We start from the raw sequence: 72089 nt of genomic DNA on the forward strand, positions 1-72089 counted from the left end.
CATTTGGCAAAAATAAAGATGTTTGAGAAAAGGAGGAGGGGATAATATGGACTAATTTTGAAAAAGGGATGCATATATATGGGGCATACTTAATAATGGAAGGGATAAACGACGGTAACAAAATGTATTCATTAAATGTTTTTATACTTACCCGTACTATATTACAGCTAAAATTTCTTTTACATATATCTGGACACAAGAACATAGCCTCCATCAACGAGTATCGTAAAATAAACAATGAGCAACATCAACAAATTTCTGGGTTGCTCAACAAAACAAAACCAGTCAAAAGAGCTGCTCCCGTCGAGAGTGAAAACAGACCACCAAATTGTACAGTTTCAACAGTCTGAAGCACAGGCCTTCCCGCTCGTGCAGTCAAGCACCGCTATGAGTTACCGTCTTGGCTCCGCTACAACAAACAGCACATCTAACATAAGTTCCATATTTGGTGGAAATGTGTACGGTGGGAACTTCATTATTAATGTCTATTCTCCATCAGAGGCAAAACAATCAAGACTAGACAATCACAATGATGTCGAAGCGTAATGACAGTGTCCGCCATGGACCATGCTTGTTCAAGTTGTTGTAAAAGCACCGATGTAAAATATCGTTGTGCTCGTTATTCCGCGCAAAAACTACTTACTTGAAAGGACATATGTTGTGATATCAAATGTGTGTATTTTCTGAAGTGTTTTATGACACAATCATTAAAGTTTTTACTGTTCAACCGCATTTTTCTTTCATTCTTTCATTCTATATTCTGTAAACTGCCATGGTCTTCTTCTTCTCTAAGTAAATTCCTCCGCAACGGAGCACCCGTGTCACACGGTGAATAGAAATCCCTTATTTTTATATTACTGTTTAAAAATATGGAGCAGACTAGGTTAAAATATATACAATCCTTAAAAGATTATCGTTGTCCTAAAACCGTTTATTAATGTAAAAGCTAAAATAAAAATATGTACACCTACTATTCTATGTACATTAAGCATATACTAATGTAGTCATAATATCTTAAAACGCACAGATTAAAAAGGAGTGAAATAGATTTACTGTTTAGAGGTAAAAGGACATAGTTTATTTATTTATTTCTTGACAGAAAAAAATAAAATGATAAAAAATATAGATTGCTATTAATGGTCTGGGATTTAGCATTACTATTTACACCACTAAAATTAAAATTAACTGTTATGTTACTGTCCATAACATGCAGAATTTATATCAGTTTATTTCTATTTAACCAGTTGTTCTACAGTTAAAATAGAGGTTGATTATATGGAATCATAAAACTTTTATAAAATCTAAAATATCTCGTCTTTCATTGATAAAATTATAAGAGATCAGTCAGCGCATACTTAGCAACTGACAGATGACGCCCGTAGCAACAACTCTCGCCACGAAAATAATCATAAAAACATTTGTTTTTACCATACGTTTTACAGCTTGTGATAATTCAATACTGTTTGAATTAAACTGAGTTATCTCATTTTCAAATATATAAAATCAGCCTTGAGCGAATAAAATAAAACCGAATTAGTTCAAAAAGTATACAGATCAGTACGCGTTGCAAAGAAAAACGGCCGTAGCAACACAACTCGCAACAAATAGGCCACGCATATACAACTTTTTGCCATAAGAGAAATAGGTTTAACAACTTGTGAGAATTAGATATCGCTTGATATCAACTCTCGTTATTTAATTTCAATAATAATAAACTCGCCATAGGCTCGTTTATTATTATTGAAATTAAATAACTCGAGTTGATATCAATCGATATCTAATTCTCACTCGTTATGAAACCTATAATTATCGGTAATTTGTACATTTTTCCATTGATGAATACTCGCTGATAATGTCAGTATCAGTGGACTGGCCGTGATATGAAAATTATTGGGTTAGTACGCAAATGACATGCGCGAATGCCACGCGTAAGGATCTACTTTCACCTTTCATTCACAAATTTGCGCGTATTTTTTCCCCGCAGAAACGCACGGTATTTTTGGCGAATAAAACACTTGACATCGATTGAAACGATTGTTGTGAAAATGTGAACATAAAATGCATGAAAAAAGACTTTAAAGAAAAAAGAATAATTGAAATATAAGGAGTACAACTAACATACCATACCGTCCATGATTCCAATCCGAGTTTTTATTCATACAATACCAATACATAACATAGCCTGTTCCAAGTAGTTTTCTTTTTCTTGAGAAGTAATTATTTTACATGTACAGTCACTATAAAGTGTTACAATTCATATTTAAACGCAATTCATAAATAGTGACCAAAAAGGTACCGCTATCGCATCAGAGAATAAAGCTAGAAAAAAAATGATATTTGCGCATTTTCGACATTTTGTGGGACCATCATATTCAATTTTAAAATATGTCAATTCATTGTCAATATAACAGATATGCATAGAACAAAGGACAAAAAAGTGAACCGTAATCATCATGTATGCGGATCTAGGATAAATTTTAAAAGGGGGGTATAACCGGGGCACCAAACTATAAAAGTCTGCTTTGGCCGGAATTGTAGCCTTTATAAGGGCTGACTGTGGCCCGCGTCGCCATCCTCTAAATTCGCTTCTGAAATTAAAGGTAACCGCAGGGCCTTTAAACTCTTAAGTTTCATATTTCTGGTCCGTGTTGATAAATAAATAAACATGACTTTGAAAAAGCAAGAATTATAAGCTAAAAGTTTTGTGACTGTCTATTAAAATGTTTGAAATAATCATGAAGTCGACAGGAAATGAGCATGTTCAGATTTACATGTACAATCAGCTTACATTACCGCGGGGAAAGGGGGGCTCCTGTATAAATGTCTCCTCTGCACACTGCGTTCTTAAAATTATTTCAAATCAATGACAATGTGTTCGTTTTCATTATGAACACTGAGCGAATCATGAAAAAATTATGTAATTTTATCTACTAAACTAAGTAAAATATAATTAAAACTTGTTGTTGAACTTGAACTCAAAATAATGATCGATGAAAAATCTGCTGATTCATATCATTCTTATTTCTGACCATGTTGATGCTTTGTGAAAAATAAAGAAACTTGACTTACCGGTTTGCTACCATTATATTTGCCATTGTTAGTGTCATGTCCAAAGCAGAATATTAATGAAACGCATGCAATAATTCCTTTTCAATAATTTGTGCAAGAGAACGCCATGTTTACTGCACTGTGACAAAATTTCAAATGACGTAAGGCAGCCTGTGACGTCAAGTGAGATTCGCCGTGATTCGACGCGAAAAAGAAGTTCGTTTGTTATTTTCTCTATTATTGTAGTGATTTTTATTTTTTTTAAATTACCGATAAACAGAATAAAGGACTTTTTGTTTTTGATACTGACTTCGGGCTCACCTGATATTTTACTGTGATAAAGTCAGTATCAAAAACAAAAAGTCCTTTATTCTATATTTAATGTGTATGTAAGATTGGATGTGTTGCTTGTGTGGACTTTGTGATGTTTGATGATTAATATGCTCTGTATATGCCCTTTTATTAGGAATACATATGTTTGAATTTATACGGTGCCCATGGAATAAAGATATAATAGGGCTCTTCACGGTTAGTCCGGCCATATTGGATAGGGGGCAGATTTTCATAATAGAGGTAAAAATGGTGTGAAAAATACGGGAAAACATCATTAAAACAGAGCCGTTGCTTGGAAACACACATAGGATTTCCCACACTTTCGTACTATTTCCACCTTCTTCCAAAAAATCTGCCCCCTATCCAATATGGCCGAACTAACCGTGAAGAGCCCTATTGTATCTTGCTTATTGTGTTTGTACTTTTTGGATACACATGTGTCTCTTGAGTAGGCTTCGTGCTAGTGGAGAAGGCAAATAAAGTATTACGATATGCCACGGGATGCATTTATTCTGTCCCCAAACATACTGTGTATACATTTATTTAATGGATAATAGTTATTAAGAGCCAGTCTCCCATAAAACCATGCAAAATCTCAAATTTCGTCCAAATTGGTAGTTACAACTTGGCAACATTATATATGTTTCCAAAATCTTTGGGTATTTAGGAGTAAATAAAAATTTTTTTTTTTTTGTACATTCACACTTATTCCCATTTAACAGCTTATTTTGACTGATGTTCCCATATTTTGACTATTTTATTGATTGTGACTGTTTATTTAACGCATCATGTAAATGTAACGGAATTTGATGAGACTGTTATTAAAGTGAGAGGGTTAGCGCTATAGAACCAGGTTTAATCCACCATTTTCTACATTTGAAAATGCCTGTACCAAGTCAGGAATATGACAGTTCTTGTCCATTCGTTTTTGATGCGTTTTGTTTTTTGATTTTGCCATGTGATTATGGACTTTCCAAATTGATTTTCCTCTGAGTTCAGTATTTTTGTGATTTTACTTTTTGCATATTTGTGAATTATTTTTAAAAAGTGCAAAAAAAACCCACCATATTTAGGTACTTTTTAAAAGTCTGGATAACGGATATATCTCTTAAAAGTAATACTTCACTATGTTATAATTAGCAAAAGACTTTTATATTCGTTTTTTACCTGATCCAATTGGAATGAGCCATTATTATTTGGACAGGGTTGGTGTTGTTACTCTAACAGCTTTTGCCTTACTGCAAGCAGGATGTTCTTTAAAATAATGGTTGCAATTGGCGGGTCATCTAAACAAAAAATTATATCTGTCATGACCTTAATGTTTTTCCCCAAAAAAAATATTTAAAAAAGCATATGAACTAGAAGAAAATCAGCCTCCATAAAATTATTTGATGTTGAATTATGAAATCAGTTAATTTGACAAAATGAGTTCACAGAATATTATATACTGAAAGAAATCAAGATACATATGCATGTAAATGCAAATAATTAACTAATCTAGTATAATCAAATTGCATGTTTGATTGATTGATTGATTGATTGTTGGTTGCTTAACGTCCAGTGGCAAATATTTCATGCATATTGAGAACAAGAACAAGTTCACAATAAATACAATAGGTAGGTTGATACAATAGAGGCCATCTGGGATGATGGTCGGAGAAATTTGGACTGCCACCGGAAAATGAGGGTATATTGGATAGGACAGAAATTTTGCCTTGCAACAGGCCACCTGCGGACCCCTCAGAGAGTTGTTGCAAGGGTTCTTTACGTGCATAGAGCGTGGTACTCTCTTTAGACGAGTAATCGGATTTAACGTCCCCCTTCTGACCGGACGTGACTGCGAACTTGATACATCCCGCACAGCCAAACGGACGCCCCACTTCGGCAAGCGTTTTACCGCCGGTCGGGAGGAGACCAAGTGACCATATTTCTATACCCCAGGGAATCAAATTGTTTGACACAACTGTTTAAATGAAGATGGTACATGCATATGTATACCTTTTTCAATGTCACTGATTGCAGTTTTCCACTCCATGACTCTGCTGTCGTAATTTTGTGTGTTCTTGTCTATTCGCTTCCTTGTGGCTTCAATAGACAAGACAGTAACCTAGTTTGTTGAAGCTGCAGAAGACCTGAAAATATCTAAATTATTTGCATTCAAATACAAATACTTAAAATCTGAAAACGATTGGCCATGTAAGTAACACAATAAAATATTAAGGTATTGACACGAGTAATATGCTGGCTTATACTTTTGAAATGTGTATAAATAATGCACAATTTTGGGCGGATCTAGAAATAATCATAAGTGGGGGCCAATGAATGGCATGCATCATGTATATATATAAGAGGGATTTTTTCTATTATGCATCAGATTATTTATTTTTTACATTAATTAGGCTGTTAGTTTCCTCATTTGAATTTTTCTACCTTTGTCCATGCAAGGCCTTAGATGACTGTCCCATGGGGTGTACTATTTGCTCATTGCTGAAGGCCATAGTGACCTATAGCAGTAAATTTTAAATTTTAAGCAAGTCATCCCATATAAATCTCAAAATAGTAACCCTTTATCATTATTTAAATTAGTTTTGAAGTTGTGACACCAATAGCAACCTGTATAAACAATTGACTTTGCAAAATTTGTAACCTCCAATTTTATGAGAAATGACTTAGCTCTTAAGTCTAGGATACTGGTATGGGCGAAAGATCTTCAAATAAAACCAACAAAGCAGGTACACGACTTCAATATATAGATATATATGCAAACTTCTTGTGATTATTTTTTGAAGGATTTTATGTAAAAAACTGTAGGGGCAGTTCATTAACCAAGCTATGTTCTCATTTCCCTTACCTGACCACTCAACATCACCTGACTATTGACCAGATTTTGACTTCCTAAAACCCGGAACGAATAAGTATTCATTTCCGAGGTGCTTTCCCTTAAATGATACATTTTTATGTACTATAAACACGAATTGAAATTGACAATTAACGTAAAACTTAAAAAAAGATATATATTGATATATTGTGTTAGATGTACAAGAACAAAACAAGTTATGATCTTACCGATTCTTATCTTCTCTACCACAATTATCCATTTGCATATAAAATGTGTCTGGTGACTTTTCTTTCAACATCCACACTATGTTTATCAGAACATGAATAGTTAGGGCACTTCCTTGTTGGTACTGCATATAATAAAAAAAAACATATCCCAACACCATGCACAAATACTCCTAAATGTACATACATAACTATTCTAAACAACATAATGCAAGCATAGAAAATAATTAATACATTCCAGCAACCAACATAACATGTTTTTCCATACAAGAAGAGCCAGGGGGTTGCAAATCAAGGAAAACTAAGTTAAAATTATGTTTTAAATTTTTATTGGCTATATATAAAAGTGATTTCAGCCATTATAAAAAAAAAATATTTAGGCAGCAACCATTTGATTTTCGGGGGGGGGGGGGGGGGGGGGACTATGTTTTTGTTCTGTGCAAACTTTTTTTTTCGCCACAAACCAAAAACATTTTTTTTCTTTCAATTATAGCATAACATATAGTGGCAGCTGAGGGTGAAACAAATATTTTTTTTCTCAGGGTCAAAAACAAATTAATTTTTTCACCAAAACCTGGAAACAATTTTTTTTTCCAAAAAAAAACATAGCCTCCCCCAGAAAATCAAATGGTTGCTGCCTTAGTCTTTCAATGATAATTTTTGGGACATTGACCAACTGTCTTATGTTCATGATTTTTTTTTGACATGCTTTAAAATCATTTATTTCCGTCTTACTTTGGTCCTTTCAATCAATGATGATACTCATGTGAACTAACATATATATAGTGTGGTATTTCCGTCTTACTTTGGTCATTTCAATCAATGATGATACTCATGTGAACTAACATATATATAGTGTGGTATTTCCGTCTTACTTTGGTCATTTCAATCAATGATGATACTCATGTGAACTAACATATATATAGTGTGGTATTTCCGTCTTACTTTGGTCCATTCAATCAATGATGATACTCATGTGAACTAACATATATATAGTGTGGTATTTCCGTCTTACTTTGGTCCATTCAATCAATGATGATACTCATGTGAACTAACATATATATAGTGTGGTATTTCCGTCTTACTTTGGTCCGTTCCATCAATGATGATACTCATGTATTTGTCTCGATGTTTCTTTGCCTTTTAGATATGTTTGTAATATTTTTGTCATTCCAAGCTTTAAATAAATATCTGTTTTAACATTTATACTCAATAAGTCATTATAACAACATTATATTATGATATGGGAATAAAATTTAAAATATTTTTTATAATTACTAGTAACTGCTATATCTTATATGAACCTATGTTTCAATGTTATATTTGATAGTTTGGTAATAGATATAATTTGCTGGTTCAGTGTATTGTTTACTTTGTTTTGATTGTTGTGGTTTTTTTTTGTGAGTTCTGGCATGTCAGTTAACGGCTAGTTGTCTGTTGTTTTTTATGTATTAAATTGTCATTTTGTTTATTTTCTTTTCTTACAATCTACATCTTCTGACATCAGACTAAGACTTTTTTGAAACAGATTTTTAATGTGCGTATTGTAACACTTTTACTTTTCTACAGCATGTACATTGGGTAGAGGTATAGGGAGAGGGTTGAGATCTTATAAACATATTCAACCCTGCCACATGTTTGCGCCTGTCCCAAGTCAGGAGCCTCAGCTGGCATTTGTTAGTCTTGTATTATTTTTAATTTTAGGTTCTTGTGTATAATTTGGAGTTTAAATATGGCGTTCATTATCACTGAACTAGTATATGTATTTATTTAGGGGGCAGCTGAATAAAGCCTCCGGAAGTGGGAATTTCTCGCTGCATTGAAGACCAATTGGCGACCTTCTGATGTTGTCTGTTCTGTAGTGGGGTTGTTATCTTTTGACACATTCCCAATTTCCATTTTCAATCTTATTTTATGTATGTTTTTTTTATGTAAATATTTTATTCTTACCAGCTGCAAGTTTCGTGTTGACCTTAAATATTCCAACACCAGTTCTTTTACTGTCAGGGGGTCGTTGTGTCTCCAGTTTCAATTTGTTGATCGTGCCACACTGCGTACAGTGAATGTACATCATTCCAGAAACACCTATTGGTCTCACCCCTAATGCGTTTGACAAGTGCATCTTTTCTAAACATGTTTCACAGTGTTCTACTTAATAATATAGTTCAATTATAAATCTACAATGACTTAGGCTGACCAAATCATTAGGGAGTGAAATAAGTGAAAATTTGTTAGGATCATTTGCCACTAAAGTCTCAACATGCTCAAGTGCTGGTGTATCAGTATAGCCAGGATTGGCATATGCATGCTCTTGTATTAAATCTTTTAATTCAGGTTTGTTCTTTAGTTCGATTTTGTGTCTTGCATTTTTTAGCTTGGCATGTCGGTTAACCTGATGTGTTTCAGAAAACTTTCCATTGTTGATTCTTAAATCATGTGTATATGGCCCCATTCTCAGAGCGAAATGCATTGATTGATTGATTGTTGGTTGCTTTACGCCGCATTAGCACAAAAAGGCTATATCGCGGCGAGAGCTAATTCGAATATTTTTACAATTTAAAGCATATTTTTAAAATAAGACAAAAGGTCCTTCAATACACTTAAATTCTTGACTAAAGCAAATTGAGTATATACAAATAAAAATCAACAGTAAAATAACGTGATAAAAATTAAAATCGATTTAAATATAATAACATTTTTATATTTTATAATAAATTCCAATTTCTTTTAAAAAAGCAACAATATTTGTAAATGGAACATTATTAAATAAATCATACATATTATTGACATTGAAATGCTTCTTACGAATATCAGCAAAGTCAATACAATTAATTAAAACATGTTTAATAGTATACTTGCAGTTGCAAGGAACACATTGTGGTTCATCTTCATTTTTTAAAAGATACTCGTGTGTTATTCTAGTATGACCAATACGACATCTAGTAATAACACACTGATCTTTTCTGCACATAATATTATCAAAAGGTTTGCCTAAATTAGGTTTAATTTCATGCAATTTATTATCGTCTTTTATACTCCATTTATTTTTCAATATATTAAAAACATATTCTCTAATATTAGATTTAAAATCAGTATATGGTATATCACAGTTAGATAGAGGGTCACCAAGGGCATTCTTAGCCTCAAGGTCTACAGCTGTGTTTCCAAGGATTCCAACATGACTCGGAACCCATATAAATATTATTTCTTTCAGAAGAATTTTTAAATTCCTCATTACATATAAAATTTTCAGGATTGTTGGGTTTTTAATTTTAGTATTTCGTATAGCTTGTAAGCATGAAAGTGAATCCGAACATATAATAAATTTGGATTTATCTGCAGAAGCAATAAATTTTAAAGCCAAAATTATTGCTTCTGCTTCAGCAGTAAAGATGGATGCATCTGATGGCAAACGGAGGGTTGTAGCTCTATCCCTGAAGACAGCAGCAGATGCAACTCTATCACCATCTTTTGATCCATCAGTATAGACAGTTGAAAAATAGAGATAATGAGCGAAATGAAAACATAGCCAGAAATTAGTAGTGGTTTTGCTAATTAATATTCATAATATGTAAATGAGAATTGTACCACATGATAGTATTTAGAACTGGACTGGCTTGATATCATTAAAATCTTTAAAACACGGATAGTATAGTTTGCCCGTCACAGAGTCCTTATTTACAATCACTTTGATGTTTCCGTAAAGTTGTCAGGCGGTCAAAATCAAAAAAATGTACGCGTGATTTTTTCGTGCTTTCGTGAGTTTATTCTTAAAATAGTGACATTTTAATTTTACTTGGGAACCTAGATTTCAACGACTACACATACAAGGTTTGGACTTGCTTATTCTTTGGAAATTCAAGTTGCAAATTTCACCCCGGCAACCTGTTTTTGTAATGACCTTGTAAGCCAATTTCCAACACGAAATTTGCAAATTTGACGTTTCAGCCATTTTAGCCTGTATTTTTTACACTGCAATGTTAAAGGCCTCTCGCTTCGAATTTTTAAATTGCTCAGGAACCTGTATTTTTGCAACAACAGTCATAATGTTTCGTTTAATTGGTGTATATTGTTGTGTATATTCATTTTCTGCCCCGGCAACCTGTCTATCACTTAAATTAAAATTAAAACAGACATTTTTTTCAAAATTCCCTATCATTTTAAAGTAATTTCCGTAACCCGTATCCGATTTCTTTAGTATAATATTTAAAATAAGCAAAGTGGCGTTGATTTCTAGATATGAGAAGTTTGAATAAAGCCATTTCTTTCAGCAGACGATGATATTTTATTTGGATTGTCGCTAAAATGGTTTTACGAAGACAATTGTTCTCGACCATTGTTGGATTCACTTACCTTAAATCAGTGGATTTGTTAGACGTGTCCTGTTGTCGGACAAGGAAGAAGCTTAAAAGTAAACCCAAAAGAGAATCACAATTTTGATATTACATGTAAGCAGATTCCATATCGGGTATTTGTAAAAAGCAGGTTTCTTTTTGAGAAAATTTTCTTAGTAACATACATACGATAATCTAACATTTTCAATCAATACAAATAGAAAAATAAAAAATAAGTGAATTTACGACACAAACTTGTAAATTTTCGTGTGTATGGTAATTCATGCGTGAAATTGTGCGCAGTCGAATAGTCCCGATCCCCCTGATATTTAATGTTTCTTTTTCTGTAATATTGTTTTCAAAATAATAGGCAAAAATATAGACAAAATATCAATGGAACATAGATGAAGACCACGTTTGCATATTATATTTGATAAACGGCCAGTTTCTCTTTTCATCGTCAGAAGTTGCTTGCCTTGACGGATAGATATCACTTTTAATGATTTTAGCTCTTTTGATTTTTTTGAAAGATCTGCTCTTTTGTTTATTTTATTAATTTGCCAATTACATTCTCGCCAACTCCACTTTACCCCTTTTTATTTGTTTTGCTTTATTCTGCCTTAAATTATCGTTTTGCAACTTAGTTGAACATATTTTGGCACTATGTGACTTTAACGTTGTTGCCTGTTTTGATACATTCTTCGCTAATTGTCTGTTTCGTTGTACAATTCATAATCAACACCATATGTATCAGTGGACGTCACTTTAATGTTTACATAGGTAGATGTGTTTGTTGTAGCTAAAGTGATTTTAGTTTGAAACGATTCTTTCTTAGGACTTAAACGACGTTCTTGTTTGTGTACCTCACTGTCTGACAAAGCAAATACGCGAATAATTTAACAGGGGTTAAATTAAATTACCAGCTAGTTTGGGAAAGTTGAACTTGATAACATATTTGAATCACGATTATTTGTTTGATATGGAGAGTTCTGCATTGATTGAAATTGGTCTCAGTGGATGTACGTCCTTTTTATCTTACAATTAGAAGTACTACAACTATCAATAGCTGTACACTAGAGTGTGTGATTTTTTTTAATTGAAAGTTGAATACATATTCTCTTTAACGTTAAAATAACTCAATTTTATTATTGTAATTGTACTTTAATAACATGATTCTTCACAGAACAAGTAATAATAACAAACTGTTTTTATTTCCTATACTATACTGCTCATAAAATTTGTTTTCATCGTTATTATTTCTAGTACATTATCCTAAACGATAAATTAAATTATTTCTAATGATAAAAAATAATGAAAGGTTAATTTCTTTTATAAAGAATATGTAATGTAATCCACTAGCATGTAATTAAGTGTCAATAAAATCAGAATAAATCTCTTTTTAATGTCCGGTATTTTTGGAGTGCTTGTACAGCCCGGATCTGTTCTGGTAAAAATTACCACATACTGTACATTGGTACCTATCCGGGTTTTTGTGACTTTTCGCATGTTCTTTAAGATATTTCATGAATTTAAACACTTTCCCACAGGTGTCATATTTACATGCGTAGTCTGATTTCTTATTCCCACAAAGCCCTTGGTGAACATTTCGGCTGCTTTTGTACTGCAATTTCTCTTCACATTTGGAACATTTATTTTTTTTCACCTTCATGACCTGCCTTATGGCCTTCAAAATCGCCCTTGTAATTAAATTCTTTGTCACAGTTGGGGCATAAAAAACGGAAGTTATTTGCATGACCTCTTTCATGATAAGCTAATCTAACCTTTGATTTAAAAGTTTCACTGCATGTGTTGCAGCCATGGGTTATATTTTAATGTACAGAATTAACGTGCCTGGCTAAGTCATAGCCACTAAAAACAGTTTGCCTTACTCATTACAAGTTTTCATGGTGCCATCAAGTTTCTTCATATGTCTTTTGAGATTACACTTTTTGTTAAATTCTATTAAGCATATTGAACACTTGATTGAAGATGGTGAGCTACTTCTCCCATCTATAAACAAATCAGGGACCTGATCTTCAGTATTTGGTTCTTCTTCATCAGAATTTAAAAGGCCCCAGGCTAAATCATTGTCCTCATCGGACGGCAACAGCTGTACCCCCAGATCATTCAAAACAGTTTTATCTACTGGAACATTCATCTGAAAATATGTAATTGATAGTTTCTGTCATGTAAGATTTTGACATTAGTTATCGTCCGTCTATTATTTTTAAATTTTTCCTCCGAAACCACGAAAAAAATTCAATTCTTGTGTGGTTCTCTTTGAAAATGATATCCGGTACCCTGAGCATATTATTAACAAGATGGGATATATAACAAAAAAGGAAAGAGGAAAAAATTGTGATATATACAAAAAAACAAATCCTCTCCTGTAAAATTATTTGGTCACTCTGGACTTTTTTTTTTTAAGAAATGATGCTTGTGATATATATAGAAGACTGCTTTTGATGGACTTTATGTATACAGGGTTACGGATAATTTCTATTATTTCTTAATTCATAATTTCAGAATTTATAACCATGTGAGAGTATGGTTCAATCTGTTCCACTTCAGGTAAAAGATTTAGACGTTTTATTATTGCATAGCAATATAATATTTACCACATGAAAGTTACCAAAAGTTAGCACTAGTGCAATAAATCTTCAAAATTCATGACGTCATCAACAACAAAATCTTAGTTTAAACTAATGTTTACCTTCAAATATTATATTGCTACACAATAAAAAAGTTATTGTATGAATATTGGGGAATTGGGCTCATGCAACATAAAATCTACTCGGAACAATATTCTCCAATATTCATGCAATAACCCAAAATTAAGTCCAATAAACTTGAATCTTAGTACACATGTTCCTTATGGTATGACCTAATGCCAAATTAGAGTTTTACCCTGATTTTACAGTCCACTGAATATAGAAAATAATAGTCTAAGTGGGACATCTGTGTACTATGTAAACATATCAAAATTGTAATTCTTTATAGAATTAGCATCAGTTTTAATTTGAATGGTAATTTTTTTTTACATGTTATATATATATTCGAGATTTACAATTTCTTCAATAGAGGAAACATAATTGCAAATGGGAACAGAATTGCAAATGGAAACAGAATTGCAAATGAAGAAAGAATTGCAAATGGAAACAAAATCATTCAAGGGTAAATATATCAAAGCCCAACAATTCTTCATTCTCAATTTCTGTCTTTTATTGAAATCAATGGAAATTATAATCACGTGATCTGTTTTAAAAAAGAAAGAAATTGTTTACTTATAAATATCAGATCTATTATAAGTTATACATGTTATATAAATTGAAAGTTTCAATTGTAGCATATTTTCTTCTAAACGAATGATTGATTGATTGATTTTTTGTGATAATGGTCATCAAAAAGATATCACATACAACTTGTGCAATGATATATAAAAGCTAAGAGTAAAGCCATGGAAATCTTACTTTTGAATAAATTATACAGTTAATCTTCAACATGAATCATACAAATAAATTTACCATTCTTTCAATATTATTATTGTAGAACTTACTGCAAATCAGATATTAGAAGAAATATCAGAAACAAATGGAACTCATCAAATAGGTTAGTTAATTTAATAAGGGTGTGTATTAAGTTTACAGAAAAGATAATAATTGGCAAAAAATATAAAGATTATAGAATAATGGATCAATAAAGTAAAGAATAAAAAATAATGTGATGCTAAAATATCCCAAAAGAGATAAGCCCTGAAAACGCTTTGGTCATATCTGTTTCTCCAGAAAAAAATCAGCAGCAATGTCATTGAAATAACATCAAGTCCACTTCATTCACCCCATGATAATACAGATGTTGACCAAGATCACATGCCTGTCTCGACAACAAAAAGGAGAAGAAATTTGTAGAATTAAGCGATTTAAATACACAAGATTCTTCTGAATATGGGTAGAGAACATGTCTGGGGAAAAGAAAACGACTACTCCAGGATGCTGGATTCATCAGGAGCAAGTAGGTTTACAACCACATTATCATTAATAAATCTTTTTTAAACTGGACGAAATTATGTCCCTTTTAAGATGTAATTTCTACCTGAAAGTCATTTGGACACACTGGAACTTTTTATCCCAACACATTTTTAAGAAGTTGGGATATAGTCAGCATGTGTCCGCCGTCATTATCGGCATCTGTGTCAGAAACTTTCATTACAGTATCATTGATATTGAGCTTTGGTATGTAGGACCCTTGGGAATCATATATGTCCTGTGTTAAAAAGGAGTTTACATTGACCTGTTTTATTTATCAATGATAACAATTAATTACTTCCCTGTTCCTTATAATTAAAAAATATTGTAGGTTTAAGATTTTGCCAATTCTGTTATATTTTACACTTTTTGGCATATGGTGCAATGTAACTCTCTTGAGTTGCTTAAAATTTAAGGTTTCATTTGTAAAAACTTTCATTTTTAACAAAAACTTCAAGAACTAAAGTTAAAGGTAAACGATATAAGCTCCAAGAAACATATGTGTTAATCTACACAATTCTCTTTACAGTTTAGAAAAGCTTTACCAATTTTTGTGTACTTGTTGAAGCCTTCTCAGACTGCAATAACAAGAGCTGTTGTAAGTATGTATTGTTCTTTAAAGCTCATTTATTTGTATTTTAGTTGAGTTGCAAAGAAGATGAGCTTAGCTTATCGTTTGGTGAATTTCTTGGTGGTTATTGTGTTTTAGCAGCTCACCTTGCCACACCACTGGGCCATATTGAACAAAACTTGGCAGGGATACTTCCTGGAAGGTCCTCCTTCAGATTTTTCTGTCGACTGCAATTGATACAATGATGAAACGAGCAAACTGGTTTCTGCTTAAAAATTATACGGAAAATAAATAAGGTTATTCAGGATATATATGAAAATTTATCTTTGGTTATCACGATTATTTAATCGCAATTATCATCATAATCATGACTGCCAGTCTAAACTTTATTCAATCAATATACATATTCTAATCAAGCAGTTCAATTATATTTTAATTAATTACATTTTTCTATTGCAGGCTGCAAGATAAGAAATTTCAGTAACTGTTACTGTGTTACTATACGATTTGTGCCATCTTCACCAATCATCTACGTCTTGCTTTCCATTTGATCCTGTCAGATGACTAAACGGTATCTTACTTGAGTGCCAGTTCTCATCCAAAAGCTTTTAAGAAAAACTGATGGCTTGACAACGCCTTAGTTTTAAGTTTTCTGAATTCCTTGTGACTAAGGAAGTAAGTTATTTACATTTTATAGAAAAGGTGAATGGTAAATTGATGTCTTAGTTCACCCAGAGTTATATTTCAATAGCACGTTATATCCAAGCATATATTAGTTCAAAAATTCGTTATTTCTAAAATGGGTAAAAAGGACCCAGAAAAAAAGCATGAAAAGTTAAATGAGAGAAGATTGTTTCCAATTGTTTGAAGTAAAACAAAGAATAAGAATTAGATCTCTTATTCATGCTCACCATTTGACTCGAATTCTCATCATTTTAAAATGTATTTCATTTTCAAAAAGTCTGAGTTAAACCATTTTTAGGGCAAAACAGGTTAAAACAATATTTAAAATCATTACTCAGATTTAGGGTTAGGTTCACCGTGTGCACTCTTGTTCTGTCTTTTCAAAATAACACTGTCATTTCCTTAATGAATTTAACAGGATTTTTCTCAAAATCGTAAATATTAAATCGCATTTAAGTCTAAGATGACCAAATCGCAATAATAAATGCACGTAATCATTTTTGAATTTACAGTATTTAAGGAATGACTTTAATATTTTTTCTGCCTTTAAAGACATACCATAAAAAAACTGGTGCCCACTGAATGACTTTTATATCAATATAACTCTCGAATCTTAAGGTATATTGCATGGGGATAGGGAAAACGAATAAAACCGTGTTCCTTGATAAAATGCTAGTGTGGAGTCAGATTTAGGGTTCGCTTTAATAGTCTGGTTAGTCACATTAACGTATATTTGTTCTTTCAATTATTTTGATGAAACTTTCACAAAAAATTTATCATATAATGTCATCTCTTACTTTTTTCAATGTCTGCATCATCACTAATTATTTCCTCATAGTTGAGGGTGTCATCTAATTCATCAATGTCATCGGTGTACGGTATTGTTTTGTCCAAATCTTCTACTATGTATTGGAGGACTCTTTGTTTATAACTGGCCATATCATATTAACGATTTGCTTTGATGTTTGTTTTAATAAATCCTCAATGTCACAGTCATGATTAATCTCCTACAATGATGTTGCATTCAACAAAACACACACAAGGCCTTCAGTTATAAATGTCCAAAAGTCATGTGTGTCGTTGATGCAATCTGATGTCTACTTTTTCACATTTTAAAATTTAAAACGATTGCGTATTTGGAACAACGACCCACGTGATCCAGCACTCTTTCCATCGAGGAACTTATTCATACAGTCCTGAAAACGAGAAATAACATAACATAAGTGTTAATATTATTTTAAAGACAATTCAGCAAGGATTGTTTTGGAAAAAAGATTAAATATAGCTTACAAGGCTCCGTGTTGAAGGCCGCGTACTTTAACCTATAATGGTTTACTTTTTAAATTGTTATTTGGATGGAGAGTTGTCTCATTGGCACTCACACCACATCTTCCTATATCTATGTTTATCATTACTTAGACCGTTTTTATTAAATAAGTTGGTACCCGGATCCGCCGACCCGAATTTCGCTACTTAGAAGAAAAAAAAACGCACATTTTCCCTTAAAAATTATTTCCGTCGACCTCATTTTAAACGGTATTTTTTAGTTTACGTTTCGTAAACTGGTTCCTATTACTCCATTAAAGAAATCGTTAACCAGTGCACAGGAAACGTGACTGGTTAGCTGTTCACGTGTTTGAGCATCCTTAAACCCTGACTTCCGTTTAGGAACCAGACGATATCAGGGCATGGTTTGTTTACTATGGATGAACCAGTGTACATCCATCTAGATTTGGACGTCCTAAATAATTCAATTTTATCAGACAAAAAATTTGTGAAATGCCTTCGTCATGAAACCATAGGTCAAGTTATTAATGAACAATTAGAAAACTTTAATGTTGTGATTGAAGAGATTAGGGCCGGCAGTTGTGACCATGGCAAAACAAATGACAATGGAACCGTTACGCCGGAAACTACACCGGTGGACGTTCTAATCAACTTTAATACCAAGTACCTTATGATAAAATGCCGGGAAATTCAAGAAACACCGAATAAAGAAAAAGTCCTTTATCCTCCAGCCCAGGATGCATTCCTTTTTCTTATGAATGCTAGGAAAGTTTACAACACCTACAAAAGAAACGTATGTTATTCAATGAAGGTGTTATGAAAAGGGGGTTTGCCCATGCTTAAAGGAAATATATATTTGTTTTTTAACCAATTTTGTTTGTTTGGTTCTATTGTCTTGAATGGTTAGCACCAAATAGTGATTCAGTGTCTGTCTGTCGATACAAAAGTTCTCTATGTCATAGGATAAAAAAAAATCTTTGAACATTTTTACAATATTGTAAAAAAAGAACACTTGTGGAATTTTTGGTATTTGAGCATATTTTCTATTTTGATTGATATGTTCTACTCAGATCAGTTGTGCCCTTCATGACGGTGACAGTTTAAAATAAATATTCATTTTCTTTACATTTATTAAAAGGACACATGACCCAAAGGTTTTCTCTATAACTGTAGAAATTAAGTTGCTTCTTCTGTCAGCTTTCTAATCAAATCACAAATTTTAATAAATTTAATATAGAAATCAATCAATTGTAAAATAGTTTTTCAGTTGGCGATAGGGTTGCTATTATAATAGTAAAATAGTCAATTGGTAAGTATGTTGATGTCAAAACTGCACTCTTAGACTAGTATATATGCACCTGTCAATGTTTTATCATAACAATTATTTTTATGGATCTTTGAACTGTATTAAATACCTACTAAACCCATTTCGATACTATATATCAGGATTTGTTTGTATGTTTAACACTTTCACTCTATATTTACGGAAGCTAGTACAAAATGTATACCGTGAAAAAATACTCTATGCCATCCTTTCATCATTTTGAACTTTTTGAAAAACTAAGGATTTTCTTATCTCAGGCATAGATTACCTTAGCCGTATTTGGCACAACTTTTTGGAATTTTTGGAGAAAGATATTAATCGTCAATTAATATTTTATAGTTAAGTAAATATCAATATACATATATGTTCAAATATAACATTTTATTTATGAGGTTATTAACTCGTGTATAACAAAAATAATGAACGTAATTTACAAGGTTATCCAAGCAATAGCAGAAATAGAAATACATGTTGTATTGTCAACTGATAATGTTATTTATTGTCAATCTGTATGATTTGTGATATTCTATCACGTTTATGATCAAGAAAAGAAAGAAAGATAAAAAAAATATCCTTGTATTGTTATAGAAAAATGCACTTTATTTTATCTCATAGTGTTTATTAGTTAATGTATGTGGGTTCTACTTTGTAAACTATTTTAAATAACATTATTGTCTAAATGTTCTATACATTTTTCATGCGTAGGACATTTTAAATATGTCAAATGAGCACTGTTATAAACTATTGAACTTGTCTGTACAGTGACACTTTAGCAGTTGCCAAATTATATATATATGTCTAGTAGAGTTTCTGCTTATGTCTAGTTCTGTATCCTTGGGGGACTTTTGTATATAAAGGACACAAACAAATACGTATGAAATAGATTTAGTTGTTATATTTTACTCTCAATATAAAATTACGTCTGCCACCCGCAGTAACAAGAAAAAGAGAGAGCTAATATCAGTCCGGATACGGAATAACCCTTTCCGATTCCGGAGTGATACAGATACCAGACTGTGAACTAGCAACCATTATTTATAACGAAATATGTATATATAACATCCCCGCCCCGAAAGAAAGAAATTTTTGAAATTTCTAAATGGTTGCTAGTTTCACAGACGGAATACAATATTGTAATAATCAACATATATAATTATGCAATATCAAAACAACTAATTAAACAATTCAAACCTAAAACCTTCTCAAACATTCGCCACTGCACCCAAACATTCGTGTGTAACTATCATATAGAGTCAATTTAAAATATTGCAAATAATGCACCAAATATAAAGAATAGTGTAATAGAGATACAGTATTTAAATATTCCATCGATTGATTAATAAATTTTACGATTTCTCAGTGGAGACCATAAACTCCTCGTTCGCTTGTCTAAACACATACGATAGCATTAAAAATGAAAGGTTTTCGTTCTAAGCAAATCATTACATCTCCTACACCACTTTCTGACTCGCTCTTATTCATAGAGATAAATATACACAATTGCATGTACTTATAAAAAGTACATAAATGAAATGGGTAGCAGACGCACAATCATATAAACACACAATCATAAAACTTTATCATTAGGTACACAACGTATAAAAGCAAATGTTCATTAAATGTTATTCAAGTCAAAAACTGTAAATGTATCATCCTAATCACAAGAACATTCTGTAGTTCACTTTGGCGAAACAGTTTTCACCAAATCCGTTTTATGAAACACCATTAACTTCATTTCAAACTTTGCAGAATACCACACATGGGCCATTCTAGTATGATAATATTCGCAATTTGTTGAACTTTAATTCTAATTCGAATACGCATTTAAAAAAAAAATCACTGGTTATTAGCGATACAGTTATGACCAAACCCTTTAAATCCAAACTGAAGAAACATAACTATTTAAAAGAAATACCACGCACATTGACTACATATATACACTTATCATTGAATGCTAACGACACTATTGCAATTTAAAATTCGGAATATTTAAGGTAATTGGCGATACAGTTATCACCAAGATGATACATAATGTAGATACAATAAATTATTTCACTAGCGGCGGCGGCCGTGAAATTAACAAATCTTGCGCTTTTTGAGATAATTGAGATAACGTCCTCCATTGCGCATTTTGTGATGGTTCACCGACTAATTGCACTAAATATAGGAATGATTGACTTCCGTTCTTTTTCTTTGCCAAAATTCGTTTAACCTTTTCGGATTTGGCATCGGTTGAACTTTCAATGTCATTAGCACTTACGAAATTGTCGTCTCTGAAACGCAATGGTTTGTTAACTATTCTTGTAGACCTCCTAACAGGAGGCTGAACACTGTCGGTACTATCGGACGGTTGGTTTTCAATATCGTCATTCTTGTCAGAAATGAGAGTTTCATTTTCATCGGACTCGTTATCCTCGATATGTGCAGGCGCTAAACAATGCGCGGGGTCGGGTGCTCGGATATGTGCTATTTTCAGTCTGTTTATATGTACGGGGTCGGACAGCTTTCTTTTCCTTGTTGGGTCGCGGAGGTTGATAAGATGTGAACTTGAAATGTTAATAACTACATACGGACCATCAAAAATAGGTTGAAATTTTCGTCCTATACCAGTAGGTTCACGTTGTAAATAAACATAGTCACCAATTGATAATTTTAAGTTATTAGTTTTCAAATTCTCCTCCATTTGTAAGCCGGATGCGATAGCATTGTTGGATACTATTTCATGTATTGTATTTAATTTACAAGTGAGTTCCTGAAAATACGTACGCATATCTACGGGTATGTCTTTGAAAGATGCGCTATTATATTGTATGAGCGGAAAATTTGGGCGTTTCCCATAGAGTATTTCAAATGGAGAAAAATCAATGCTGTTGTTTACAGACGAGTTCATTGAAAATGTCACTGAATGTAGTTCGTTTTCCCATGATTTTCCTTTTAGAGCACGAGTTGTTAAACGTTCTGCTAACGTTCGATGTTGGCGTTCACAAGCCCCTAAGCAATGGTGGGCAAATGCTGGCGTGAACTCCTGTGTAACTTCAAGCAATTTACATAATTCGGCTGTACATTTATTGGTAAATTCACTACATAGATCCGATATTAAAGTTTGGCAAACTCCATAAGTAGTAAACATCCTGTATATTGCTTCACATACGGTTATGGCATCCTTATTTCGCAACGGGTACGCAAATAATAATTTGGTGAACATATCAACTGCTGTGAACACATATGTATTTCCATTAACTTAACGGAAAGTGGATAGGGGCCACATAGGTCCATCTGCCACACCTGAAATGGTTCAGCCGGCGTTGGGAAAGACACTATTTCCTGTTTTGCTTTCTTATTTGAAACTTTGCGAATTTGGCAAAGGTGACATGATTGCACATAGTCTGGAATAATTTGTCCCATTCTGGGAAAGAAAAAGTGTTCTTTTGCCCTGTCCAAAGTATTGTTAATCCCACAATGTCCGCCAAGAGGTGAATCATGACCAACTTTAAGCACATTATTAATTAACGCCTCGGGTATAACAATGTGGAAAAGCTGAGAAAGAGCAAGAAAAAAAATTTAAAAATATTAAAAAATTGATAAAATAGTTTAGTATGTTTGTGAGTCAATGTTTTTAATTGTGATTCTTATAAAGTGAGTAAATGATAAGACTTTGCTGTATACATACAGCGAGTAAATTGTTCCTCTGGACGCGCTTAATATTTTATGCAATAAGCCCAAACATGTCCGACCGTCTGTTCAAAAGTTACAACGGGATGATTCTTAAAAGTATAGTATGTTGTGTATATCTTTTTAAAGGTAACAGATATCAACCTACTATAAACTGCAAGACCTTCAATTTGAGGTCAATATCAGGTCATGATGAAATTTCACCTTGACCTTCACAGTATACTATGACATTGACCTTGTGATATTTGAAAGGTCAAGTGGTCCTGAGTTGAATGGTGCTAGTCCCATGTATATACGACTTCCGGTTCTTAAGTTTGCGATGATTAATTGTGACCTTGGTGAACTTTGAAGGGGCCCAATTCTTTTTCTATAATGTTGTCCTTTAGCTGTAGATCATTAATCATTTCACAGATTTGAGATATCTATTGTCGTTTTAGAGCGAATGCAGTTTGAAATTTTGCGAGTGGAGGCATGTATTTCTGAATCAACAAGAGATTACCTCTAAAAATGTTTGAGAAATTGAAGAGGTTAACATGGTTATATGTTTGACCAAATACCAAAAACATTCCATGGAAAACAACCGCCAAATATTTAATTCGAAATTTTCAAGTTTTCCATTGACTTTGTAAGTTTCATAACTTCTATTTATATAGTTGATATTGCATCATTTTTTGCACTTTGTCAAATGGGGTCATCTCATATATCATATTGAAGGTCTTGATAAACTCTACTTAAAAATGAAAATTTTAAACCTCTTTTTCATCCCAGGTGGAAGGGTGGGATCATTTAGTACAAAAAATCAAATTTCTCAGATGGTAAGGTTGTTGCATATCAAATTAAAGAACATAAAGAGTACATTTCAAATTTCAAATTGACGTCTCCTCAAAAATGGGTTGGATGGGGTCATTGAGTGCAAAAAATAAATTTTCTTTTAAGATAGGGTTGTTGTATATCAAATGAAAGGTCATGATGTGTACATTTAAAATATCAAATCCCCAACCTCCAAAAATTGGTAAGTTGGGGTTATTAAGTGCAAAAATCAAACTTTTTAGAACATGGTGTTGTCGCATATCAAATGAAAGCTCATCTACCCTGTGTTACATATATCATACTTCCGATCTCAAAAATGTAGGCGAATGAGGTCATTAAGTGTAAAAACCGAAAAGTTTCAGAAAGTATGCTTGTCGTATATCAAACGAAATGTCGTACAAAGTACATTACAAAAACATCACTTTTACAGAAAGACCTTTCAATTGTTTAACAAACAATTGAGATACTAGTTATTAAATATGTTTGTTATTTGATGTACATAATATACATTCCTTTGAGAATTTAAAAACTATTGGGTTTTCCTTGCCAACAATAGTAATGTTTCTTGTTTTACTGATTTTTGAAAAAAAAATAAAGTCGTTAAGTAACTAATATTTTAATTCAGAGGTTTATTTAAACAGTAATTATTATTGCTATTATTTAATATGAACCCTGAACTGTACTATGTTATCATTGTTTTTAACTTACTTTTTTTTAACTTACTTTGACTTCAAAATGTGTACTTAAATTATATTGATATTCTAGTTTGGTTTTCTTTCTCGTTGCTGGTTCCGGCCTCCTACCGTCAGCCTCTCCCTAGATTGTGCCATAGCGTTGCACAATTGTTGGACACAACGACACCACAAAACATCAACACAATATAATGGTAGAGGACCATGTTTAGCAACGAAAAGAAGACAGCGAAACCTGGAAAGACCCCTGATAACTACAAACAGAAGGTTCACTACAAACTAGACTCTGCATTTGAAGGCCTTGATATAGTTATCAAAGGTACCAGGATTCGAATTAAGTACGCCAGACGCGCGTTTCGTCTACATAATATATTTGCAGACCAACAGGACGACATTATTAGTTTCTAAAAGGGCTATCCGATTGAACACCAATTAACCGATTGTGACAACGATACAACAATCCCTTGCGGAGACGACCAGCCTTTTTCAAAGTCTTCGCCTATAAAATCCAATCCTTTCTTTTCATCGTGGACAGGACCGCCAACTCTTCCATCAAGTATCACGCCTGTACGACCATCTATCATACACCCGCCAATAATTCCTTCCACGCTTTCCAAAATACCGACATCTGTTGCAGGAAATTCACGGTGACAGTCACCACAGCATTTTGATGCGTTATATCCCAGTTTGACAACTGATATCGCTACTGCTGAAACAGGTGCCTTAACTACCACATCGTCAGTTACAACAACAGCAATTTACGAAACAGGAATACTTGTAATTTGTCAAGAGATCATGTTATTTGTTTTTGTTGTGTATAATTAATGTATTGTAAATTTATTTTGATCAAAAAGATTGATTGATTGTTGGTTGCTTAACGTCCAGTGGCAAATATTTCATGCATATTCAGGACGAGAACAAGTTCACAATAAATACAATAGGTAGGTTGATACAATAGAGGCTATCTGGGATGATGGTCGGAGAAATTTGGACTGCCACCGGAAAAGGATAGTATATTGGATAGGGACAGAAATTTTGCCTTGCAACAGGCCACCTACGGACCCCTCAAAAGAGTTGTTGCAAGGGTTCTTAACGTGCAAAGAGCGTGGCACTCTCATTACACGAGGCATCGGATTTAACGTCCCCTTCTGACCGGACGTGACTGCAAACTTGATACATCCCACACAGCCAAACGGACGCCCCACTTCGGCAAGCGTTTTACTGCCGGTCGGGAGAAGACCAAGTGACCATATTTCTATACCCCAGTCACCCTTGGGGAATGATCAAAAAGAAAAGAAAAGAAAGAATAATTAAAACGTCATTTTCCACCCAGCAAAACTGAGTTCTCGTTGTTTATTCTTTTACAAAGGTTGTAAGGCAGATTCCAACCTAGCACTATTTATTTTGAAAAAAATGTTTTTAAGCAACTATTATTTTAATTCAGAGCTTTATTTAAACAGTATTTAATGTTGTTATTTTTCAATATGAAACCTGCATTGTTGAACTTTTTTATCATTGTTTTAACTAATCATGACTTCAAAATGTGTACTTTGAATTTATATTGTATTTATCTTAATGTTTTCATTGTTAAATTAAAAGCGAGTTTCTTGATATGCTAGTTTGGTTTTCTGTCTCGTTGCTGGTTCCGGCTTCCTACCGTGAGCCTCCTTCTAGATTGTGCCATAGCGCTTTACAATTGTTGGGACACAAAAACACCACAAAACATCAACACAATACTTGATTCTACCAGCAAATTTAGTTTCCTATTTATTTCATTAAAAGGGGTTCGCAGGGCGCAAAATACAGATTAAATCTAAATTTTGGTGGGAGTCACTTTTACCTTACTTTAATTTAATTCCAGGAACACAGGTATATGAAAAGCTGCAGGGAATTGTGTGTCACTGGCAGATGAAAAAGAATATTGTCACATTGTCACCGAGCAAACACACATCAGTCTTGGAGGGTAACCATTCAATTATAAACCACTTTGCACCTATAATGATTGGCTTATCCTGCCATGGAATGCTTTGAGGGTCAAAATTTGATAAAATGCTCCTCAGTATACAGCATGGTACCGGTAATCGGTATGCACAAATTAAAATCATTTGCTCAAAAGTTTATTGCAATTGAAGAAAGCCTTTTTGAGTTATGAAACAATGTGACAGACTGAAACAGATGGACAATGGTATACCATAAAAAGTCAATGATTTAAAGATAGCATATTCAATGAACTTGAGACTCAGTGTCTCACTGTGCTTTTTTTATATTTGTTTCAGTAATTTTTGGTATGAATCAACTTCAATACATTGGTTTAATTTATAATTTTAACAGGTTGTGGCTGGCAGCTGTACACTTTAATGAGAACAGCCAAAGGGAACAAGCTGTAACAAAGGATGGCAGAGCACGGTACAAGATGGTCTATCCAAAGTTTAAGAAGGGGGATTACTCTGTTAAGAGAATTTTAGTAGACTGCACATGTGGTGGTGAATGATCCAAGTAGTACTGCTCTTTGAATGCCAGTATGTCAAGTGTTGGTCATTAATGTCTGGATTACTTTTTATTCTTGTAGACTATGTACATACAGTAATGGGTCTTGTAAAGGTGTCACATATGAACGAGCATAGTGTTAAACTGCTAGTAGAGGTTCCTCCTCGTCTTTTTAGTGAATATGAGAGACCAGACAATGAGATGGCAGTTCAAAATCTGATGAGCCGCTTCAACATTGCAGTAACTAGTCACTGCTGGAAACCAGTGTAATTCATGCAAGGGAATGTGCTCCTGATTCGTAATACTGCACATGAAGAAATGACTACCCGTACCTCTTTCCCAAAGAATTGCCAACACCATCTTACAAACTGTCTGTATGAAGTATATCTGCTGCGTCTGAAAACAGAAGTTAAACTTTGATTTTGGGACAAATAAAAGATTAAGGACTTCAATTTAAATTATGTATAACAATGTACTAAATATTTTACAATTTTTCTTATTTGTAATATGAATTAATTATGTGCACTATATCTTGACAGTTATATTAACCAACCACGTGTATGTACGATTTCATAGGTCAAGATATATGAATTGGGTTATAATTGAGGACCCTATGACCTTTGATGAATATTGTGCTATCACTTATACATCTGAAGAAACACGATTTCTAAATACAAGGTCAAAAGCTTAAGTTTATAGTTGAGATGATAACAATTGTGTCAATTATTGAGAGCGGTGGCTATAGAGACCGCTTAAATCTCCTTGGTGTCTAGTCTGGTCTCATTTAATCATGGTTGGCAAAAATGTCTTTTTAACCCGACAGAGATATAAAGTGTAGAATTCCCAACTTAGAATTTAACTGCATAAAATTTGTTTGTTTTTGTTTTAGTATTATATTATTTTATAAATGCGGTAAATTGTTTAGACACATATTTTGCAATTTGCAAATAATTTACAATTTGATAAAGTTAAAAAGAAGTATCGAAGGCAATGAATTATTTTATTACTCATTAGCCTGTTTTGGTCTATCACAATACTCATGTTTGTTTGTATTGAAAGTATGCAACACCCAAAGCATGAACATCAAGACAGATTGGTGAAAATCCTGGATGTTGTGTTATGCAGGAAATGTCTTCTTCATTTTTGACATATAACACTTTCTGCACTTCGTTGCAACAAATGCATTCTCTGACTGTCGGCATCACCTCACAATTTCCTGAAGAACACCAAATACAAAACTTATTACCAGAAAGTTAACCTTCCCTAAACATACTACAATACAACAATATACAACATATCAACTCACACACTCACCTGCTTTGTCTTTATTCTGGTCTGGTATTCTATACTGGTTACAGGGAAAGGAGAAGTTCAAAAAGTAAAGCATAGTCTTGATATTCATCTGAGTTGTTAAGAATATGAGTTGCGAACTGTTGAAGGATGAGATATTTCTGATGACAAAGTACTAGTTTCTAATGTTGCTTTGTTTTCCTGTTAACATCTATTGTTAGACTTTCCTTAAGTAGGTTTACATCTCTGGTTGTTGTCAGTTGGCATGTGTATGGATTTAATAAGTGGTTGATGGTACCTAGGCTCAGCTAGGTGGCCTAGAGATTCAGGTTAAACTCTTTATTGTAAGTGTTGCTGATTTCGGTGAGATAGGCTGTTGCTAAGATCTGGAAATAAACTCATCATAGATACCAGGATTAAATTTTGTATATACTAATGGTAAAACAAACACATACATTTTTCTTGTAAGATAGCTTATTAAAATTTTTTGATTATAATTACTCATTATAGATTTGTACATAGTAAAAAGTGTAAAAATCAAATCAGGAGATTTGCATATTACGGTACTGAGCATAACATAATTTATTTGCTTTGCACTTCGAATTTTGGACTAGCACTAGGAAATTCAACTTTGCTATGATTTTTACTGAACATAAAATTTAAAAACTGGTTGATTAAAAGAAGGGAAATTGTTAACGGAATAAAGACTTACTTAAAATGTCAGTGGTAAAGTTGACATTTGAAAATTATATCTAACTATTTTGCTTCCTCTAGTGTTAAACCAACATAAACTGACACATCTAGTTCATTGCAAAAAAACAACTTAAGGTAGCACAATACAAAGATTTTTTGACTTCCAATCACTATCCTTGGAAATGCTGTAACTTTCTTATGAATGCGTAGAAAATAATAAAAGAGGTGTATATGGATAGATAAAAGATGAATCTTTTAAATTGGTGCAATGTTTTTATTATGCAATCGTTATGTAATCAATTATTATGTAATTAGTGGTAAAATCTGGATGTCACTTGAATGAATTTAGCTCTATCATCTCTATAACTATACGGAAAATATTATTGAAATCTTAATCAACACATCATGGGCTTCAATAGGGTGTCTCAGATTGTTTCTAAGGTATTCTATTCTCTCATAAATCTCCAATTAGTGAAAACATCCTAACCACATAAAACAAGATAATGTTTAATTAGGTGTAAAATTTGTTCAATACATTCTATCTGAAATCTGAAACACCCTTTTGTAGATAATGGCCATAGGAACAACATAAAAAAACAATAAAATCACCCCTCTAGGGATACCTATGCAGAAGCTAATTTCATTTGAAAGTGGAAATTTGATGAAAAATATTCTAGACACCGTTAACATTATAATTCGTTGCATAATTCTAACGCTGCATTAGTTTGAAAGAGTAATCTGTTAGCTATCCAAAACTACCACTTTTATAAATTTTCAAGCATTACTAAGAAAGTTACGGCATTTTAGGACTTGGTAGTTGGAGTTATAAAATCTTTGTATTGTGCTACCTTAATAATGAATTGGCATCCATTATTTGTGACGCTACGCATATGCAACTTAGTTTTGCTCAAGTTGTGCATGCATATTCTTTGAGTGTTTTTTTTCTAAATTTGAAAGAAAACTTAAATCTAAAAACCCATATATATCAACATTTACATTTCAGCTATATCCAATTTAAAACTTATTGGAAGTCGTGGTATGATGCATCAGATTACATTCATGTTAATTAATTAAGTTTATTTTTAATAACATTGCTATTGTAAAAGTTGACAAAATCAAAAAAAAAGGTGATAAACCAATTTTCCCAATTCCTTCGATTCCGTCTTCTTGCAAAGCCTTGATAGCAGCCATAAGGTGATTTCAACACATATATCAAGGTGTAAAATCAGTTGTTGTTATCTGTGAATTTGAGAGTTTACTTCTAAAACTGTCAGAATCTGAACAGTGAAACAAATAGGCTTACAAACTTGCAAAACTAGAGGCTCTCAAGAGCCTGTATCGCTCACCTGATTTTACTTAGTTTTTTGAAATCGTATAAAAAAATATAAATTTGGGATAAAAGTAACCACACAACCTCATAAACTAAACATAATGGTACACATTTCATAAAAATTTCTCCGGCTTTCAGAAAAATATTTCAGAAAAGAAATGGCTACAGCTTGTACTCTGCAGCCACTGTGGAAACACATAGCTATAACAATGTAACAGAGATGATTGTATATGGTGATGATAACAGTGAAGAGTTCATCAACATATCAGTAGCAAACGTACATGTATATCTTTTATCAACACCTATTTACATTTAAGCACAATAGTTTTCTTTTTTTTCCCTCAAGAATATTGGAATGTGGATGGTAACCAAACAAGCAACTGTTGGTTTATCAGTTGGAATGTGTGTCACGAAATCAACCAATTATCCGAAGTCGTTGGACAAAAAGAGAAAAGACTTGCACTTCAGAGAGAAAACGATATTCTGAACAGAAAAAAAAACAAGATGCGAGATTTTCAACTCATTAATATGAAAACATACAAGCTTTAGAAAAATCATCTTAGGAACTTATTATGTCGCTACATCTGCATAGGCTATACAAAAAAGAGCCAATCGTGTGCTGCCTTAACCAATAGAAATAAATAAGAGTGACATGAAAAGACTGCGTAAACGATTAATTAATATCAAACAGTTACCTGGTGCAGAAAATGCATCCGTCGTAAGTCTTCAAGGAAACGGCGCATACAATAACCCACTGTATTCTGGTGTTGGTCGTACACAAGGAGACGGCGCATACAATAACCCACTGTATTCTGGTGTTGGTCGTACACCAGAAGGCGGCGAATACAATAACCCACTGTATTCTGGTGTTGGTCGTTCACCAGAAGACGGCGCATACAATAACCCACTGTATTCTGGTGTTGGTTGTACACCAGAAGATGGCGCATACAATAACCCACTGTATTGTGGTGTTGGTCGTACACCAGAAGACGGCGCATACAATAACCCAATGTATTCTGGGGTTGGTCGTACACCAGAAGAAGGTGCATACAATAACCCACTGAATTCTGGTGTTGGTCGTACACCAGAAGAAGGCGCATACAATAACCCAATGTATTCTGGGTTTGGTCGTACACCAGAAGACGGTGCATACACTAACCCACTGTATTCTGGTGTTGGTCGTACACCAGGAGACGGCTCATACAATAACCCACTGTATTTTGTATTGGTCGTACACCAGGAGACGGCGCATACAACAACCCACTGTATTCTGGTGTTGGTCGTACACAAGGAGACGGCGAATACAATAACCCACTGTATTCTGGTGTTGGTCGTACACAAGGAGACGGCGCATACAATAACCCACTGTATTCTGGTGTTGGTCGTACACAAGGAGACGGCGCATAAAATAACCCACTGTATTCTGGTGTTGGTCGAACACCTTTCCAGCTTGCAACCCAAGTGGTATATACTGTTGTTGCAAAAAATAAATTGGTCTCCATACACCCAGTTGTAGGAGAGCTAGGGAAAATTTGAAGTGTACAGAAAACTGCAGCTCATCTTTGACCTTTCTAATAAGCATCGGCGATGAATATTCCTGGGCCAAAGAGGTCCTGGCGGATTTAAATGCAGATTAAATTGAAGCAAAACATTTTTCAACTGACCCCGACAGCTCTGCATTTAAAGCTGCGGAAAATTTATATCAAGAAAACATAACACAAACTAAGCCGGAATATTACTTGGACACCGGACATCTGGCAGATAATCACAGGAAAAAACATAAAGAAAAATCCCCAAATTCTCAGTATGATGCCTGGAAGAACTAAAAAAAACAATCTCCATTTACATTTTTTCTTTAGATTTTTCTTAATTTACAGAGGCAAGGGATCTCCTCACTCCTCACTTGGCTTTACGCGAGGCCATATAAGTTGCAGATATTGCCCACATTAAGATGAGTATTTCCATAAAATAAAGACATAGAAGTGTTAAGTATTCATGTTAGTAGTTTTTTTTTTAAGTTCTGGAGTTACCAAACAGTCAACATGTCTGCTGAAATGAAGTTCCGTCAACTGAGAGTTTACAGTAGTTAATAAACACTTGAAGATGTTGGTGTATATGTAAATATATTTTGTTACAAAAGTTCTGGAGGAACTGGGACTAACTATATCAATATAAAATTGCAAACCTTGTATGTGTATTTTATTTCCATCACAACCGGTAATGTGAATGTGCTAGTGTGTAAGTGATGAATGGAAATTGGGAATGTGTCAAGAGACAACAACCCGACCATAGAAAAACAACAGCAAAAGGTCAGCGAGAAGAGTAAAAAGAGGACAGCGAAACCTGGAAAGACCCTGATAACTACAAACAGCAGGTTCACCACAAACTAGACTGCATTCGAAGGCCTTGATTTATTTGCAGACCAGCAGGAAGACATTATTAGTTTCAAAAAGGGCTATCCGATTGAACACCAAGTTGCCGATTGTGACAACGATACAACGATCCCTTACGGAGACGACCAGCCTTTCTCTCAGTCTCCGCCAATAAAATCAAATCCTTCCGTTTCATCGTAGACAGGACCGCCAACTCGTCCATCAAGTATCTCGCTAGTACGACCATCTATCATACACCTGCCAATAATTCCTTCCACGCTTTCCAAAGTACCTAAATCTGTTGCAGGAATTTCACGGTTACAGACACCACAGCATTTTGCTGCGTTATATCCAAATTTGACTGCAACTCCCACAACATCTATCGCTTCTGCTGCAACAAGTGCCTAAACTACCACAATGTCAGTTACAACAACAGCAACGTCACGAACAGGAGCAGGACAAACAACATTACCATCGACAAATTCTTCAGGTAGGACAGTTCAACCTCCTACAAACATTTTTCATATAAAAAAAGGCCTTGATTAGTAAATTTGGCTATACCTGTAGAAAGCTTATTAAAAATGGTATTTCTCATTCTAAATTTTATGGTAATATTGTACTTAAAGCGAGGAAATCACTATGTGATCCTTGTAAACTGATCGGACCTTTAAACAAACTTATAAGTAAGGGTTATCGTACCAATATTGTAATTAGATCTCTGAATATAGTTCACATTGGCACTAATAATGATTTTGTCATTAGCAAATTAAAACATAACTAAATTTCATTATCTTTTGAGGCGAGATGTATAGGGGACACAGCCACGTTAACTTTTATTTCTATAGAAGTCGCTCTTCACTATACTACTACCTGTCGATACATTTATTTTTGGCATTGCACAAGTCATGTCTTCTTTGACTATTAATGACGTTAAAATACTAAATCCCTGTGATGTGTTTTAGTCGATTTTAGTCTCTGATGCATGATTTTTTACTGTTAATTGGTTTTGGCTTTTAACTAGCTGTCAGTAACTGCGAGTACTCTCAAATCGTATTTTCTTGTTAATTCGACCTGTTGATACTGTTTATAATGCTTTTTTCATTTTTTATTAATATCTATCTCTTGTCTGTATACCAGCTTTGATTATTTGTAATATCTTCAATTTTTCACTTATTCTTACAAGTGAACATTGATTGGTTAAATATTTCTCAGTGTGTTTGAATTTGTTTGTTAGCCTTTTGGTCATGAATGTTTGTCTCTAATATTTAATTAACTGTGCATTTGTATTCAGATATCGCAGATCAAATTTATTCGTTCATTGTGTAATCATACGTTTTTTGATTGAGTTAAGTCTGCCAATTGATATTTTATCGTATGTTTTTCTATGTTGTGATGTTATGCTATTGTTTCAGAAAAAGGGAGAAGGTTTGGGCCCATTAAAACGTTTAATCCCGCTGCAAATGTTTGCACCTGTCCTAAGTCAGGAATCTGATGTACAGTAGTTGTCGTTTGTTTATGTAATATATACGTGTTTCTCGTTTCTCGTTTTGTTTATATAGATTAGACCGTTGGTTTTCCCGTTTGAATGGTTTTACACTAGTAATTTTGGGGCCCTTTATAGCTTGTTGTTCGGTGTGAGCCAAGGCTCCGTGTTGAAGGCCGTACTTTAACCTATAATGGTTTAATTTTTAAATTGTTATTTGGATGGAGAGTTGTCTCATTGGCACTCACACCACATCTTCCTATATCTATCTACTGAATGTTACCAATAATATTGTATTGCAGATCAAACTTTATAAATTGACTGAATAATATGATAATAATTATAGATATCTTCTGTTATATTTTTTAAACTTCAAATTTAATAGACCGTGTGTTTGAACTGCCTAACATTAATTCTGCTTTTCAATATTTCTGATTAGAAATGGACAATATTTCTATTATTTTTAGATTTGATAGTCTTGGGTAAATCATGTTTGAAAATATCCCATTCCTCAGAGAATTATAATCGAAGCTTTTTTTCCGAGAACAAATTCACTTAAATATATCTAAAGACATTCTCCAATTCCTTAGAAAACATCATGTATATAGTAATACAGACCATATCAAAGAAATCAAGCGTTTCAATATTTTGAAAGAATTAAAGGGACACAAGTTTGGCGTTTTGGAAAAAGAAAATGAACCATATATCAATGTTACATCGTTCCTTCGATACTTTTGCTACTACAAATTAAAGCGGTACACCCTATATGAAGAATTAAAACCTTTGAAACCTGGAAGAAAAGCATCAAAACTCAATTGACACCGCAATTCATGTCAGTCACTCACCCATTGCTTACACCGATATACAAACAATCTTCATTAGTGGTCACAGATTGGCTGCAACAACATCTAGCCTACAAAGAAGAGCAAATACAGGCATAAAACGAATTAATAAACAAGATATGAGAAGAAGAAAAAGTTATATAGAAGTTAAGAGGCAAGGACAATTCGCATGCTATAAGTGTTCAAATTAATGGAATGTACATAATCTACTGTATTCCGGTGTAGGCCACACTCACAAGGCGGCCGTAAACACAAATCATCCTAATGATTTAGATGTAGAACATTGTAAGAAGGTGTTTAAGTATGATGCCCATAGTTGAAGGTTTTTTTTAACAGAGCTATAGCAAGTGTGCTGTGAAAGTCAATCGAAATTGCCAAGACGTTATGAAACGTTAGAACAATGTTGAATTCAATAATATTGACTTTAAATGTTAACTTAGAACTGTATTCAGAGTGTCAAGGAAGCTGAAACAAATAAACACAACAATTAGCAGAGCGTTTGTCGTGATAAGGAGACTCGATGATGAACATTGATTCTTTTCGTTTCAACGTGATTACCCATTTGATCTTTTATTACAAGCGTAATAAATGATGTTTGCCTGCATTTTTAGTTGATCTGTAATCTCGAACTTCTTGAATCTATTTATCAATAATTTTCACTAGCTTTCATTACAACTCGCAAACAAAGAAATTATTATCATAAAATATTTTTGATGTGATCTGTAGATTAACAATTCCATCACTATTTAATATTTTTGTTATTTTATGTACATCGTTTTAATTTCTCTCAGAGACTTCTGAAGGAAGTGGTACGGTTCTTAAATATTATCTGATCCCAAAATTGATAAAATAAAAAAAAATATGGTCAAGCAAATGACATTAAAATAATAATTCAGATTATAGTAATACATGCATGCATGTGCATTTGTCCATCATTAACTCTGTAAAGGGGCTGAGGTTTCCATCGAACCAGGAAGTTTTGCCTGAAAAATATTCAACGACACAATGAAGGATATAAATTATATAAGCAGTCAAAGCTGAATATTTCAGATATGAAATGGTTACGGCATATTTCAACCAACCACAAGGAGAAGATAGTCCTTCAAAATACCTGTAGCGAAGGTACGTGTATACCTTTTTTCAACACTTATTTACATTTTAGCACAATCTCTTTTTTTCCTATCAGAAAATTGGAAGGAAACTAATCAGGTAACTGCTTATTGGATGTGTCTGTGTTGTCTATTTTATACCTAAATGGTTGAGACAAGTTTCAAGCTGGCCTAAAGTACATGAAGAAAGCACTTGAGTATCATCACATACATATCGATAGTTGTATTAAAACAATAGTGCACACGCTGAAATGTCTCGCCTTCTGTACTAACCATTGATATTATGTTGATAGTCCTAAGTATAAATCTTTATTACAACTGACACATAACATTAATTAAGATAACTAAACAAAGATCAATGAACCTTGAAAATGAGGTCAAGGTCAGATGAACCATGCCAGGCAGGGCAGACATGTACAGCTAACAATGCTTCTATACAACATATATAGTTGACCAATCACTTATAGTTGATAGACCAAAACACAAAAACTTAACACTGTGCAATGAACCGTGAAAATGAGGTCATGGTCAAATAAAACCTGCGCAACTGACATACAGATAATAAAATATGTCCATACATCAAATATAGTTGACCTATGGCATACAGTATTAGATAAAAAGATCAAAACTCAAAAACTGAACTTTGACCAATGGACCATAAAAATGAGGTCAAGGTCACATGATATCTGCCCTCTAGACATGTACACCTTCCAATCATTCCATACCACAAATATAGTAGACCTGTTGCATTTAGTATGAGAAAAACACACCAAAACACAAAAACTTAACAATAACCACTGAACCATGAAAATGAGGTCAAGGTCAGATGACACCTGCCAGTTGGACATGTACACCTTACAGTCCTTCCATACACCGAATATACTAGCTCTATTGCTTATAGTATCTGAGATATGGACTTGACCACCAAACCTTAACCTTGTTCACTGATCCATGAAATGAGGTCAAGGTCAAGTGAAAACTGTCTGACAGACATAATGACCTTGCAAGGTACGCATATATCAAATATAGTTATCCTATTACTAATAATAAGAGAGAATTCAACATTACAAATAATCTTAGCTTTTTTTTCAAGTGGGCACTGAACCATGAAAATGAGTTCTTGGACATGTAACTGACGGAAACTTCGTAACATGAGGCATCTATATACAAAGTATCCAGATCTTCCATCTTCTGAAATATAAAGCTTTTAAGAAATAAGCTAACGCCGCCGCCGGATCACTTTCCCTATTTCGAGATTTCTGCAACAAAAGTTGTAGGCTCGACAAAAATGAAATAAAAAGATAAAAAAAATTAATGAAATGGCAATTTAAAACAAAGACAAAGTCTCCGTTTCATTTAAGTATGTTATTCGTCACAACATTATATGTGAATGTTGAATTGTATCAAATAAAATTAATACTTTCAGACGTTTATGAAGTGCTTACCTGTCTGTCTACAATATGGGAAGGAACATATGTTGATGTAGATGTTCATATAGATGTAAATATAAAAGATGATAATGTAGCCAGTGTTATCATAGGAGTTGTATATAAAGGTGATGTATCCAAAGCTGATGTATCCATAGATGTTGATGTCCATGTAGCCATAGATGAGAAAGTATCTGTCAATAAAATTGATGAGGAGTCTTGTGATGAACTGAGCATCTACAAAATATAAATACAAATTGCTAACCTGCTGTCTATCTCTAGGAATGAAAAAACTGCCAAGAATTTGTTCTAATTCATTTTGCTCTTCAATCATGGAATGCATAACATTTTTTGGTCCTGACTTCTTCTCCTGGCATAATTCTTTAGTACGTTGTTGAGTTGTTTCTTGTGTTCTTTGATCAGACGAATCTTGTTTACTGTGTCCATGTGGTGCCACCAGTATACCTCTTTATTCTCCATATAAATAATACTGAACCAAAATCTGGTCTAGCATATTTCCAGTCTTTAAGTTCTCTACAGTTATCATGACTCTATGTTATGAATTAGAGGAGAAATTTTGATATTTCCTTCGTACCACAGAAAAGTCACAGGTGTCATTTTTATCAATTATAATATTTCCTTCTTCTTCCACTTTAAAAAAAATGTTTATCTGTGCCCTTCTGGTTCCATCGTCCCAAATTGTCCCAAAGAGCGTTTTTCAGATAAAATTGCAAAAAAACTGTACTGACAATAAATCATGACCGTTTAAAGCCATGCAAAGACAGACAAGTACCACCCTGGTTAAAACAGTGCCAGCACAGGTTACAGGACGGTGAGGATGTGACTAAGGCGACTAACCCAGACTTGTACTGTTTGTGCAGAAAACCAGATGATGGACTGTTTATGATACAGTCAGTGTGCTTTTTGTCATGAGTGGTACCATGGAGCATGTGTTGATTTGACACCAGAGCTGACGGACACTATGGTAAAGTTTAGATGTCCACGGTGTCAGAACTCTGGCACCGCAAGGTAACTTTACATATTAAGGCAATATACCAGTAGTATGATGTATATATTTAGCTTATTTTATAATTAGTTTTTATTGTGTTTTTCAGATTGTGTATTTTGGATTAATCATGAGTAAAAGGCCAAGTAAGGGTGATGAAAACAGGTGGCCTACACCTTCAGAGGCATATATGAAGGTTCACCATTGCCTTTCCCCCGGGAGAACATAGGGAGGAGATGAACTTGAAAGTCATGAACAAGAGGTAAAGAAAGAACATACAGAAGGTCAAGATGATGTTTTGGATTTACATGACATCAATTATAAAGATTGGACTGACATTCAAGTTCCACGTACTCAGGAGCCTACTGACAAAAAAGAAGAGTCATTCGCCTATGGTTCAAGTGGAGGTGGAATGGAATTTGCCTTCGGTCAGAGTGGTGGAAAAACATGACTCGTCACGTGTGTTCATAACAAAAGAAAACAAAAATCTGGTTATCTGCACTTAAGAGTCGGGCAATAGATCAATTAAGGTGCCAGAAGATAAGGGGACTCCGGTCCCAGAGGTTAACACTCCAATGCAACAACAGGACGCTCAGCAGCTACAGGTTAATCAGTCAGAGGTGAAACACTAAATTTAAGAAAAAAAGAATCTGCTTGTTATATATATATCTTACCTATGATGCCCCATCACTTATAATGGTATCTATGGTAAGGTTTCACCCCCTCAGGGGTGAATGGGGAATAGAAATATGGTCATTTGGTCTTCTCCCGACCGGCAGTAAAACGCTTGCCGAAGTGGGGCGTCCGTTTGGCTGTGCGGGATGAATTAAGTTCGCAGTCACGTCCGGTCAGAATGGGGACGTTTAATCCGATGTCTCGTATAAAGAGAGTGGCACACTCTTTACACGTTAAGAACCCTTGCAACAACTTTTTGAGGGCCCGTTGGTGGCCTGTTGCAAGGCAAAATTTCCCCGACCATCATCTTCTTCTTCTTCTTCCAAATCTTCACATCCTTTGTAAGACAACCACACTGTTAAGGCATGTAGAACAAAACCCACCACCATACGTCCTTTTGGCCTTTAATTTGACAAGACCTACATATTCTATTTAATGTGAACTTGTTCTCGTCCTGAATATGGATGAAATATTTGCCACTGGACGTTTAATGCCAACAGTCAATCAATCACCACTCAAAGATGGCGGGTTCGGTAACTAAGCGGAAGTGACTTCAAGACGAAATTAAGTATTGAGGACTGTTCGATAAACGTGCATGGGTCTCTGACAGGGGAAGGTAAATTATGAAAAAGTACATGCTATTAATTGGATCTTGGTCAATTGATCTTTTGACATTGCTTGTCTTTCGGTAAGTTGAAAACATGGTAAATGTAAAGTAACTCCACACGATTTAAAAAGAAACATTAATATATTCAAGATCACAGTTGTAAAGTCACTGAAAAGATTTTGTCGTTATATGTATATAATCTATCTTATAACCTTGAAGGAACTGTATTTTCATAAACAAATTCAAATTCCTTTAAGTTACAGCTTAGTTCACGATATTTCAGAAAAGTGTGAGGTTTTCCATACCAATAATTTATTGATATTGAAATAACAGAATTGTTTAAATTTAATATCTTCAATTCGCATATAGTCACATACCATCTAACGTTGATACGCAGAGTGACTAAATTATTTTTATTTACCTGAAATACAATACATTCACGGTTGTATGAAAGTGGAGAAAATGTATAAACTTTAAATATTTCATGTGAGTGGATAGCGATTATTGCTGCCGATGAACTGTTTAATATTTTTCAAAAAGGTCAAATAAAAAAAAAGGTAAAGTAAATGAAGCAAGTGCACCAAATTACAAGTCGACTTCAATTATGTTTTAATAGATTTAGTACCACATAGTTTTAACGACAAAAATGTTTTTAAGTTGCCTGCGTGACAAATTAACATGTGGATCGTGTTTCGCCTAGTGTTGTTTTGAACACACGGCACACTACGATTGTCATGGTGTACTTACAGGACAAGCCATGGACAAAAAAAACTGTTAGAAAGCTTGAGATATAACAAATAATTTGGTTAAAATTTTGTTATAAATATAAATAAATCAAATACTGAAATGATTTGATATTTTAAGTGGTGTAGTTTTTGATTCAAAGTTCATAATGAATTGTATCTTTCTTTGAAAATCAGGCATTTTCATTTTTCTGAAAATAAAAACAAAAATATCTGTATATACACATTTTATACTGCATTAGGAATTAATCATATAAATGTTAAAAATTAAATACAGGTTTAAGTATTCCAGGGCATATTTAAGATTCTATGGGGAAAAAATGGTACAACATTACGATAAGTTTAGTATGCATGTCTGCGGAGTTTTTTTTTCAGTCCGTATCTATTAGTATTTTATTAAAATAATACTCTAGACTACAGATTGTTTTATATGTACACCAGCTATCACTGTTTGTTATCCCATCTTTTATATATATAAACAATATGAAGTGTTGATGTCCGTACATTGATTGACCTATACTCGTTTACTTTTTTAAATTATTACTTGGACGGAGAGTTTTCTCATTGGCATTCATACCACATCTTCATTTATCTATATATTAAGTTAAAAAAAGAAGACACTCTTAAATACTTACATGGGAGTTGACATAATCGGCTTTTTTTTATTTGCTGTGGCTTCACTGGTGTTGATTCAATGGATCTGACTCTTTTTGTTTTCTTTTCCCTTTTTCTAGAAATAGAAGCAGCATCAATCAGTCTTTTCAGTTCGTCATCTTGAATGGTGAAGGTAGTCTCGATATTCTTAATTTAGTTTTGTGACTTAAATAAGTGCCGATTTTGGTGCACTAGTAACCCCAATTTAACTTGATCGGACAAAAACGTGTTAACGCTGTTTAAATGAAATTAATCGTCATTTGATAAAGATTGACAAAAATTAAAAATCATTTTTAATTTATTTCAATGCATATCAAATCATTTTAATGCCAGTCAAATAGCTTCGCTTGCGGTCGTTCAATTTAATTCAAGTTGGCGGTAAGTTGCGTCAAACAAATAGGCCAAGCCCCCGTTAAACTATTTCAAACTGGTATCAATTCGTTTTAAACCGTGTTGCGACCCGAGCTTTTAACAGGTAAATCACTCAAGCAAAACAACATCGATGTATCTTTCGTTTATTTGTTTCAAACTTTATCGACTTATATATATAAATGCGTGTATTCTTATTAAAGTAATATACTTCACAATTTAAACAAATGAATGATCAATACACGTAACATATAAGGAATTTAAATAAAAACAATAAAATATTGGTGCACGGTTTAAAAAATTCAAAACTTGTGAATCTGTTAAAAATAAAATAGTTAGATGTTTAACATATTTTTAATTTGCCCGAATGCAGTAGATCTTTATCTCACATATTCGTTTTAAAACTTGCTGAGTGCTATGAAAACTTGTGAATGTAAGTAACGTATGGTCCATTGCAATGACTTACAAACTTTAGGTATTCCTGTATATTTCCGTTTCTCTTTTTCTGTCTTACTATAGTGTACTCGTTAATTAAATATAGACACGGAAATTAAAGTATCTTACAAAAATTATTTATTTTTCACATAGTTTAAATCGATGTATCTTATAGTTTCGGTCAACAACAAATATTCCCTAGCTGTATATTGATATATGAAATAGCTTGTAATAAAAACAATGTTGTGTTAAATAATAAAATGAATGAACATAATGTTAACATTTGTTGAATTTAATAAACAGTTAAGTCTTGTACAACATTGCAAATAAAGGAACAGCTCAAAAAACTTTTAAAACTGTGTCAAATTGTAATATCGGTCACTGACGTGAAACGGGCGTTAATTGCGGACAAGCAGCACATTACGGTAATTTGGAATTGTGGTTCCGATTCTGTAAAGGGATTATTGTGCAGTCATTCACCGTGACGTACAAAAAGTCTTGCTATAAATAAAAATATATTCGGTATATATGAGATAAATTTTAGTCTGCGATAACGATGGGTTGGTTGATTTAAGTTTTACGACCTTGACTTGCTCTAAGTCGACATTCTCTTACGTCTAATGCATTTTATTTTCGTTTAGGGCATATTATATAAATCTACCTACCAAATTGAAATCAACATAAACATTATTAAAATAAACAAGAATGGAAAAGAAACAATTATGCACTGTTGCTCTGATATAATTTTTATTAACTATATTTTAGCGGTAATGTCCAAATTAAAAACTAATTGTCGTACAAAAAAATAATTTATCGAGGTGCTTTCGTTGAAGTTCGCGTTACATATCAAAATGAATGTCATTGTTCGGAACGTTTGCAAACTTTCAATCCAGGTGTTCTCATCGAGGTCCGCGTGCATTTTTCAATTCAATACACAATATTTCATCTAGGTGCTTTCGTTGAAGTTCGCGTTACATAGTAAAAAACGATTCATTGGTCGGAACATTTGCAAACTTTCAATCCAGGTGTTCTCATCGAGGTCCGCGTTCGTGTTTCAATTCAATACACAATAAGAAGTCCAATATGGTAAAAAAACAGAATTTTAAACTGAAATTGAACAAAAAAGAAATAATAAAAAATATAGTTTATAATATGTAAATATTTATTTAAGAAACTAACAATAAGATGAAAGAAAAATATGTGATGCTTAAGAACATTGATCTGGGCCGTAACAGCCTTATGTTGGAAATTTTAAAAAAGTTGAAACAAAGGCTTGTCTTCATATCAAATTGTTTTCACGGCCAATTTCTTGCAAGAAGCAAACTCCCATTACTTCAGTGTCGCCCCCGCATGTTTTTGCGTGATCCATGCCATGCATGTTTCTGATTTACTTGTCTTTTGTTCATTTACTGTCCTACTGTATGGCTATAGTCTAAGTGTTAATTGTCATTTGAAATACTTTAAACTTGCTTATACTGGTTGGTTCCACGTGAATCTTATGATAATAGTTCATGCATAAATCACCGGAATTTGGTACACGTAAAATGCACGTAATTTTTAAAAATAACATTGTTAAAATAATATCTTTTTTCTAAAATTTAATTGAAATCATTAAAAATACCTTCATATTTTTGCAAAGTTCAAGTGAAAAGAACATGAAAAATTTCACGTGTGATTCATTTGAATTACTGAGTTTTTTACTCCATCATTTAAGGCAATGGTGGTGTCGTTGCTTCATCCATGCAGAAATAGAGTACTTTAAAAATATGATTCAGTAAAACGTTTTATAATTGCTCGGTTTTTGATAGTTGTTTTACGGCGGTACGTCTAAACACTGCTAAGGACTCCTTAACGGTGCACTAAGGACTAGAAAGAGTACTGTTATACGTGTTATTGTTACACATTATGTTAAAGATTGATATTTAATGCATAAATTTCAAATTTTATAGAAAAATAATCATAAATAAAAAAGATATTCAACATTTTCTAGGCACGTGCCCATTTTTCTTTGATATACCGAAAATCAATGAACCGATTGACACGTGCCAAATAATATAACAACTGATTAAACAATCATATATTCTTTAATCTAAGCAATTAACAATTGTATCGAAAAGATTAATACTTGATTATTTTAATAAAATGTGTTGTTCTTATTTAAAAGTTAAAATGATTAAAAGGACAAATAATTTTGCTTCAATTCAATTCAATATTTTATTTAAGTCTCATCTCTCAATAACATATAATACAACATTACATTAAATGTAAAAATATATAAATATAAAAAGATAGCCATTCTGTACAGAATTATAAGAGACTATAACATTAAAAATTATATAAAGAATGCATCTATTATAAAACATATTGACATTAACATTATTTACAGTATAAAACATTTCTACGTCTATTTAAAATAAGATTACAGGCTTTGGCACAGCTACGAATCATATTATTATCTGTAAATAAAAACACTAATTTCTGTTTATCATCATAAGACATAAAATCACTATTAAAATGTGTTGCTTCATCAAATAATGTTTTTCTAAAATCATCATACAAAGGACACGATAAAATAACATGGGCTTCATCTTCTAAAACATTCGTACAATTATCACATACTCGATCTTTTAAAATTAATTTTTCAAATCTCCCCGTTTCTATTCTTAGTGGTGCTACACATCGAAATTTGGCAAAAGAACTCCTTTGCGAAAATGGCATTGGGATTTTACAATAAGTTTCCGTTTCAAAACTGTTCTTAAACAAATTATATGTGCGAAGTTTGTTACCCCCTTTACCAGATAAAGCTTTCTCTGATTGTAAATTGCCTTGCCACTGTTCGACATATTTACTAAACATTTTAGACATAACAGTATTGACAACTGAGGTACTATCAACATAATCTGTAATGATACACAAATGTTCTGCATTATACTCAGAAAACGTTTTCCTTACATAAAAATTCCAATTTTTTATACACTTATGTTTTTAACTCATAATGTCTGCCCATATGAATTTTTTTCTGTTTAAACGCTCAGAACTCATATTGTTCAAACGGCACCATAGTCGAATTAAGCATTGCCATTGTTTTTGAAAGATAGGTATCCACCCCATATCCCCTGCAACTGCAGCATTTGGAGTATATTTACCCACTCCAAGAAAAAATCTGCAAGCTCTATTATGGATGGCATTTATAAAAGAAAAATTTTTGCAACCCCAAATACCAGCACCATATTCAACAATTGGAAGCACCAAACTCTCATATAATTTTGAAAAGACATTATGAGTAACACCACCTAAAATTTTGCACTTGGCTATAACAAGACCAAGTGCTCTATTTGCAGAAGCTGCAACAGCTGAAGCAGTTACATTATAATCTAAACATTCACTTAAAACTAAACCCAAATATGTATAAGTAGAAGAATATTCAATGATATCATTCCCACATTTAAATTCAACATGTGACTTATCAACAGAAGGTGTTCTAAAATGCACAATACTACACTTTTTGGAATTGATGGTCATACAATTATCTCCACACCATACATCTAGTGCATTTAACAAAATTTGTAATTCTTTTTCATCGTTTGCAAGTAAAACCACATCATCAGCATATAGCAAAATACAAACTTTTTCATCATCAATATCAATACCACACTCATATGATTTCAAGAATGAAACTAGGTCATTAATATATAAATAAACCATTTATTTCCCGACATAGTTATTTGCCATAGGTTTTAATGTTGATGTGCGCCTAACTAATAAGTAAGAGTGTGGTCAGCTTGGTAAAATGTTTATGTGAGAGACATGAAGACAAAATAAATATATATATTTATAACTTTTTTGTTTTTATTTTAATTCCGACAAAGATGCATTACAAATGGCTTCACTAAAACATGAGTAAATTCCGAAAAAAAAACACCCCATAAATCATGATTTTTATTTGTCCACTTTCTATTATGAATGTTCCACAGTGTTTAGTACATTATTTACGAATAATTTCCTGCATTTGTCAATCTAAAGTTAAAGATATAATTTTGATAGAAAGAGAGAGTGCTTTGTAAAAATTACTCACTGTTGAAGGCCGTATGGGTAACTTAAAGTTATTAATTTCTGTTGTCATTTTGTCTCTTGTGAATAGTTGTCTCATCACCAACCCGGTTTTTGGACAATGAATAGAAGTTAAAAGCTACTACATACTTTAAATTTGGAAGTACCCATGCAGCAGCAGCAGTAAGAAAAACATGCTACAATGCCGGACCCAAGTCCGAATAAAGGGGCGTAATGTCAACTTACTGTCAAGACAGACGCTTTTATAGAAAATAAAGGAATATGGAGTCAACGTATACGGAACCAGTAATCGCACACAAAGTCAATGCTTAACAAAAATACAAATAATTCATGGTCAGCGTTTTTATTCCTGTTCATCTTTATATTCCCTAAAGGGTCTTCAACAATGAAAGATTCACTTGTTTAGGGATGACATCAAAAGATCGATGTAGGATAAAAAAAACTTAAATCAAATAGTTTGGGGGGATCAACTTTCCTGCAAGTTTTGTTAATCTAAAATCGATTTTACATATATCCCTATTGGTCAATCAATTTTTACCAAATTAAGTTAAGAGGGGTGTGTGTGGAGGTCAGTAAAAAACCTATGTGAATTCAGTTTTGTATTCTTCATTGAACTTTCGATGTCGTCCCTTACCAGAACAACAAAAAACACTAGCTAAGAGTACTTAAGTTACTGACAGCTATAGTTCACACTCCTACGTTTGAAGTCTTCCTGTCCATCATCCCGCAATCGTTATTTTTGAAGATCATATAAGTGAATGAATAATTCGATTTTCTGCCTCAGGACCTGCGCATATATGAAATACTTAACACTGAACATTGAACCTGGTTGTAATTTGCAATTTTTATTTGTAATTTTTCCTCACTAGGTAGGTGAAATTATGTTTAACATCAAGTGTATTGTAAATTGCGAAAATGCATTACGAGCATATTCTATAATTTCAAGTTTGAATTATAAAGAGTTTATTTTTTTTCAAATATTGAATACGCAACAAAATCTCTGTAATTTTACCCATGTATTATTTATGTTTATGTTAAAGGCGTTTGATTGGATATTAGTTAAAGGTAGGCGTGGTTTTCGGTAACTTTCCTCCAATCAACTGGCCTATTCGACAAACATGTGTGCGCTGATGCGTGCAAACTGGCTATTGTAACGGCACATGTCTTACATCAGAATTTATCGTGCGTGACCAATGTTTATTGTAAAATTTCTTGTTATGTGAGCAAATTATCAGACATACAAGTTCTAAAGGTTACAACTTGAATTTGCTTTTTGAAAGATTATTTTCGGCAGTGCCCCTGATATACGATGTAAAGTGTTTAAGAAAAACAAGACTTTAAATGAAGGATGCATATTACCAGAGAATATAATCTGGGACTATGCCAGATATAATGTATGTATTTTATAGCTCGGATATTAACAATAAAATGTTCTGAAAAAATTAAGTGTCCGATAATTTGAATTATCTGATAAAGTTATCTCGATCACTGTCGACAAAATATTATTGCATGGATGGTAAACTGCTGATTTTTATTTCTAGACATGGTTTGTGACTGTTATGATAGACAACTATATGCATTCTGGTTTACGTTTACAAAGAACACACTATACATTTTTCTGAAATATCAATCCTTTTTGGACAGACTTGCTTTTTCCTTGTATTTGTAAAAAATATAAGACGTTTCATTTTATTTGAATACTTCAAAAATTGCTTCAAAATACTATAGGCCTGTATTGTTGTTATTTTTTTTAGGGTCAATGACTTCCCCCCCCCCCCCCAAAAAAAAAAGTAGTAAAATAATTGTATATTTGATTTGAATAATTGTTTTAAAACGTAATAGAAATAAAGGTCAGCCAAACCTAAATTCAGCAATAAGGAGTGTCATTCACCGGGTTTAATTTCTTTTACCGGTTTTGAACTTCTTGTTTTGTTCAATAAATAATAGTAATCTTCTTATCTTGTTCAATAAAAAATAGTAAAATTTACTTTCCATACACATGTTTGACTTCCTAAATAACACTAGGAAATAAAATTTGTCACAATTTCGCTTTTGTCGTCTGCTCAAGTTAGTTTAATTTGGTATTGTAATATGCACATGAGATACTTGTCACTGAACGTTGAACAAATAGTAGCTATCCACCAATCCATCAGTGATTGCGATACTTCTGTTACATACCCGTCATTTTGTCACATGTTTGGTACTATTATTTGAACAAAGTTCGTGTTGTAAGCCGAATTTGTCCTACATTTTAATTGTTCTTGTCAAGTAATGCATTCCTTGAACTGGTTTAAATGTTTAACTAAATCCTATGATATCAATTTTGTGCATTGGTTTTTGAAACACAATTTTGTTAATTTGAGCGTATCAACACTTAGTCTAGTAGTGATTTCGGTTTGTATGACCATACAACATATTTATATATTAGTATTACAGTAAGTTATTGTTTCATTTTACATGTTTACCATTGATAACATCAAATAAAATGTGTTGCAGGTTGAACTAAACCATAAAGGAAGGATCTAAAATTTTAACTATGTATGTTTAAACTATTATGAATGCGGAGTGGGGGTATTGCACGATAGCCTCAGTAGTAGTATGATACTTTGATATCAAATGGACTACAGTTAAAAAGTTGCATTTACTACCAATCCATGCACAATAGTAAGATGTATGCTCCTGAGCGTATTATGGACAAAGAAAAGGGTTGTGGTGTACTTTAAAATTTTGAACTAAGTATGGTAGAATGGTTGCCATACGCCTTCATATTACAGAAACCGCCAGCGTACATACAGCATAATTACGATTTCAGTTGTTATAGTTCACACACAAATCAATTGGGCTAGTTTAATCTGCTGCATGGTTTATTCCATTGGCAATCATATTCAAGAAAATTCATATTCTGTATGAAGCTTGCATGATTGAGCCGTAGATTCACACAGATATCGATCATAGTTATCTTTTCTTCATTTACATAAATGAATGTCGGGAATTCGGAATATGGCAGTTATACATGTATCCTCAGTTTATATTTATTTTGAAGCATTATCGAACTGATACGACTTAAATTTCTCTTTAAAATTTACTTTGAACTAAATATCTAGTAAATGACTTTACATGGGAATAACTTGTATACATGTATACTAGTATGTAATGATAAGAAACCAACAGCACTATTTGACGAAGACGAAATTAAGGATTGAATTTTAAAGTCCAGTGACATATATTACAATGATGTCGAAACATAACTTGAAATTGACAATAGGTATTCCGTCGCTTTTCTAAAGAATTCACGCTTAGTTGCGATTTCACGTGCTATTTTGAAGAGACATGTTTTGTCGAAATGCACATCTGGTGCAAGAAAATTGGTACCGTTAATTTTATTACAACTTCGGGTTCGCATTATAGTTATATAATATATAGTTGTACAAAATAACTAACAATAAACAAATTGTGATGATTTCTTTAACTGTTCTTGAACGTTCTAGTTTTAATATAAATCTGTGATTTTTCTTTATTCGTACTTTCGACGAAGCAAAGCAAGTTCGATCTAGACCTGGACAATTTGATGCATTTAGCAATATTCAATCGTTGTACAAATTTATTGTAGAACATGTAGAAAATCCGTCTTTTTCGGATAAAAAAAATCTACTTTGTTAACTCGGATCGAAAACTTACAATATAGTTTATCCTATTGAAACATGAACGCGGACTACATTGAGAACATATTGGATTGAAAGATTGCAAATCTACTGACCAATGAAATGCTTTAGATTTAGAACGCAGACCTCAACGAGAACACCTAGATGGATAACACACTGTAATTTTTAGACCGTCGAACAGATAGCGATAATTCCAGACTTCTTCTTCTTCTTTTTCTTTTAGTTCAAATAAGGTCACCATATAGAAGAATACAAAGTCATACTGCCAAGGAATTGTATATTAGGAATTGTATATTTACAATCCCTTGATGCTGCTGTACATGCCTGATTGACAAAGATTTAATAAAATTGAATTATTCATAAAAATGTGTATCACAATTTAAGTGTTCCTATATAAAGATTGTGATTAAAAATATGCATTTTATGTACTTGTTTTGGTTTGGATTTGTTTATTCAGAGCTCGCGAGAACAGCTGATCTCTTAAGGCCGTAACAGTGGTGGTAGATATTCACAGATTGTTTTTACATAAAAACACACTATTACATATTCATGTGACAATAATAATGTGTCTGTTTTTTAAACCAATTTAGAATTGGTGTACTCTTGCAGCTCATGAATAACATCTGGGAATCTGGTGATTTACCATCAATCTGGAAGCTTGCAACCGTCGTGCCTATTCCAAAACCAAGTAAAGATCATACGGATCCTATTAATTATCGACCAATTGCTCTTACCAGTTGTGTCTGTAAAACACTCGAACGGATGGTCAATGATCGCCTTGTTTGGTTCCTGGAATCCAATGGGCTATTAGCCAATATCCAGTGTGGATTCCGACAGGGTCGCAGTACTCTTGATCATCTTGTTCGATTCGAATCATTTGTCCGTAATGGTTTTGCGAAAAATGAGCATGTGGTGTCGGTCTTTTTCGACCTTGAGAAGGCCTATGATACTGCATGGAAATATGGTATTTTAAAAGATCTATTTGATATGGGGTTGAAAGGCAATATGCCTAATTTTATTTCTAATTTTCTCTCTAACAGACAATTTAATGTTAGAGTTAATTCGACCATGTCTGATCTTTATGATCAAGAGATGGGTGTCCCTCAGGGCAGTATTTTATCTGTTACATTATTTAGTCTTAAAATCAACAGCCTTGTTGAAGTTTTAAAAAGTAATAATGAAGGTTCATTGTACGTTGATGATTTTTTAATATGTTACAGAGGCAAAAATATGAATAACATTGAAAGACAATTACAATTATGTCTTGGAAGAATTGAAAAATGGGCCTCGGAAAATGGTTTTAAATTTTCCACTTCAAAAACGGTCGGGATGCATTTTTGTAACAAAAGAAAATTGCATCTTGATCCAGAACTAACTTTGTACGGCAACCCAATTAAAATGGTTGATGAAACCAAATTTCTTGGTTTACTTTTCGATAAAAAGTTAACCTTTCTACCCCATATCAAAATGTTAAAAGCGAGATGTTTAAAAGCTTTAGATATTTTAAAAGTTGTCGGCAGCACTGACTGGGGTGCTGATCGCAACATTTTACTCAATTTATATAGATCTCTTGTTAGATCTAAACTAGATTATGGCTCTGCAAGGAAGTCCTACATACAGATTCTCGATGCTGTGCATCACCAAGGTTTGCGTCTCTGTCTTGGCGCATTTAAAACCTCACCAGTTGAGAGTCTGTATGTAGAGGCTGATGAGCACTCACTCACTGACAGACGTTTGAAGCTTGGACTTGGAAATTAAGTGTCCGATAATTTGAATTATCTGATAAAGTTATCTCGATCACTGTCGACAAAATATTATTGCATGGATGGTAAACTGCTGATTTTTATTTCTAGACATGGTTTGTGACTGTTATGATAGACAACTATATGCATTCTGGTTTACGTTTACAAAGAACACACTATACATTTTTCTGAAATATCAATCCTTTTTGGACAGACTTGCTTTTTCCTTGTATTTGTAAAAAATATAAGACGTTTCATTTTATTTGAATACTTCAAAAATTGCTTCAAAATACTATAGGCCTGTATTGTTGTTATTTTTTTTAGGGTCAATGACTTCCCCCCCCCCCCCCAAAAAAAAAGTAGTAAAATAATTGTATATTTGATTTGAATAATTGTTTTAAAACGTAATAGAAATAAAGGTCAGCCAAACCCAAATTCAGCAATAAGGAGTGTCATTCACCGGGTTTAATTTCTTTTACCGGTTTTGAACTTCTTGTTTTGTTCAATAAATAATAGTAATCTTCTTATCTTGTTCAATAAAAAATAGTAAAATTTACTTTCCATACACATGTTTGACTTCCTAAATAACACTTGTCACAATTTCGCTTTTGTCGTCTGCTCAAGTTAGTTTAATTTGGTATTGTAATATGCACATGAGATACTTGTCACTGAACGTTGAACAAATAGTAGCTATCCACCAATCCATCAGTGATTGCGATACTTCTGTTACATACCCGTCATTTTGTCACATGTTTGGTACTATTATTTGAACAAAGTTCGTGTTGTAAGCCGAATTTGTCCTACATTTTAATTGTTCTTGTCAAGTAATGCATTCCTTGAACTGGTTTAAATGTTTAACTAAATCCTATGATATCAATTTTGTGCATTGGTTTTTGAAACACAATTTTGTTAATTTGAGCGTATCAACACTTAGTCTAGTAGTGATTTCGGTTTGTATGACCATACAACATATTTATATATTAGTATTACAGTAAGTTATTGTTTCATTTTACATGTTTACCATTGATAACATCAAATAAAATGTGTTGCAGGTTGAACTAAACCATAAAGGAAGGATCTAAAATTTTAACTATGTATGTTTAAACTATTATGAATGCGGAGTGGGGGTATTGCACGATAGCCTCAGTAGTAGTATGATACTTTGATATCAAATGGACTACAGTTAAAAAGTTGCATTTACTACCAATCCATGCACAATAGTAAGATGTATGCTCCTGAGCGTATTATGGACAAAGAAAAGGGTTGTGGTGTACTTTAAAATTTTGAACTAAGTATGGTAGAATGGTTGCCATACGCCTTCATATTACAGAAACCGCCAGCGTACATACAGCATAATTACGATTTCAGTTGTTATAGTTCACACACAAATCAATTGGGCTAGTTTAATCTGCTGCATGGTTTATTCCATTGGCAATCATATTCAAGAAAATTCATATTCTGTATGAAGCTTGCATGATTGAGCCGTAGATTCACACAGATATCGATCATAGTTATCTTTTCTTCATTTACATAAATGAATGTCGGGAATTCGGAATATGGCAGTTATACATGTATCCTCAGTTTATATTTATTTTGAAGCATTATCGAACTGATACGACTTAAATTTCTCTTTAAAATTTACTTTGAACTAAATATCTAGTAAATGACTTTACATGGGAATAACTTGTATACATGTATACTAGTATGTAATGATAATAAAAAGAAACCAACAGCACTATTTGACGAAGACGAAATTAAGGATTGAATTTTAAAGTCCAGTGACATATATTACAATGATGTCGAAACATAACTTGAAATTGACAATAGGTATTCCGTCGCTTTTCCAAAGAATTCACGCTTAGTTGCGATTTCACGTGCTATTTTGAAGAGACATGTTTTGTCGAAATGCACATCTGGTGCAAGAAAATTGGTACCGTTAATTTTATTACAACTTCGGGTTCGCATTATAGTTATATAATATATAGTTGTACAAAATAACTAACAATAAACAAATTGTGATGATTTCTTTAACTGTTCTTGAACGTTCTAGTTTAAATATAAATCTGTGATTTTTCTTTATTCGTACTTTCGACGAAGCAAAGCAAGTTCGATCTAGACCTGGACAATTTGATGCATTTAGCAATATTCAATCGTTGTACAAATTTATTGTAGAACATGTAGAAAATCCGTCTTTTTCGGATAAAAAAAATCTACTTTGTTAACTCGGATCGAAAACTTACAATATAGTTTATCCTATTGAAACATGAACGCGGACTACATTGAGAACATCTTGGATTGAAAGATTGCAAATCTACTGACCAATGAAATGCTTTAGATTTAGAACGCAGACCTCAACGAGAACACCTAGATGGATAACACACTGTAATTTTTAGACCGTCGAACAGATAGCGATAATTCCAGACTTCTTCTTCTTCTTTTTCTTTTAGTTCAAATAAGGTCACCATATAGAAGAATACAAAGTCATACTGCCAAGGAATTGTATATTAGGAATTGTATATTTACAATCCCTTGATGCTGCTGTACATGCCTGATTGACAAAGATTTAATAAAATTGAATTATTCATAAAAATGTGTATCACAATTTAAGTGTTCCTATATAAAGATTGTGATTAAAAATATGCATTTTATGTACTTGTTTTGGTTTGGATTTGTTTATTCAGAGCTCGCGAGAACAGCTGATCTCTTAAGGCCGTAACAGTGGTGGTAGATATTCACAGATTTTTTTTACATAAAAACACACTATTACATATTCATGTGACAATAATAATGTGTCTGTTTTTTAAACCAATTTAGAATTGGTGTACTCTTGCAGCTCATGAATAACATCTGGGAATCTGGTGATTTACCATCAATCTGGAAGCTTGCAACCGTCGTGCCTATTCCAAAACCAAGTAAAGATCATACGGATCCTATTAATTATCGACCAATTGCTCTTACCAGTTGTGTCTGTAAAACACTCGAACGGATGGTCAATGATCGCCTTGTTTGGTTCCTGGAATCCAATGGGCTATTAGCCAATATCCAGTGTGGATTCCGACAGGGTCGCAGTACTCTTGATCATCTTGTTCGATTCGAATCATTTGTCCGTAATGGTTTTGCGAAAAATGAGCATGTGGTGTCGGTCTTTTTCGACCTTGAGAAGGCCTATGATACTGCATGGAAATATGGTATTTTAAAAGATCTATTTGATATGGGGTTGAAAGGCAATATGCCTAATTTTATTTCTAATTTTCTCTCTAACAGACAATTTAATGTTAGAGTTAATTCGACCATGTCTGATCTTTATGATCAAGAGATGGGTGTCCCTCAGGGCAGTATTTTATCTGTTACATTATTTAGTCTTAAAATCAACAGCCTTGTTGAAGTTTTAAAAAGTAATAATGAAGGTTCATTGTACGTTGATGATTTTTTAATATGTTACAGAGGCAAAAATATGAATAACATTGAAAGACAATTACAATTATGTCTTGGAAGAATTGAAAAATGGGCCTCGGAAAATGGTTTTAAATTTTCCACTTCAAAAACGGTCGGGATGCATTTTTGTAACAAAAGAAAATTGCATCTTGATCCAGAACTAACTTTGTACGGCAACCCAATTAAAATGGTTGATGAAACCAAATTTCTTGGTTTACTTTTCGATAAAAAGTTAACCTTTCTACCCCATATCAAAATGTTAAAAGCGAGATGTTTAAAAGCTTTAGATATTTTAAAAGTTGTCGGCAGCACTGACTGGGGTGCTGATCGCAACATTTTACTCAATTTATATAGATCTCTTGTTAGATCTAAACTAGATTATGGCTCTATAGTGTATGGCTCTGCAAGGAAGTCCTACATACAGATTCTCGATGCTGTGCATCACCAAGGTTTGCGTCTCTGTCTTGGCGCATTTAAAACCTCACCAGTTGAGAGTCTGTATGTAGAGGCTGATGAGCACTCACTCACTGACAGACGTTTGAAGCTTGGACTTCAATATGCTGTCAAACTAAAAGCGCATTCAGATAATCCTGCCTACAGCTGTGTTTTTAATCCGATTTATGAAGATATTTTTGCAAAACATGAAAATAAAATTCCTCCGTTAGGTTTACGTTTAAAACCACATTTAGCTTCTTTTGATTTAAAATCTGTTGCTCAAGTTCAAACTTGCAAATGTCCTCCATGGGAACTTCCCAAACCAAAAATGATATTTGATCTCCGTGAACACAATAAAAATAAAACAAATCCTCTTTTAATTCAGCAACACTATGCTGAAATTAAAGCCGATTATCTCGATTTTTCAACTGTCTATACTGATGGATCAAAAGATGGTGATAGAGTTGCATCTGCTGCTGTCTTCAGGGACAGAGCTGCAACCCTCCGTTTGCCATCTGATGCATCCATCTTTACTGCTGAAGCAGAAGCAATAATTTTGGCTTTGAAATTTATTGCTTCTTCAGATAAATCCAAATTTATTATATGTTCGGATTCACTTTCAAGCTTACAAGCTATACGAAATACTAAAATTAAAAACCCAACAATCCTGAAAATTTTATATGTAATGAGGAATTTAAAAATTCTTCTGAAAGAAATAATATTTCTATGGGTTCCGAGTCATGTTGGAATCCTTGGAAACACAGCTGTAGACCTTGAGGCAAAGAATGCCCTTGGTGACCCTCTATCTAACTGTGATATACCATATACTGATTTTAAATCTAATATTAGAGAATATGTTTTTAATATATTGAAAAATAAATGGAGTAAAAAAGACGATAATAAATTGCATGAAATTAAACCTAATTTAGGCAAACCTTTTGATAATATTATGTGCAGAAAAGATCAGTGTGTTATTACTAGATGTCGTATTGGTCATACTAGAATAACACACGAGTATCTTTTAAAAAATGAAGATGAACCACAATGTGTTCCTTGCAACTGCAAGTATACTATTAAACATGTTTTAATTAATTGTATTGACTTTGCTGATATTCGTAAGAAGCATTTCAATGTCAATAATATGTATGATTTATTTAATAATGTTCCATTTACAAATATTGTTGCTTTTTTAAAAGAAATTGGAATTTATTATAGAATATAAAAATGTTATTATATTGAAATCGATTTTAATTTTTATCACGTTATTTTACTGTTGATTTTTATTTTGTATATACTCAATTTGCTTTAGTCAAGAATTTTAGTATATTGAAGGACTTTTTGTCTTATTTTAAAAATATGCTTTAAATTGTAAAAATATTCGAATTAGCTCTCGCCGCGATATAGCCTTTTTGTGCTAATGCGGCGTAAAGCAACCAACAATCAATCAATCAATCAATCAATAGAATTGGTGTATATATGTCTCCACTGATAATAATTCTATGTTAGATAAACATAATTATTTCGAATCAAAAGTTGTAAAGTTACAATAAGTACATTTTCAAAATCATTTATTTATTTAGGCTTGATGAAGATCTACATGATTTAACGAATAAATGTAAGAAGATGTGGTGTACTTGCCAATGAGTTAGATCACCGTACAGCCTTCAACAACGAGCAAAAACCTAACCGCATAAACGTTTATATCATTTCCCAAAATTACAAATATGAATTCAAACAATTCAAACAAGAAAACTATCGGCCTGATTGATGTACAGCACTTATAGACAAATATATACAAAAACGACAACCACTGGTCACTGGGGATTCAAACCATGTGTCCCAATCGAAAAATAATTTCGTCAAACAAACGGGAGTTCTTATCTACAGAACAAAACCTGGATCCGCCATTGTACAGTCTCCTGGCTAGTATACCTGTAGGATAGTCAAAGATAATGGCGTTAAACAATTATAGTTCAGATAGATTCAGATCTTCAATTTATCGATTGATTAATAAAAAAACGAAGCAAATATTTTAGTTAATCTACCAGTAATTAAATGTCAGTACGATCTTCTGATAAGATTGTAAGACTATATATTGCTATTTGGCTGTGAAATTTGGAGATTTAGTTTTATTGATGCATTAGAAAGTTAAACTTGAAAAAAATCAACCCTAGCTTTATGGAGAGCTAGGCGCTTATCCTATGTCAGTATATGTGGAACACCGTATGGTATATTTTTTGGTCTAACATTGTAAACAGTTCTGATAGTAAACTATATAGATATATTTATAAACTCAACGTAGATGGTGGATTTACTTAGCTATAGAAAGTGGAAGAGTTTATGCTATAGCAAGAAATAATAGAATATGTACTTTTTGTAAAAATGATATAGAGGATGAGTTTCATTTCATCCTCAAATGTCCACGTTTTCAAGGTTTTAGAACAATTTATATGAAGCCATTGTATTGGAAAAACCCGTCGATGTACACATTTATTAAACTGATGAGTACTAATAATGTAAAAGAATTGTGTAATTTAGGTAAATTTACATTTAGATCTTTTGAGCTTAGATCCGAAATGTTAAAATAATGTTTGTTTATTCTACAACACCTTCTGCTGTCACATAGTCTGTGTTTATGTATGTATTATATGTATTATTGCTGTTGATATAATTGTATACCTATAGTTTATATAGACTTTGGTAATAAAGATATATACTTTCGATTGGTTGATTTGTATAAAAAATATCTTAAAAAAATATGGATTTTAAAATATTTGGTTAAATCAGAGTAACTATAGTTTTAATCCAAACTATTAAACAGATTGTTTTATCATTTTCAGCAGACTTGGAAATCAGAAATGGAATATTCTCCAAAAGTATTATGTTTAAAACTGTTTAAAGAAAACTTTGAATTTGAAGAATATTTAGACGTATTACGTTATAAAGATAAGATAACGTTATGAAGGTTTAGAACTGAAAATCATCGGTTACCTATAGAAACCGGTAGATGGCGTAGAATTATGAGACAGGAAAGGTACTATGTACTTTGTAACTCTCAAGAGATTGGTTGATATATTTCACTATATTCTAAACTGCACAACTCTAACAGAAAGTAGAAGACCTTTTCTTAAACCTTACTATGTAAGCAGAGTAAATGTTTCGAAATTGGGCACTTTATTTATTTAAAAAAATATTGTGTTTTGAAAAATTTGTGTAAATTAATTTGAAACATATATAAATAAAAGTATGTTCTCAAATCTGATCACCAATCGCTCATTCTTGTTGCTCGTTTCAAGTTGTGCAAATTGTCATACGCAAAATCTGTATGTTAATATTATATGTAAAAATATCTTTCTTTTTACCGTTAACTTGGTTTTATAAGAAATAAAGAATCTAAATTAAATAATACAATTAATTTTATTTAGTTTTTTGGATTAAATTACCTTAAATTAAAGGATGTGAAAAGGTATATAATTGTAACTTTTTCAAAGTTCAAGTTCAATTATTGATTTAAGTGAATAAATCAAATTTATTTTCTCGAGGAATAAATCAAATCAGGAACATATATATTGTAAGGTATACTGTTCCCAAATTGAATAGTATACAAATCATAGTAATAATTATTCATCAGCGAAAAAGGATAGTATTTGTATTGTGTTTGAAGAATCGTAAAAGTGTTTTATTTTCTAAATTCTATTTATTCACTCGGACTTCGTAGAGTTTAAAATTATTTTTTTTACCATATCGGACTTCATATTGTGTATTGAATTGAATCACGAACGCGGACCTCGATGAGAACACCTGGATTGAAAGTGTTCAAATGTTCCGACCAATGAAATTCATTTTACTATGTAACGCGAACCTCAACGAAAGCACCTAGATGAAATATTGTGTATTGAATTGAAAAATGAACGCGGACCTCGATGAGAACACCAGGATTGAAAGTTTGCAAAAGTTCCGACCAATGACATTCATTTTGATATGTAACGCGAACTTCAACGAAAGCACCTAAATGAAATATTTTATTTGTACGACAATTAGTTTTTTTTTAGACATTACCCCTTAAATATTGTTAATAAAAAATATATCAAAGCAACAGTGCATGCTTGTTTCTTTTCCATTCTTGTTTATTTTAATAATGTTGATGTTGATTTTAATTTTGTAGGTAGACTTATATTATATGCCCTGAACGTAAATATACGTGTTTTTATAAAATGCATTAGACGTAAGAGAATGTCGACTTAGAGCAAGTCAAGGTCGTAAAACTTAAATCAACCAACCCATCGTTATCGCAGACTGAAATTGATCTCAAATAAACAGAATATATGTTCATTTATAGCAAGACTTGTTGTAAGTCACGGTGCATGACAGCACAATAATCCCTTTACAGATCGGAACCACAATTCACAATTTTCGTAGTGTGTACTTTTCCACAATTAACGCCCGTTTCGCGTCAGCGACCGATATTACAATTTGACACAGTTTTAAAAGTTTATTGAGCTGTTCCTTCATTTACAATGTTGTGTGCAAGACTCAACAAATGTCAACATTATGTTCATTAATTTTATTATTTAACACATTGTTTTTATTACAAGCTATTTCATATATCAATATGCAGCTAGGGAATATTTGTTGTTGACCGAAACTATAAGATACATCGATTTAAACTATGTGAAAAATAAATAATTTTTGTAAGTTACTTTAATTTCCGTGTCTATATTTAATTAACGAGTACACTATAGTAAGACAGAAAATGAGAAAAGGAAATATACAGGAATACCTAAAGTTTCGTAAGACATTGCAACGGACCATACGTTACTTACATGTCACAAGTTTTCATAGCACTCAGCGAGTTTTGAAACGAATATGTGAGATAAAGATCTACTGCATTTGGGCAAATCAAAAATATGTTAAACATCTAACTATTTCATTTTTAACAGATTCATAAGTTTTGATTTTTTTAAACCGTGCATCAATATTTTATAATTTTTTTATTTACATTCCTTATATGTTACGTGTATTGGTCATTCATTTGTTTAAATTGTGAAGTATATTACTTTAATAAGAATACACGCATTTATATATATAATTTTAAGTCGATAAAGTTTGAAACAAATAAACGAAAGATACATCGATGTTGTTTTGCTTGAGTGATTTACCTGTTAAAAGCTCGGGTCGCAACACGGTTTAAACGAATTGATACCAGTTTGAAATAGTTTAACGGGGGCGTGGCCTATTTGTTTGACGTAACTTACCACCAACTTGATTTAAATTGAACGACTGCAAGCGAAGCTATTTGACTGGCATTAAAATGATTTGATATACATTGAAATAAATTAAAAATGATTTTTAATTTTTGTCAATCTTTATCAAATGACGATTAATTTCATTTAAACAGCGTTAACACGTTTTTGTCCGATCAAGTTAAATTCGAGTTACTAGTGGTGGCATCCACAATTTGGGATGTTATTGTTGTTTTCACGGTGGTTTAATCGACATTTGACAAAACTCAATTGTTCCACGATTCCATTTTGCATTTTCATCTGTGCATGCTACACCTGTCAAATTATTTCTCACGGCATGCTCAATTTTCCACAAAACAGCCCCAACATGACTACATGTATGACCTTGACCCGCCATACACGAACACCACCCGTTTACTATTGAGCCATCTTCACTGCAGAGTACAATTACTTCATTTGTTCTTGAGACTGTTAAAGACGATCGAACTTCTCCTTTGAACATAATTGTCTGATCATTGTTAATATAATGCGTTGTAACACCGACGTTTCCACTTTGAAAATAATTAAAGCTTTGAAGACTGTTAAAGTTTTCCATTTGTTGACCATCAACTGCTTTTGACTCCACAAGAAAGTTGTAAATTTCTCCGTACATCATATTTGGCCATACACGCATGTCGTCAATCCATGTTTTGACTTTTATCAACACCTGGAGGTTTCCATTCTTTTGCTACTGATGACATTAGTTTGATTTTCTTCGTTAAGATCGATTGGCAATAAAGGCTTGTTTACAAATTTTTTCACGGTTGTAATGGCGGCGCTGTTTACGACGACACCTATGAGTCGCGTCTCTAACTAAGGGGGATAATCGAAAAAAACTGTCTATTAATCTAGTAAAGTATAAATGTCAGCAGACCAACATAGCCTTCAAAAGTTGCATTGTGATAACTTATATAAACTGTTCAACCTCTTCTCTTCTTTAACTGTGGTCAACCATTATGTGCATAGTAGAAATATAGAAAATTATCGAATTTAAATTGAAATAAAAAATCTTTCTTGCCAAGTATGTCTATAATGTTTTTATTCAGATAATTAGTTTTCAATATACTTCTTGTAATTTATGAGAATGTACTGATTTGAAATGTATACATATTATTTTATAGTTATTTATTAAACAGGTTACCTGATCTTCTTCTAGATTAAAACTGTATTCTTTTATCAGAATTGTTGCCTCACTGATAAAAAAATCAATTTATAACAACCCTGACAACTGATAAATGTTAACCGTATTAACTGCGACGTAAAATTCAATGCTTTTTTATTATTTTATTTTTTATTGGGGGGGGGGGGGGGGGGGGGGGGGGGGGAAGTCAAGACAGGTGTATATGTTTATATAGTATCATGTTTTCAAGGTCCCTCTATAGCTATAATATTTTAATTTGGTATTGCTTTTTTCTCAAATGAAATTGAAGGCTTAAAGAAACCAATGGCTTCTCGTATTAATGGTTTCAGCAATTTTATCAACATTGATGACATTGGTGACCCTCGATCATTTCAAAGGGTACTTTTCTCTGTGGGCATCAATTTCCATGGTTTACCCAAATTCTGTTAATTCCAGCGGTTACACATTTTGGAAACCTACTTATTAACCTGAATTTGTGATTTGATCACCTATGAAAACCAAAAATTTTAACACCAATAACGAAAGTTCTTTTACAATACTCATATGTTTTATCTGCTTTCCTAAACAAAGACGAGTCTAGTGGAAGAAGAGGACTTAAGTCATCTTCATCATGACTGTCTTCAATTCTGTAAGAGGTGAAAGATATAAGTATATCAAAATTACATTATCCATTCTTATAATATGATGTACTGGTAACATTTGAATTTCACAACTAATATGTTATGTATGTAACTGCCACAAATAATTTTACAAACGCATCATCTTAATAATTAACTCCTTTAAGAATATTTGAAAATCGGCTTCATGTACTTATTTACCATTGCTCGTGCTTGCACATATATTGTTTATTAATATATATGCTTATGTCAGGCCATATGACCATCGAATATCTTCAGAACTTTAATAAAATGGTGTCTAGTCGTAAACGCAGACATAATCTTGACGTATCTCTATGCCTATGTGCATTGTAATACTTTCTTGTGGACTTTAAAACCATTGAATACTTCAAATTTTAACAAATTTCGATGATGACAATCATGACAATTTGTCTGACAATAAAAAAAAAGTACCTTTCAGCTGGCACACTGCCTATAGAGGTATGTTTACAGGATACACTTGAACTAAAAAAAAAAAGGTTGATAAATTATCTTCCTGTTCAATTTAAAAAAAAAAGTAAATTTTCAAAGTATTCGGAAACGAAGTTGGTATTTCATCTAAAGGCTCTCAAGAGCCTGTATCGCTCACCTGATTCTACTTGGGTTTTTGAAATCATATAAAAAAATATAAAATTTGGCTAAAAGTGACAACACAACCTCATTTATAAGGAAAGGAACATGTTTAATTGCATTCAAAAGTCCCCCACTGGCGGCAATCTTGGATGACGGATCGGCTACAAAGTAACAACACTTGGTCAGCACCTCATAAGGAACATTCATGCCATGTTTGGTTTATTCCATTCAGTGGTTCTCTAAAAGAAGTCATTTGTATGCATTTCCCATAGGGTCCTATGCTAAACTAAGCCCCCCGCTGGCGGCCATCTTGGACAAAGTAACAACACTTGGTCAGCACCACATTAGGAACATTCTTGTCATGTTTGATTTCATTCCATTCAGTGGTTCTCTATAAGAAGTCATTTGTATGCATTTCCCATAAGGTCCTATGTTAAACTAAGTCCCACGCTGGCGGCCATCTTTGATGATGGATCGGCTACAAAGTAACAACACTTGGTCAGCACCGCAAAAGGAACATTCATGCCATGTTGTCAAGTATGAAGTCATTCCTCGCATTCAATTTGGAGAAGTGTTTGACAGCAATATTTGTAGAGCGAACAAGCTAACAAACGAACGAATAAGGTGATTGCAATATAGTCCCCACTCTATAGAGTGCAGGCATAATAATAACTTTTTACCCTAAGGAAATCGATATGAACTAATTTGGAAACAGAGCCTTTAATAAAAAAAAATATAAATGAACAGTTAAATTCAGCATATTGTAGAACCCAAATAATGAGTTTTTGATGAAATCAAACAATGTTATTTTTTTTGTAATTAAAGAATGGAAGCTTTATATTCCCAAGATTAAAATGTCATACTAACAATTCATTAATAAACAACTGCTTCCTGGGTTTCTTTGTTATTGGTCTGGATAAGAAAAAGTATTTTATATGCCAATGTATATATCAATAAAATATTATTTTGTCATCTGTTTTTCTTTTAAGCATGGCTCTTCCTATAGCACTTCTCCCCAAAGGTGAATGGGGTATAGAAATATGGTCACTTGGTCTTCTCCCGACCGGCAGTTAAACGCTTGCCGAAGTGGGGCGTCCGTTTGGCTGTGCGGGATGTATCAAGTTCGCAGTCACGTTCGGTCAGAAAGGGGACGTTAAATCCGCTGCCTCGTGTTAAGAGAGTGCCACGCTCTTTGCACGTTAAGAACCCTTGCATCAACTCTCTGAGGGGTCCGTAGGTGGCCTGTTGCAAGGCACAATTTCTGTCCCTATCCTATATACCCTCCTTTTCCGGTGGCAGTCCAAATTTCTCCGACCTAGATGGCCTCTATTGTATCAGCCTACCTATTGTTTTTATTGTGAACTTGTTCTCGTCCTGAATATGCATGAAATATTTGCCACTGGACGTTAAGCAACCAACAATCAATCAATCAATCAATCATATAGCACTTTGTTTGGTTGCATAGCCAATTTCTTTCTTTGTGTCATTCACAAGCGCATTACTTTCCGTATTTAGTTCTGTTATGAAACTATTGCATTCCTTGACTAATTCTTCACGGAATACCCTCCGGTGGATCGCTATCCTTGCCGTGGTCGGAGGGCTTGCGTGTCTCAGTGACCCCAAGAGCTATACCAGCTGGAGCTTCGTCTCCTGGTAGGGTTACCCATGCTGGACAGGTCGAAGGGTAGAGACCAGACTAAAGTGATCCGAACATCGTGAGATGCCCGATGTTTTAAATAAAATAGGCTCTCCAACCCGTTTGCCGTGGGTTGCTACCCGTGTCGGTGGTTGACGAGATCCTTGTGGATGAGAGCTATAGCCAGACTCCTTACGGTCAGAAAATACCCGGACGGACGAGACTATAGTTCAATAAGCTGCTTTGGCTTCGAAATCATCTAAACGGGAGGTCGGATGGACCCGGTTCGATCAATCGGCTGGTCATGTCGAGCCCTTCAGTTAATCCTCAACAATAAGCTTTCTTGTTACAATTTTCATAATATACACATGTATTTTAAATTAAGCTATTTATATTTAGGATAATTGAAGAAGGCGATGGCTCATGGGTCAATCAAGTGGTACGCTTTCTTTTTCGCTTGATGGATACGCTCTGCTTGAGTATACTATTCTTGGAACATCTGGTGCTTTCCGCAGTGGATCTTGGGTGCTGATTTTGAGGACCAGCTACATTATATTTGGAGCTCGTTTTCAGCATTAGCACTCGATCCCGGTTCGCCACGGAAACACAGCATCGCCCTTGTAGGCACTCCGAGGTGGGTGGATGGCAAGAATGGTGAATCTTTCTCCTTTCATATGGCACAACAAAACAAACCCTCTAAATCAGCTTTAATACATAAGAAAAGAAAATGTGATGATTCAGAGCCCTGTCGGGAAGATGACAGTTGGCCCAGATTTATTGTAATAAAAGGAACAGAAGAAAAACCAATTTCAAAAATATCGCCCTTTGTAATTCACAAACAAATTCAAAGCGTTGCTGGTACTGTTAAAAAAGTTTCAAAAATGAGATCTGGCAATTTGTTGGTTGAATGTTCCAACAAAAGTCAATCAACAAATTTACTAACAATGACTACAATAACAAACTTTCCTGTTTCTGCCTCTCCTCATAACAGTTTGAACAGCTGTAAGGGGATCATTCGAGACAGAAGTCAATACCTTGGTGACCTTACCGTGGAAGAAATCGGTGAGGAACTTTCAAGCCAAGGTGTAACTAATGTTATTAGATTTCAAATTAAAAAGAATGGAAATATAATCAAATTAAATACTTATCTTTTGACCTTTAGAACTCCAACTCCTCCTCCATCTATTACTTTAGGTTGCTTCGGAATCAGAGTTGACATGTTTATCCCAAACCCAATTCGATGCTTTACTTGTCAAAAGTTTGGTCATGGAAGCAAACAATGTCGTGGTAAGCAGAGATGCTTCAAGTGTTCTGACGAAGGACACGAGGGAACAAACTGTCACTCTGAATCTTCTAAATGTGTAAACTGTGGTGAATCCCATTTTTCATCGTCTAGGGACTGCCCTGTTTACCTTAAAGAAAAAAATATTATTAAAATCAAAACAGAAAGAAACATTAGTTACCCAGAAGCTAAACAGATAGCTTCTGTTTCGAATGATCTCCTTGTTTCAAACAGACCATCGTACGCCAGCAAAGTTGTCCGCTCATTCAGTCACGAGAATACACAAACTCGCATGACTTGGCCAATTGATGCGGACAATTTTAAAATGCTGCCTGTTGAAACAGAACCTACCGATAGAATATTAATTCCAAGAAAATCAATATCTTCCAAAACCAGTACTCAGTCAACTCAATCTTCCCTACAGAGCTCACTATCATCACCAAAAAAAATGAGAAAAAAAATAAAAAGAAAAAAGAAACAGTAGAAATACACAATTGGAGCGGTGAATCTGTCTGGGATCTTCCCAGTGACATAGATGATTCTTCCACCTCCAAAAGTCTTCCTTCATCTGCACCCAAGAAGGTATCTTCTTCGTCCAGTACACAGTCTACCAGAGCCCCATCTCCTCTTCGTTCTCAAGAAAAGAAGGATGTCCAAAAGAAGCCAGGAAATACATCCTCTCAGAAGTCTTCTGATTCGAGGTCGCGGGGTAGGGGTCGAGGCGGAGTAACACCAGCTGCGCGTAGTCCTGGAGATCGACGACTCTCCTCGCACAACAGATTTTCAACACTTATCATCGAAACTGAAATGGAAACTGAAAGTGTTCCGCCACCCGAAAGATCACGATCTCAGGGTGAGCGAAATAAGAATGCTGGCAAACTCGACAGCATTCGCCCTTCTTTTATTAAATAATGACAAATATAATCCAATGGAATTGCCGAGGTCTTAAAATAAATCTTCTCGAGTTAACACTTCTAGTTCAGTCTTTTTTACCTATTGCATTTTGTCTTCAAGAAACTCATCTAAAAGAAAGTGACAACGTATCTTTAAAAGGATACAACATGTATAGTACATTTTCTAAGGTAGATGAACGTGCTGCAGGCGGATCATCCATTTTTGTGAAGGACAACGTCATTCATAGCACAGTCCAACTCACAACGGATCTGCAAGCAGTTGCAATTCGTTTATCATTAGACAAAACAATTACATTATGTTCGATATATATTCCACCTAATTCAATTATCGACAAAGCAAAACTCAAAAACCTCACTGATCAATTACCCTCACCATTTATACTTATGGGCGACTTCAATGCCCACAATCCATTATGGGGTAGCAAGACTCATAATGCCAAAGGTAAGATCATTGAGGACTTTGTCTCTCAAGAAGGATTATGCATTTTTAATGATGGATCTAATACGTATCTTCATCCTGGAAACGGGTCTTATTCTTCTATTGATATCACTATATGCGATCCCTCTCTGCTTCTGGATTATTCATGGCGTGTTCATGATGATCTATGTGGAAGTGATCATTTTCCAATAGTACTTGAACATCTTTTTAATTCTGCCCAACAGAGAGTACCACGTTGGAAACTTGACAAGGCGGACTGGTCCTTGTTTGAGAATCTCTGTCGAGCGGAACTTCAGTCAAAGATGTTTGAGACTGTGCAAGATCCAATTTTAACTTTTAATACAGTTCTAACGTCAATTGCTGACAGAGCTATTCCTAAGACCTCGGCAAATCCAAAACATCCCAGTAAACCATGGTTTGATGACGCATGTGATCAAGCCATAGGTGACCGTAAAAAATCTGAAAGACGGTTCAATCAACAACCAACGACGGAAAACTTGAGTAATTTCCGTATTTTTCGCGCTAAGGCACGGCGGACTTGTAGGCAAGCCCGACGAACATCCTGGAAAAAATTTGTCTCGGGGATTACATCTCGCACTCCGATGACAAAAGTTTGGAATATGGTAAATAAAATAAAAGGTAAAAATTCTAAAGCCACTGTAAAACATTTGAAAGACGGCAATAATTTATTAACATCTGAAAAGGATATTGCCAACAAACTTGGTGAAACTTTTGCAAAGTCTTCTTCTTGTAACAACTACAGGGAAGACTTTAAAAAAGTTAAAAAACAAAAAGAAAAAAATAAATTAAACTTTAAATCAAAAAATGGTGAAAATTATAATAAACTATTTTCTCTTGAAGAACTTAAAACATCTCTGTCAAAAGCCCATGATACAGCTTGTGGGCCTGATAATATTCACTACCAACTCTTAAAACACTTGCCAGATTCCTCGCTAGAAGCTCTCTTGCAGCTCATGAATAACATCTGGGAATCTGGTGATTTACCATCAATCTGGAAGCTTGCAACCGTCGTGCCTATTCCAAAACCAAGTAAAGATCATACGGATCCTATTAATTATCGACCAATTGCTCTTACCAGTTGTGTCTGTAAAACACTCGAACGGATGGTCAATGATCGCCTTGTTTGGTTCCTGGAATCCAATGGGCTATTAGCCAATATCCAGTGTGGATTCCGACAGGGTCGCAGTACTCTTGATCATCTTGTTCGATTCGAATCATTTGTCCGTAATGGTTTTGCGAAAAATGAGCATGTGGTGTCGGTCTTTTTCGACCTTGAGAAGGCCTATGATACTGCATGGAAATATGGTATTTTAAAAGATCTATTTGATATGGGGTTGAAAGGCAATATGCCTAATTTTATTTCTAATTTTCTCTCTAACAGACAATTTAATGTTAGAGTTAATTCCACCATGTCTGATCTTTATGATCAAGAGATGGGTGTCCCTCAGGGCAGTATTTTATCTGTTACATTATTTAGTCTTAAAATAAACAGCCTTGTTGAAGTTTTAAAAAGTAATATTGAAGGTTCATTGTACGTTGATGATTTTTTAATATGTTACAGAGGCAAAAATATGAATAACATTGAAAGACAATTGCAGTTATGTCTTGGAAGAATTGAAAAATGGGCCTCGGAAAATGGTTTTAAATTTTCCACTTCAAAAACGGTCGGGATGCATTTTTGTAACAAAAGAAAATTGCATCTTGATCCAGAACTGACTTTGTACGGCAACCCAATTAAAATGGTTGATGAAACCAAATTTCTTGGTTTACTGTTCGATAAAAAGTTAACCTTTCTACCCCATATCAAAATGTTAAAAGCGAGATGTTTAAAAGCTTTAGATATTTTAAAAGTTGTCGGCAGCACTGACTGGGGTGCTGATCGCAACATTTTACTCAATTTATATAGATCTCTTGTTAGATCTAAACTAGATTATGGTTCTATAGTGTATGGCTCTGCAAGGAAGTCCTACATACAGATTCTCGATGCTGTGCATCACCAAGGTTTGCGTCTCTGTCTTGGCGCATTTAAAACCTCACCAGTTGAGAGTCTGTATGTAGAGGCTGATGAGCACTCACTCGCTGACAGACGTTTGAAGCTTGGACTTCAATATGCTGTCAAACTAAAAGCCCACTCAGATAATCCTGCCTACAGCTGTGTTTTTAATCCGATTTATGAAGATATTTTTGCAAAACATGAAAATAAAATTCCTCCGTTAGGTTTACGTTTAAAACCACATTTAGCTTCTTTTGATTTAAAATCTGTTGCTCAAGTTCAAACTTGCAAATGTCCTCCATGGGAACTTCCCAAACCAAAAATGATTTTTGAACTCCGTGAACACAATAAAAATAAAACAAATCCTCTTTTAATTCAGCAACACTATGCTGAAATTAAAGCCGATTATCTCGATTTTTCAACTGTATATACTGATGGATCAAAAGATGGTGATAGAGTTGCATCTGCTGCTGTCTTCAGGGACAGAGCTGCAACCCTCCGTTTGCCATCTGATGCATCCATCTTTACTGCTGAAGCAGAAGCAATAATTTTGGCTTTGAAATTTATTGCTTCTTCAGATAAATCCAAATTTATTATATGTTCGGATTCACTTTCATGTTTACAAGCTATACGAAATACTAAAATTAAAAACCCAACAATCCTGAAAATTTTATATGTAATGAGGAATTTAAAAATTCTTCTGAAAGAAATAATATTTCTATGGGTTCCGAGTCATGTTGGAATCCTTGGAAACACAGCTGTAGACCTTGAGGCAAAGAATGCCCTGGGTGACCCTCTATCTAACTGTGATATACCATATACTGATTTTAAATCTAATATTAGAGAATATGTTTTTAATATATTGAAAGATAAATGGAGTAAAAAAGATGATAATAAATTGCATGAAATTAAACCTAGTTTAGGCAAACCTTTTAATAATATTATGTGCAGAAAAGATCAGTGTGTTATTACTAGATGCCGTATTGGTCATACTAGAATAACACACGAGTATCTTTTAAAAAATGAAGATGAACCACAATGTGTTCCTTGCAACTGCAAGTATACTATTAAACATGTTTTAATTAATTGTATTGACTTTGCTGATATTCGTAAGAAGCATTTCAATGTCAATAATATGTATGATTTATTTAATAATGTTCCATTTACAAATATTGTTGCTTTTTTAAAAGAAATTGGAATTTATTATAGAATATAAAATTGTTATTATATTTAAATCGATTTTAATTTTTATCACGTTATTTTACTGTTGATTTTTATTTGTATATACTCAATTTGCTTTAGTCAAGAATTTTAGTATATTGAAGGACCTTTTGTCTTATTTTAAAAATATGCTTTAAATTGTAAAAATAGTCGAATTAGCTCTCGCCGCGATATAGCCTTTTTGTGCTAATGCGGCGTAAAGCAACCAACAATCAATCAATCAATCTTCACGGAATATCTTCCTTAAGGTGGCTCGTGGGTACAAAAATTTTAGCAAAAACTTAAACCTTGATTTTTTCATTACATATCTTATTTATTACTCTGATAGTTGTTACTTTATGATATGGTACGAAAAACAACCCAAAAAATGATTTGGTTTGGCCCCAGATGACTTTCAAAATTGAAAACGCTCCATATTATCTCCCTTTGATGCAAAAATGCCATTTTTTGGCCTTAAATTTGAAAAATCTTTTTTAACTCATCGGCGACCTACATTTTTTATTATTGTTTTCAAATAAGCTATAAATTAAATAATTGTAAAATTTAAGCGATTTCTAATATAAGTTGTTTTTTTTTATTTCGATATTTCCTCTTTTTCTCCTATTAGTTCAACAGGAAAAAAACAGAAAATTGTGGCCTTGCACTCTTTGATTGTGGGGTTGACTTTCTTGGAGGTCTAAAGTTTTCCTCTACAATAAAGCAATCACAAATTATCCAGTGTTTCTGTCACTTGTATACAATTTTTCAATAAAACTTTGATTACTTGTCAATTTTAAGACAGCTTACACAAAATATAAACATGTTAATGTTGCATAATTCAGTAATGTCAGTCATATGGGATTATTTCGATACACTAGGGCTTTTACTTTATATTTAATAATAAACATTTTTTAATATTGTACTTGTTAAAAACTGCGCAGGAAATGTTCCTTTATGAAATATTGAAATCTTAAATCAAAATGTAGTTAAATTCACCTGAATTGTCAGCGATCATTCTTTCCTTTTTTTTCAAGCTGTAATTTCCCCCCGCCCCCCCCCCCCCCCCCCCCCCCCCCCCCCAAGGGTGACTGGGGAATAGAAATATGGTCACTTGGTCTTCCTCCGACCGGCAGTAAAACGCTTGCCGAAGTGGGGCGTCCGTTTGGCTGTGCGGGATGTATCAAGTTCGCAGTCACGTCCGGTCAGAAGGGGGACGATAAATCCGATGCCTCGTGTAAGGAGAGTGCCACGCTCTTTGAACGTTAAGAACCTTTGCGACAACTCTTTGAGGGGTCCGTAGGTGGCCTGTTGCAAGGCAAAATTTCTGTCCCTATCCAATATACCCTCATTTTCCAGTGGCAGTCCAAATTTCCCCGACCATCATCCTAGATGGCCTCTATTACAACAACCTACCTATTGTATTTATTGTTAACTTGTTCTCGTCCTGAATATGCATGAAATATTTGCCACTGGACGTTAAGCAACCAACAATCAATCAATGAATCAAGCTGTATTTTTTTCATAAGGACTCAAAAACTCAAAAGCATTATCCTAGAATCAGTATTTAAACACTATTACTACATTATCTTGGAGCAGAACATTTGTGATAGTCTGTTACCAGAAGTTTGAGGGCTTAGGAAAATATTGCTATAGCAAACCTTCCCAAAAATAAAGTAGTAAAGATATTTTGTTTTCGATTTTCAACCTATCTTAATTGGCGGCATATTTGATTTTAACATGTTCAAACAAAAGGACAATTTTTTATGAAACTTTCTTTTATGATACATTAACTTTATATTTTACCTTTAGAATCACTGTGGTCATTTAGCAATCTCAAAGGAGGCCTCACTTCTCTTGGCTGTTCCACCCCATCCTCTTCATTTGTGTCCACATTTGATGTATGTATGGATCTAGCCCTTCTTCCAAGGGCCTTGTCAAAATCATCTATTGAAATTAATATATATTTACATTAAATGCTTATCACAGTTCACTATAAAATCCATCAACCACGGTAAATATACAAATATACTTTTTCAACTTCTATGAAAATTGCCGCTAGGCCGAAAATTTAAAAGCTTTAATATCTGATTTTCATTCAAAGCTATTACTATAGCAGGGCTAACAAATTCCCATTTTACATTATTAGGGTCCCGACTTTAGTCGGGTTGCCCTATAATGAGCAGTCTGTCCGTCCGTCCGTAACACTTTAACTTTGTGTCCGCTCCATATCTAGAAAACCATT

General features: G+C 33.5%; 2 protein-coding genes across 2 annotated transcripts; one reads left to right on the top strand and one right to left on the bottom strand.

Moving 5' to 3' along the window:
* Positions 1–26578: 26578 nt before the first annotated feature.
* On the bottom strand, positions 26579–30201 carry LOC134718259 (uncharacterized). The gene is made up of 3 exons (XM_063580753.1): positions 30184–30201; positions 27486–27568; positions 26579–26726 (listed from the first exon to the last, which is right to left on the bottom strand). Exons 1-3 carry the CDS (start codon positions 30199–30201, stop codon positions 26579–26581), a joined length of 249 nt encoding a protein of 82 aa, XP_063436823.1.
* A 34471-nt stretch (positions 30202–64672) lies between these two features.
* On the top strand, positions 64673–66192 carry LOC134718260 (uncharacterized). Its single transcript, XM_063580754.1, has 2 exons — positions 64673–65520; positions 65781–66192. Exons 1-2 carry the CDS (start codon positions 64673–64675, stop codon positions 66190–66192), a joined length of 1260 nt encoding a protein of 419 aa, XP_063436824.1.
* Positions 66193–72089: the final 5897 nt, after the last annotated feature.

The sequence above is a fragment of the Mytilus trossulus genome, chromosome 5 (genome assembly GCF_036588685.1).
Source record: "Mytilus trossulus isolate FHL-02 chromosome 5, PNRI_Mtr1.1.1.hap1, whole genome shotgun sequence".
Taxonomy (NCBI): Eukaryota; Metazoa; Mollusca; class Bivalvia; order Mytilida; family Mytilidae; genus Mytilus; species Mytilus trossulus.

Coding starts and splice junctions, on each gene's coding strand:
- LOC134718259 (XM_063580753.1), bottom strand. Junction 26,727..27,485: donor TGCAACGAAGTGCAGAAAGT/GTTATATGTCAA, acceptor TTCTGTTTTCAG/ACGCAGCAGATATACTTCAT.
- LOC134718260 (XM_063580754.1), top strand. CDS start 64,673: ATGGCACAACAAAACAAACCCTCTAAATCAGCTTTAATACATAAGAAA. Junction 65,521..65,780: donor CTTGTTTCAAACAGACCATC/GTACGCCAGCAA, acceptor ACACAATTGGAG/CGGTGAATCTGTCTGGGATC.